General features: G+C 38.3%; 1 protein-coding gene across 1 annotated transcript; it reads right to left on the bottom strand.

Moving 5' to 3' along the window:
* Positions 1-20,554: 20,554 nt before the first annotated feature.
* Positions 20,555-53,356, bottom strand: LOC593012 (protein Wnt-7a). Its single transcript, XM_030976978.1, has 3 exons — positions 52,847-53,356; positions 24,266-24,534; positions 20,555-21,793 (listed from the first exon to the last, which is right to left on the bottom strand). Exons 1-3 carry the CDS (start codon positions 53,112-53,114, stop codon positions 21,332-21,334), a joined length of 999 nt encoding a protein of 332 aa, XP_030832838.1. The 5' UTR covers positions 53,115-53,356; the 3' UTR covers positions 20,555-21,331.
* Positions 53,357-72,089: the final 18,733 nt, after the last annotated feature.

Genomic DNA, 72,089 nt, shown 5'->3' with positions numbered 1-72,089 from the left:
GGTGCTCTAGAAAAGTTGGTGATGAAGCATAAAGCTGAATGATCCGTCAAATGCGTTGTGTATAATACGATACGGCGTTGTGGCGTTACATTGCGGCGTTACGGAATGTTACGGCGCTAAACTGCGGATTTACGGCGTTACATTACGGATTTACGACGTTATCTACGGCGTTACGTATCAAATAACAAAATAAATCAAATGACAAACTATAATTATAAAGATTCAATTTCCTTTGAATCAAATCCGAGTTAAACATCAACGAGTCAACACGAACACTTTCGATATGTCCAAGCGTTACGCTTGTTCACTATGCGATAAGACTAGTCGCAAGTTCGACATGAAGAGGCACGCACAGAATGTACATCATGATATGAAAGATCATGGGTACGAGACTGAAGATTCTAACGCTGGTGAAGAAGCTAGTGAAGATGATTTCTCCGAACCACCCTCTAAAAAGCAAAGAGTTGTAGAATCTAGCGATGAATCTAAAACAAGTGATTCAGAAAGAGAAGGAGAGGATGAATCGTCAAAGTCAGAGACACCTGACATGAAAGAACCTGAGGACAACCCTGCTTATCAAGAATGGTTAGAACAGGCCATGACAAACACCGAGGACCTCAGGGACAAAAAATATCAAAAATATATCTCCGATGGTATGGATGAAGAAGAAGCTAAAGAAAGGCTCACGTGAAAGTTCTATGCATGGGCTGTCAAACGCAGCTTTTTCGATCTTTACTCCAACTTCTTGCAGCAGAATGTGTACCTGGAAGAGCTGACATCAATCATGAAATTATGTTTGACCTCACTGAAAAAGTAGAAAATGGCTTGAATCTTCGGAAAGCCGTGAAAAGAGTATTAGCGAGACACGGTTCACAATTCGAGGGCTTATTCCAGTATCAGAATGAGAATGACGATGATAGTGAAGAAGAGACGGAGGGTACAGATGGAAGCGAAAACTAAGACTTGACATCACCTTGACAAAGAACACTTCGTCGACAACCCTAATAAGCAGTGGCGGATCCGGGGGGGGGGGGGCCGGGCGCCCCCCTTTGACAAAAAAAAAATCATGTAAATTCATGTGATTTTTACCCTTTTTAGGGGGTTGGCCCCCCCCCTGGCGCTCAAGGGGGGGGGGGGTGCAAATTGAAAAATTTCGAGGACCAAAAAAAAAAAAATTTTGCCCACTACCCCCCCACCCCCCCCCCCCCCCCCCCCCCCCCCCCCCCCCCCCCCCCCACTGAGCGACTTTTCGACCGGCGCGATTTTCAAATTTTCGGGAGCAAAAAAAAAAAAAAAAAGTTGGGCCCCCTCCCCTAAGAAATCCTGGATCCGTGCCTGCTAATAAGAGATGGCAAATTTACTCCATTTCAACGCTGTCTGCTTTTAAACGTGCATACCTGTACGGGTCCCCCCAAAAGAGAGAAAACTTTCTTTTATGTTTTAAAGATAGTTATACCTATACACTATATGTTTACTGTACAATTGTGTTAACAGTTTTTACATATTTACGATGAAATAATACAATAATGTGACTTGGGTTCTATTTATTTTCTCTAGTTAAAAATGTTTTGTATATTCTATCTTTGTTCCCTGGTAACATGACTACATTGCAATTCTTTAAAAAAAAAAAAAAAAAAAAAAAAAATCCCCTTCCACAGGGTTCTTTATTTTCAAAACAAGTTCCATCATATTCAGTATATCCATATATCATTTACAAATAATTAAATAAATCATTTCCATACATAATTTCCATAATAATAAAATACATGATCATGTTTATGATAGCACATTTCAAACACTCTCAAAACATTTTCTAAAGTGAAACCATTTCTTTTTCAATTTATTCTCTCTGAGATTTGTTTGGTATATATATATTTTTCCATTTCATAATAACGTTTTACAGCTGATAAAATTATATCAAATGATGGTAGTTGATTTCGTAATTTAGCTGAAAATATTTCTTGTCTTACAACCATCAGAACACAGTTGAGTGCATTATTATTGCTACCGCAAAATCCAAACAAAAACAATTTATTTTGATTTGTAAGTTTGATCCTTTCCCCCGTATTACGAAATATCCAGAACTCTAACTTCGACCATACTTCATTAGAACAGTTACAAAAGCAAAAAACATGTATGATAGTTTCATCACTGTTACTACAAAAAGTACACTTCTTGTCAGCCACTACACCAAATCTTAACAAACTGTCCTTCATATATAATATTCTATTTAAAATCTTGATTTGAAACCACCTCATGTTGATATCTATTGTTGACTGAAACGGAATTTGACAGTACGAACCCCAAAGTACATCTTGAAAATCTAAAAAACTTTTCCACTTTGTAAGGGCTTTACATTCTTTTACTTTGTTTTTTAGCAGAGACTGATAAATATGTGAACAACCAACATTTGTTTTCACCACAAGGTGCACGGCTTCGGGAATGATAGGTTCTAAGGCCTTACTAAGAGCTACATGTGTAGTCATTTTAAAACCTGACCGAATTGCATTACAAAGACCATAGTACTGGAGGAAATTTGTTTGTATGTCAAATATCCGCTGAAACTCAAAATATGAAAAAAAAGAAGCATCTATTTTTAGGATGTCGTTCACAAAACGTATTCCTCGTAAATTCCAAGCCCCAAAACATACCACTTTGTCATTCATTTTAATGTGGGGGTTATTCCAGAGAGGTTGACTTGCAATGTCGTCAATAAGAAGTTCGACCAAGTCTGACCAAGCGAAAAGTACCTCTTTCCAAAATGGATTTGGAGTCAAGTCTGCTAATTTTCTAAAATAATGTGAGCCCATATACAGGTGAAAAAAATAGGTTTGGGGCAAGAATGAATTGAATATGTGAAAAGTGAAACTTTCTATCTGAGAATCAGTTACAAATCTTCTAATCCATGATATTTTCAGGGATTTAGCATGAATGTAAATATCAATCATCTTAACCCCACCTTTATTATACATTTGACACATTTGTTCTCTATTGATTTTATCAGGTTTGTTACTCCATATAAATGCATAAAAAGAACGATTTATATCTTTCATAATTTGCGAATTCGGTTCTGGAAGTGAAAGAAATAAATAGTTCAATTTTGGAACCAACAAAGATTTGACTACAGTTATTCTTCCGAGGACAGTTAAAGTTCGTTTAGACCATGAAATAATTTGGCGTTTTATATCTTTAATTTTTTCAGTATAATTATGATTTACCATCTCTACTAAGTTAACCGAAAAATCTATTCCTAAGTATCTCGAATAACCTTCTGATACCCAATTTAATTTGTGCTCTGGCATTAGCTGTTTTTTGCAGGCTCTATTTTCCCCAATCCATATCACATGAGTTTTCGAAATATTGATCTTTAGGTTTGACATTTCTTCAAAATCACCCAATATTTTCAGTGAGCTCTGTAAATCTTCTTTTGTACCGTTAAGTGTCAAAATGGTGTCATCTGCGTATTGTAGTAGTTTACTATTTTCCCCCTGTAGATGCAAGCCAATTAAATCATTGGAATGTCTAATCAAAATTCCTAATATTTCGCTAACAAGTAAAAACAGGTATGTAGATAATGGGTCTCCTTGACGACACCCTTGTCCTATATTAAATCTTTCTGTGCGAAAACCATTTACTGTGACACAAGAAGAAGCATTTTGATAAAATAGATGAATCCATTTTTTCAGCGATGGCCCAAAATGAAAAAAGTCAAGGACATTGATTAGAAACTTGTGAGATATACAATCGAAGGCCTTTTCAAAATCAATCATCAACAACATGCCTGGAATGTCATTAAGTTCGGTATATAATAATATATCATAAAGTAAACGAATATTTTCTCCGATAAAACGGCCTTTCAAAAAATCCTTTTTGATTCTCATGTATCAAGTGGGGCAATACTTGCTTTAATCGATTAGCTATGCACCCATATGCATTGTATATAACATTTAAAAGTGAAATAGGACGCAAATTCTTTAATAAATGTCGAGGCTTGTTTCCTTTAGGAATTAAAGTGATTATTCCTATTTTTTGTGATTGCGACAATTCTCCTGTAAAATAAGCAAAGTTCAAAGATCTGATCATAAATGTTTTAAGATATTGCCAAAAGAAACGAAAAAATTCAACGGTGAAGCCATCTTGCCCAGGGGATTTATTATTTTTCATACTTTTAGCATTAAACAAACCTCACTTTCACTCAAAGGACCCTCTAATAATTTAGATAATTCTGGAGTTAACTTAGGAATATCTGGATAGTTTAATAATGTGTCTATATCTACCTCTTCAGTGTCTTTCCTCTTATATAAGTTTGAATAAAATTTAAAGATTTCGTTTGATATACCATCTTGTCCACTAATAACATCTCCATTTTCTGTTGACAATTGTCGTATTTCTTTATTTACTTTATTCTGTTTTTCCAAGTTTAAAAAATATTTTGATGACCTTTCTCCTAGCTCCATCCATTTGATTCTAGATCTCATGATAATTCCATCATTTACTTTTAGGCGATAGGTTTCAAGTTGTGACTTTTTGTCACTTAATTCTTTTAGTAATGCGGTCTTATCATTCGATGTCACTAGTCTTTGTTCCAGTACTTCGATATTTCTTTCCAGTTCCTTTTCCTGACTAATGTTTTGTTTCTTAATGAACGAGCCATAGGATATAGATTCACCTCGTAATAGCATTATCAAAGTTTTAAAAAGTTTTACAATTTCCAACTATGTTATCGTTTTCATCAAACTCTACCTCATCTTTTGCATAAAATGTAATTGTCTCTTTTATAGTTTTTATAATTTTTGACACAAAATTTTCATCTTTTAATAGAGAATTATTAAATTTCCAAATTCCCGGACCCCGTTTAATTTTATTTAAAGTCAAGCTAAGACAAACTAATGAGTGATCTGTTCGATAACCAGATAAAATATCAGATTTATGAACTAGTGATAGTAATTCTGATGATATAAAAAAGAAGTCTAATCTACTTTGTTTAAAAGGGTTCGGTTGGCGCCACATGTAATATTTTTTCACAGGATATCTAATTCTCCATGGGTCACATAGATCTAATTCGTCCTTCATATTTTTAACCTGCTGTATCGCCCTAGGATTATTTACATGAACATAATTATGAGTATCAAGGGTCTGGTCCTGCACTAAATTCCAGTCTCCACAAATAACAACATGTGGATTTTCGAACTCTGTTATGATACGTTGTAAATCAGTATAAAAAGTTGGATTATCAGTGTTCGGGCCAGATAAAGACGCCATAATGTCGTACTCATAATAATGTCAAATCTAAAACTACTAAGTTTCCACCATTGTCTATTCTACTTTGATTAACTTTAACCGGAATAGTATCCTTAAACAAAATTGCTACTCCTCTAGAGCTGGATGTATGATAAGAGAAAAAACACTTGCCTCCCCATTTGCGACATATTTCTGTTTCTATGTCAGGAGTAAAATGAGTGTCTTGAATACAACATACATCATATTGTTTAGATTTCAAATATAACAAAACATCTTCTCTTTTCTTATCATTTGCTAGGCCGTGACAATTCATTGAAATAAAAGTAATGTCACCCTGCATCAAACGAGAGTACCGAGGCGAAAAAAGACGAAGAACTACCTGTGGAAGATTTTTTCAAGATAAATACAACTACAACTAATACACATACAAAAACACAAACATTAAACACTAAGGTCGAATAACGACACGCCCGACAAGCCACGGGCAACAGCATTGTGGCCAAAATAAATCCTCTCAAGACCCTTTGAAATACGAGAGCAACGATTTACATTAATTTACATAGCAGGGAGTGTAACAGAAAGAGAGATAAAGATAGATGGTGCAACATCCTTAGTTCAAGAGTTCAAGCATTGCAATTCTTATCTTTGTATTCAAATCCGTTTTGCATAAAGTTGTCCACATTGAAACGGAAACAAATAAAGTAAAATAAAGTAAAATATCTGTACTACATATTGTTTTATTTCATGGATGTGTGTATTCTACGTCACAATAGTCGTACAACATACACAGTATGTCCAGAATGAATAGAGTCGAGATGGTGAAAGTATGAAATAAAGTCGAGATGGTGAAAGTATGAAATAGAGTCGAGATGGTGAAAGTATGAAATAAAGTCGAGATGGTGAAAGTATGAAATAGAGTCGAGATGGTGAAAGTATAAAATAGAGTCGAGATGGTGAAAGTATGAAATAGAGTCGAGATGGTGAAAGTATGAAATAGAGTCGAGATGGTGAAAGTATGAAATAGAGTCGATATGATGAAAGTATGAAATAGAGTCGAGATGGTGAAAGTATGAAATAGAGTCGAGATGGTGAAAGTATGAAATAGAGTCGAGATGGTGAAAGTATGAAATAAAGTCGAGATGGTGAAAGTATGAAATAGAGTCGATATGATGAAAGTATGAAATAGAGTCGAGATGGTGAAAGTATGGAATAGAGTCGAGATGGTGAAAGTATGAAATAGAGTCGAGATGGTGAAAGTATGAAATAAAGTCGAGATGGTGAAAGTATGAAATAGAGTTGAGATGGTGAAAGTATGAAATAGAGTCGAGATGGTGAAAGTATGAAATAGAGTCGAGATGGTGAAAGTATGAAATAGAGTCGAGATGGTGAAAGTATGAAATAGAGTCGAGATGGTGAAAGTATGAAATAGAGTCGAGATGGTGAAAGTATGAAATAGAGTTGAGATGGTGAAAGTATGAAAGAAATTAAAGAAAGTCAAAAAGTCAAAATTCCATAGACACTCGTGTTAAAAGTCAGTTCCACAAATAAAATACCTATCCACTATTCAAAACTAGTCAATAATTCCTAAAGATCTTTAAGTAAAATTCTAAATGTCAAAATGTATATAATAAGTGTAACACGTTTTTCACACTATAAATGTAAAACAAACCGAAAAATGAATATTTAGAATTGAGTTCCTGCATGAACATGTAACGAGGGAATGATGACTCTAGTTGGAAAAATATTTTTAGGTATGAATTTATTGTGCTTTTAACATTATTTGCCAGTATTTTATGTAGATCTTTTTTGTACTTGTACTGTTTGAAGTAAGAAATATTCCAAATTATATTATTTGGAAAAATAATAACATTACCTTTTAAAAAAAAACGGTGTTTTATCGAGAATGACAAGACGCCTGTTTATTGAAAATGTATTATTTGATTACAAATTGTATGTGAAATGGCTTTACATTAATTAATAAAAAGGTGAACGCACAACAGCTCTTATTTGATTTTAAAGAAAGCATTGGTTAGATAGATTAAGTGATGTCAATGATCTTGAAGATGAATATGATATTTCGAATCTTATAGAAATAGAAACAGGGCATAAAGTAAATGTTTTGTTATGAAAGTGAAAGATTACTATCGTTTGCTAACACGGAAAAAATCAAAAGAGCCAATTGTCATTTATTTTTGAATTCCTTTCTAGTTTTAAGAATAATAACTTTTTTTGAAAGCATGTATTTTCATTGAAAATAAACTTAAAGCAAATGCGAAATAGTAAAATTAAACAATTTTATTTTAAGATGATCGATTCACAGGATTCTTGCCTCAGAAGAAAATTATATAAATGGCAAATTGCGAAAAATAATTGATGCAACACCTGTGGACAAGTTGATTCAACATTTCACTTTATGTCATATTGCAAGGATGTGATTATGTTTTGGAAAATAATAAGTAATTTGAGTCCAACAGAGAAAAATCACTAAGTAAAATTCATAAAGTCACAATCACATTGACACGCGTGTTATAAGTCAGTTTTTATCGAAAAAAATTACAAGTCCAAAATGACAAATCCCTAATCAAATTCAAAAAGTCAAGACCTCGTCAAAACCCCATAGACACGCGTGTTATAAGTCCGTTTTTTCTCGAAAATAGACTATGTCAAAGTTAATGTACACGAGTCAATTAGAAATAGTATAAGTACGAAAATATTCGTGTACAAACCCTATGGCCGTCCGCCTACTCACTGCTATAACTACTCGTATGCCAGTAAAATAAAAAGAGTTTCAGAATTGTCCAAGTCTTTCGGTTACACAAACAAATATAAAACTGATTATTTCTTGTATCAAATTCTTGCTTGTAGATTAGCTCCGAGAGGATCTATAAATATTTTCAAGCGAAATTTTAAAAGTGGGCTGAATGGAAACAAAATGAGGTGAATAGGAACGAAAAGATCCGGCTTATTCCGATCAACATGATCAGTATACCATGTGTATTCTTCTGAAAATAAAGTAATAAAATACCCGGATGGAAGCACCGTATTGTATTTTCATATCGCAAAGTAATGTATTTAATCGTAGAAAAATAGCTTACCCTATGCGCGACTGATATTAGTTCTCGATCGGAGGAGATGAGAGATCCGACTTGGATGCTGATATTTTTCTTGCTTGGGTGAAGGCTTCGATGTAGCTAGCAGAATGATTTAACAAGAAATGAACGCTCAGCTATTATAGGCATCACACTAAATTTGTTTCAGATTGAATTGTATTAATTCCTACCTGCATAACAGGTCACCTTAGGTTCTTGATTAGTGCACGACAATCAAACCTTTCTGATTATCATAATAATTAAAACACCATATGGAATAGAATCGTAAACAGGTAACCTTAGGTTCTTGATTAGTGCACGGCAATCAAACCTTTCTGATCATCATAATAATAACACCATATATGGAATAGAATTGTAAACAGGTAACCTTAGGTTCTTGATTATGTGCATGACAATCAAGGCCTTTCTGATTATCGTAATAATTAAAACACCATATGGAATTGAATCGCAAACAGGTAACCTTAGTTTCTTGATTATGTACATAACGATAAAAAACTAGCCAAGAGAGAGAGAGAGAGAGAGAGGTCTGCTACTTATACACTACACTACATATAACATGTACCTTTCCAGCCAACTACTCGGACAAATTTTCGTTTTTACCCAAATCTGTGTAAAAATAAAAAAAATCATACAATAAGGGTTAAAATTTCACCCAACTTTTGGGTAAAAAATTACACAAGAACAAAGTAAACGAGTACCCAGGATGAGTTGGGTAAGAATTACCCAATGTTGTGTCAAAAACAGGAACATGGTTGTCGTTGGGTAACATTTTACCTTTTACATTGGGTCAAATATATTGCACATCAGTTGAGTAAAACATTAAACATTTGCTGGGTAAATTTTTACCCAACCACCCCTGTGTCAAATTTTACCCAACAAACATGCATGTTCCCTTTTTACCCTCGTAAAGTGTAAAATTTTACCCAATATTGGGTATCATTTTTTTTAGAGTGTAATAATACTAAAAACACCTTTGTTTTACAATTATTTTAGGTGCTCTTCAAAAAGAAGATTTGAGATAAATGAGGTAAAAGTAATTATAGTATAATTGTACAGGTTAATGCACAGAGAAATTCAAGTCCATTGAATTGAAAGAGTGAATAAGCAGGCTAAGGTAAGAAAGGTAATGAGAGCATTATGGTAAGCATGTTATCTAGGTACTCTGAAATGCAAAGACTCTCCAGATTCATACATTTTGCACGATAGAAATTTCAGTCATTTTGTGAAAAATTGTTGGACACCAGTGGTGGATCCAGAGGGGGGGGGGGGGGGGGGGGGGGCGGCGGATGCGACACCGAACCTCGATGCTCGAATTTAGCTGCACTTCATGCAAATATTTGTCTTTCAAGATGGAGCCGACACACATTCATGAGATTTAACAGGACGGACGTGAGACTATTCCACCCGTGCTTATCAATCCCGTGGTCAGTAATAACCGAAAAATCTATAAACACCGTAATTTCAAAATTATGACTTCCCTGTCCCAATGTAAAGAATGCTTTGTTATATCACGACTATCGAGTGACAGCATAGGGGTTATTTACACGTCAAGGGTTTCGGAACGTGTCACTCTATCTCGTTCGGTATCTCCATAAATGTCGGGGTTTTATGTTCGTGAGTTACACCTCGAATGGTCCATCTAAAAGTTTACGGCGTAATTCCAGGGAAAATCGAAAAGCAACACGCGGAAATTAAGTTACCCGATTTTAAAGGGACTAAATCTGATTTTTGAAATCATAGATTATGAAAAAGTAGTTAAAATCAAACATATTTGGAAAGCTTCGAGAAACGAGATTATAATCATTTAGTGTCTAAAATAATATTTTGTTTTCGTTTGATATCATATCACGTTTTCTACATCCACTGAATAGATTTATCTTCAAGACGAGGAGCGGGGATGGGGCTCGTTGAAACGAAATCACTCTATTTTTTTTAGTTATCCCGCTGCCTTAAACGCTGTATACTGATTCTATGATATATTTGACAGACTATACTTTGGGGATATGGCGAAAAATTAAAACTGAAAACAAATCGCGAATGTCATTATAACCATGATAATCAAGAGGAAAATTAACAAAGATGGCGGTGGAGGAAACATTGACAATTCTGAAGCTAAAAGTATGAAATGTGTACAGAAAAAAAAGCTTCGAAATGTTCGGGAGAAATCCTACACAACGGCAAATCAGTACACACCCTCTCTTTCGAATGCGAACCATGCAAAGTAGTATGAATTTGCAAACATTCTTCTTTAACTTCTGAAAAAAATGAGGCCAGCAAGAATGTCAGGTACACAGGAATGCAACAAATGCTCCCAAAACATCATTCACAATAAGCGTGAGAGAGAGAGAGGGAGAGAGAGAGTGGGAGAGGGGGAGCAATTAAGACAGGGAGGGGGAAGGGAGAGAGAGAGAGAGAGGGAGAGGAGTGGGAGGGTGGGGGAGAGATAGACAGAGAAACAGAGAGGGAAGGAGAGAGAGAGAGAGGAGGGAGAGGGGGGTCAATTAGGGGAAGGGAGGGGGAAGGGAGAAAGAGAGAGAGAGAGAGAGAAGGAGAGGGGAGAGGGGAGAGGGAGAGAGAGAAAGAGAATGTGAGAGGAGGAGAGGGGAGAGGGGGGGGGTGGGGAAGAGATAGACAGACAGACAGAGAGGTAAGGGAAGAGAGAGAGAGAGAGAGAGAGAGAGAGAGAGAGAGGGAGAGATATATTGGGAGTGTTTTTTGTTGGGGGGGGGGGGGGTGGGGGCTTGGGGTAGCGGGATAACAGAGAATGTTGATCCACCACCAGTTGCTGCGAAACATCATCGGTTCTCGTCCACACTCCGACCAAATACCACAACGGACATGATAGCTTGAAAAATAGACCTCGGGTTTGTGGGCGCACGCAGAAAATAGATGTGTCCATTTGAGTCAAAGAAATATTCCATCTACCGTGTTCCGCAATGTGACAAATCGGTCCTTAGGTATCGTTTCCACCAATAACAGACAGATAATATTGATGGGTAAACGTGCATGCCGCAGTTTTTGAAATCATACATGTACATGTAGGTTAGTGATGTTAAACCGTGGTGACCGAGTTTGCAGCCATAAATGATGACTCAATCAAATCGTGACATGCTTTGCTCTGTAAGTGTAAGCACATGCAGACTTCATCAGGTTCGTCTTTCGTGAAGGAGGAGGGGAGACACAAGTCATGAAGGTATTTGGTGCCCCGATAGTTGGAATATTTTCCCCTCCCCTTTGGTCCGTCAGCTGTTTTGAATTGCAGTTTGTTCCATCCAACGTCTCCATTTGCACCCTGTGTAAATCAGGCCAATAATACATTCTGCAGTTTTCTGATGTTCATGTTTGTGCTTCATCTGAGAGGCGTACATAATATGAAGTAAATTCGAATCAAGCTAAAATGCAACATCTTGATGAAAATAAAACGTAATAGGATGGCATTCTGTCTTCTCTATCAATGCTATAATCTGACCAACTGAAGGACAAGGCGTATGTTGATGCTCGAAGTGCAGGCATTGGGCGGGTCCTTTGGCCCTTTTTTTCTTCTTCTGATGTTCATGTTTGTGCTTCATCTGAGAGGCGTACATAATTATGAAGCCAAACATGAACATCAGAAAACAAAAAACATATTGCCTTACCATAATCTATATACCCTTTTTTTGGGGGGGGGGGGGGAGGGGGGGGTATATGGGTCGGTGATGCATGCGCCGATCTTACTCGCCATTTGGTATTTCACATCCTAACCCAAAATCGTTGTCCCAAACCTTATGCTACCATACTCACCCAAACTAGTCAATGAAATTCTCATAATATTGTATGATATTTATGTCACAGCTACACTTATAGTTTGAGGGAGCTTTATTAGGCAAACCAGTGGTGCTTTTCTTTGACCACCCTATACATCACAATCATGCAATGACGAGATGCTGAAATCTGATTCTCGATTGATTCTCGCTTCTTCTCCCAGAGATATTACGACCATCTGAATATCCTTCAGTCCTTATAATGTTATGTCGTCCTATCACAAATAGGCCTACATGCCTTTCGAGTGGTTGTAAAATCGATGCATATATATAAATGGCGCTTTTCTTTGAACACCCTATACATCACAATCATGTAATGACGAGATGCTGAAATCTTTTTCTCGATTGAGTTTTTCAGAGATATCACGATCAAGATCTGAATATCCTCAATTCCTTATCATATAATGATATCCTATCACAAATATACATGCCTTTCGAGTGGTTGTAAATCGGTGCATATCAATTGCGCTTTTCTTTGAACACCCTGTACATCCATCCCAATGACGAGCTTTCGAGATCTTATTTCTCGATTGAGTCTCGCTGCTTCCTCCAGAGACACTGCCATCATTTGGATATCCTCAATTCCTTATTATGTTAGTAGGAATGCCTCCTGGTTCCTTGCCCCCTTCCCGTATCAAGTGGAGGTAGAATAACCCACAATTTCCTGTGATTTTATGACGAATTGTGTATTTTATTAGAGGCGAGGTGTCGAAGCGGGGTGTCGGGGAAATAAACTACTCTTGTTAGATTTCACCGAAGATGACTAAACTGCCTTAAAACTGAAATATACATCAAAACAATCGGTGCAATCATGAAAAGGAATGTGAGGATATATGCTTTTATATCCCGGACTACAGATCGAAAGGCCTAAATGTCAAATATATTCCGAAATACATTTTAAAAAAATCACAGCGCAAGTCATGAAGAAAACCCTTTGTTCAGAATTTTCACAGATGATTGTCTGAGAAGATATTAAGCAATGACGACAGACACTAATCAGAATTACATTTTTTCGTAATTCTAAATGTATAGTCTACACAATCATAGACTGAAACATATACCTGCATGTATTTGAATACCTACCAATACCTACCAACCTACCTACCTTAACAGCAATACTTGCTCTGAGAATGGTTACGCCAATCATGATATACTATACTATTTTAAAGAAATATCGGATAAAATAAAATGGGAAAAAGGAGGAGAAGAAGACAAGTATGTTTGATATTAGGCAATTCGATTCAAAATTGAATAGGGGATGATCAGGGACAGTGATGCAATGTGGGTCCAATCAATGCGGGGAGGGAGGAGGGGGGGGGGGGGGGGGGGGGGTGATACGTTCCACTGACAAGAACAAGTAGGCTATAACCAAGACAAATGCCTAATACAGAATATAAAATCAAGGGGTAGCAATTATGGCATTAGGAGTAAGCCCATAAGTTTCATTTTTTTTTAAAACCATTTTGGTTAAGGATGAGTATCAAAAGCTTGAGAAGGCAATGACACCTCTGTCTTCACCGCAGGGTACCATGCGCACGATGGGTAAGAGAAGCCACCATCCCTATCCCCACCCTCTGATTACCATGTCAAACACCGGGATAGAACGGGAAACGAACCCTGTCACGGCACGGGTCCCACCGGAGACCTAGGGTAGGGGGATGGTGCACACAGGAATGGCTTCAAGAAGCGGGGAATCCCCTTGTGAGTTGCGGCTGTGACTGTGGCCATCGCGTACAGTTTGAGAGGAAGGCGATGACCTGTGAAGGAAATTGATTGAGTAAACTAACCGAATTTAAAAAGAGTGGCGACTCTATATCATCCATCTTTAAAGCTTACAAAATAGTTATAGTAAATTAATTTGAATGAAAGTTCGATAACGAAATAATTAACCAAATTTGGATAAAGTGCGGACTCAGCATCTGTCATCCAGTTTGGAAACATACAGAATGGTCAATCTTAATTACGCTAATTACTGATTCATGAACGAGTTTGATAAACACCATAATGACTCCTGACTGAATCTTCCGAACCCAGACACTCATGGTGATAAGGAATAATCACAGATGATATAAAATAGTGAGATCAAGATATATCCGAAGTGCCCTACGAAGCACTCAGCACAGAATAACGAGGAAGAAAAGAAATTATTTACAATCCATCTTCAGACTTATAGAATGTATTACACATCGATAGTTATTTTAAAAAATACACTAAAGCAATTCCTTGGAACAAAATTAGATGTGCTACAAGGAACCCCTTAAACATCAACATATCTTGAAATCATTTATTAAAAATTCTGTTCCACAATATTTGATCTGTTGCTAAAAAAGAAGAATTGCTTGAATAGCAACTTCTTGGCAAATAGGACAGAGATTTAAAGGGGTACACGCATCCACAAACTTGCAAACCGACAGGGTCTCTATCCACCCCTCTTCTAAATTCTAACTGTGCCCCTTCCAGCCTGAACCCTACAAGTAATGTGGGTTGAACATTACCCATCATATATTTATGTCCCACTGGTTTCATCAATAATTTATTGCACGCTATGTTTGTCATTAATGTCATGTATGCCAAAGTTGAAAACAGGCGAAAGATGCGAGTTGAAGACGAGAAAGACAGATGCAGAGATTGATATTTGATCAGGGCTTAATCTTCATTCAATTTTTTTCTGGTAGGAACATAAGCTCGATCTGTTTCAGGACTATGTTTCCCAGACCCTTACAATCTAGAGTAGCACGCACAATCGATCAAAACATAAGATATTTCATGACATTCATCATAATCTGCTACTTTGCGAGCTATAAAAAAGTACACCAAAAGGTGAAAGCATTTAGGTTGTTTTCAGTATGTAAATGCGACAATAACGGTAAAAATAGAAACAGCCATAACTCATGTACGATAAGGATTCTAGAATGTATGGTCGATATAAGGTGAAATTCTGTATGTATTTGTCTGCCGACGAAAGAATATGGCATGAGAACAAAAAGTAGAATATCTTTTGAGATAATTGCCCCTTTGAATTTATGTGAAAGAGTAAACGTTTTAAAGTATTTTCATACATGTTGCAGATGATTTATTAGAAAATGAATGACGTATACATTCTTGATATTTCCATTTTTGTACGCGCAGAAGATGTTGAGTGTCCCTCAAAATAAACGACAGGAACCGCAGGGCATTTTGAAGGGGGGGGGGGGGGCTGAGCATGCAAAGATCGTTATAATTTGAGTATTTCATTAGCAATTTGAAAGGTGTCTACGAGAAAAAGGTGGGAGCTGCATGCAGCCTCCTTCCCCATCCGATTCCGCGGTCCCGGAGTGGAAAGTATCTCATTATCAAAAGTCCAATTCTCGTGCACTTCTCGTCTCATTATCATTAATCGTTTGTATTCTCAAAAACGTTTGTATTTCCATACAAGCCTTAAAAAAGCCCCCGCTTTTTGACTGTTTTCGTCAGCCGCTCTCTGCGGGCAAATCCCCGATTCCGTGACCGGGCAAGATCAACGGGAAATCCCATACACGGGAGAGCTGATTGAGAGAGCTGTCATCAACTCAACATATCTTCTTTTCATTTCGAACCGGACCCATACCATGAGGCCATGGTTAAGATGGGGATATGTAGAGGTTTAACGTGGCCTACATGTATCAAGTGATATCTAGAGCATGCATACTATGTATGTCTAAGAAGGAACGTATATCCACGTCAACTTAATTGGAAGAATATTTTCAACGCGATTTGTCTGTCTTTAACGAATATTTTTGCCTCGCTCCTACCCTCTCCTCTCTGAATGCGCCTCCCTTCCCATAGTTTCAAGCTTCTCCGTTTAGTTTTCCTCTCTCTATCTCTCTCTCTCCCCCACTAGCCCCCTTCTCTATATAGACATAAATACATATATATATATATATTTCTGTATTACCCCATTCCATCTCTTTTTTATCTCTTTCTAAAACAAAAAATCCATCTCAAGTTCTGTTTTATTCTACTCTAAATTCAGATGTTAAATCGAATGTGAAGAAGGAAGGAATACATGAAATGAAGAAATGAATGAATGAATGAATCAATCCTTCCATAAACCTATCACTAAATCAATGCGTGCATGCATCCATAAATTCATCTATCACGTCTATCTATCTATTCATTCATCTATCCATGTACATTTGTTAAAGTATTATAATAAAAGTGACTCAATAATTGCCTTTTTTAAAGAGAATTATATTACTGCGATTGACATTAATTGCTCGTTCCCTCTATTTTTAAAGAATACCATAAACTTAACTACCCTTCGGGGCTTACAACTAACAAGCATAGCTTCCACCATAAGCCCCTCCATATTTCACTCCTCTTCTTATTTTAGTATTTCGAACAAATTGATGTGAGGTACTCAATTTATGTTTTTGTACCATTTTACTTTGTAAGATCATTGACAATTTTAAATATAATGTAAAAATAAACTGAAATCGAAACTAAAAATCTATCTATCTATCTTTCTATATATATCTAATTATGCAATCAATCAATCAATCAATACAAAATCAGGTAAACGACCAATCAATCATCCAACCAACCAACCAACCAACTAACCAACTAACCAACCAACAAACAAACCAACCAACCAATTAAGCAATCATCCAATCAATCAATCAACTAACCATATAATCAGTCAATTAATCAATTATTAAAACAATCATTCAATCGATCAATCATTCAATCAATCAATCAATCAATCAATCAATCAATCAACTAACCATATAATCAGTCAATCAATCAATTATTAAAACAATCATTCAATCAATCAATCATTCAATCAATCAATCAATCAATCAATCAATCAATCAGTCCATCCATCCATCCATCAATCAGTCATTACTTCAATGAGTGCATGAGTCAATTAGTCAATCGGACAGTGACATCTATTTTTTTTACATGTCAATATTTGATCATCCTGTACATTCCATAACTTAGTGTTTCGTGGCGGGCATACGGTGGGGTCTGCGAAAGTGTGTGTGTGGTGTGGGGGGGGGGGGGGGGGTATTGATGCTCCCTCAGACAGTGTTTAACCCCTTCAGGGTGCAGTGAAAGGGGGCAGGAAGACACCCCAGACAATGACTTCTTCTACCCTGAAACTCACACCCATCTCATATCGGATGACTATATCGGATCTCATACCGGATGAATGATGGCAGATGAGTGTAGGCCTATGCCCCAATGGATCGTTTTATAGATCGGATACATAACATGATATCAAGACCTGAAATGTCTCCTTAACAGCTCTATCAGAAGATGTGATGCTTTCACCATGGACTCCATGCTTTTACTGTGAGGAGATGGGTACGTCGAAACGATAGCTCTACTAACTCTTTAGAGTCTTATAAATCGAGATGAGCAATTGCATCCAATGTAAAAGAGGCACCGATACGACTAAAAGATTATGCTTGAAAAAATGTATTTCGTTATCATTTTAATTCGCATCGACTCTGAAATGACAGTTCATTGAACAAAATATTGAATTATATTTCAGCTGTTTAAAAATGATAGGCTGCTATTTCTTTTTAAATTTGAGGAAACATATTGCTTCACATCACCATGATCACCATCACCATCTTCCTCCTCCTCCTCCTCCTCCTCCTCCTCCTCCTCCTCCTCCTCCTCATCATCATCATCATCATCATCATTATCATCATCATAATTAATTCCATTATTATCACAGTTACGGTAAACAAACGTGAAGTAGAAGGGAGACAAGAAAATGAAGAAGAAGAACAAAAGACGAAGCAGAAAAAAAGGAGCCATAAAAAAGAAGAAAATTAAGAATTAATAAGAAAACAAAGCAGAAAAAAGAGCAAGGAAAACAGAAGAAGAATAAGATGAAAATGTAGCGAAGGAAAGAAAAATGAAGGCAGAAAATGACAATGAAGAGATTTATCTGGAAAACAAGGGAAGGAGACCAAACAGTCATACAATTGATGAAATGTCTTTATTGAAAAACATTTTATTGACCTTGGAAATATTTTATCCATGTGTATAAGGCAATCGCTTATTGAATCATAAATTCAGTAGAACATTCATTGGTCGCAGTACATTGCTCAACATTCTAAAAATACTAGTTTAATTTTGATAATGAACATGATGAATTTCATTGTTAACTTGCCCAAATGACGTCACTGTCCTGATAATGTGATTCCACGTTTTACACCGCCATGGAGTTTCGTCAATATAAATGAAATGTGACTTATAGATTTGCAGGAAAGAGAGGAGGCCAGGGGGAACAATAATATCTTGAAGAAGAAAACAATAATAATAATAATATGGATATTTATCTAGTGCCGGTATCCGCCAGGCTCTGAAGCTCATGAGAAGAATGAGAAGAAAATGAGTGAGCTTTTGACCCATAGTCACCCCATTATAATATATAAATACAAGTCAAGACATACTCATGATGTCATGCTAACATATCTTTCTGTATTTATCAGTTGTTTATGGTGTTAATTTACATGAAAGCAATGTACAATTTCTCAATTGAAAACAATTTTTTCCCAAAATAAAGCTTTCTGAAACACCAGAGAGATACCAATAACTTAACCAATGTCAGTTAACGCGCTATTATCGTAAAACTGTAAGATAATTACCTCCCAAATTTTTACTCGAAATGTTGACCAGCTGATCACTCTAGCTTAGAGCTTACAAATCACTCAATCAACATAAAACCGTTTAGCTTGTTACATTATAACCCATCAACATGGGCAGATCCAGGTTTTCCCCCAAAAAACAGGGGGGGGGGGGGTGAAATGTACGAAATTGCGAGCGCGAACCCGTAACGGCGTGGAGGGGCCCGCTGAAGGGCCGGAAAATTTGGAACCTTAAGATGCTCTATGGTACATTCTTAAGCATTTCTGAATGCGTAAACTGAACATTTAAGTGAATATTTTTTTCGGAAGAAAAAAAAAAGGGGGGGGGGGAGGGCATTTAGCCCCACGACCCCCCCCCCTGGATCCGCCCCTGATCGATGCTGATGATGATTACACACTTGACAACGTTTGAACTTGCTTAGGAGTTTTGAGAAATACAGCTACAATTTGTTATTAAAGGTATTGATGGTAAGAATTGTAATTGGCTGGTTCATTTCAAGCGATGCCGCTTTTTCCTAAAAACTTCAAATGTAAAGACTAAAGGCACGTATTTTAAAAGGAATGTTGACGTTCCCTGACAAATTCTACTTTCTCGTTAATATCCCATCAAAATTCTTTTAGATTTTTCCATCATTTTGTGGTTTGATCTCGCGAGGAAGCAATGATGTACTTTATATTCTTGCACATTCCCTCTTTGAATTCCTTCATGTAAGCTTAAAAATATGTATGGAAGAAATGAAATCAAAACTTTAGGTTCACACTGTAACAATGGTAATGGCATTTAAGATCAAACTAGAAATGATCTTAACTTGGACAATGGGTGAGAAAGAGCATTGATTAAGGCACAAATTGTCTTTGATTTTACAGTATTGTATATTTCTGTCTGTCCACAAGGATAACTATAGTTGGGGTTGATGGTGGTACTGTTCATGGAGAGTATAGCTGCTGAAGTTTCGTCATTTGGTGATAAAGTGGTTGACAAAATCACTGGCGGACTCTGTGAATGGTGGAAAAAACGGGGGGGGGGGGGCGGAAGGTACTAATCCGAAAACAATTTTAAAAAGGTAATCACACCATGGCGGTGTTTCACAAAGACATAGATCGACTTTACGTTGGACTTAACTATGGCAGGCTGTTCATGCCACTGTTTGCTCTTACCATTTACTGGCATCGGTCTCTGAAGGGACGTATAAATCGTGGTCACATATCTACAGAATTTACATTTTTTGATAGTTTTTTATTATTATTAAAGAAAAACATATTATCTAAAGATCATAATTGAAAGACCAATAGTGAGAGCAACCAGTGGCATGAATGGCCTGCCATAGTTAAGTCCAACTTAAAGTGAATCTTAGTCTTTGTGAAGCACCCCAAAGGTGTCTTTTTTTGGGGGGGGGGGGGTTAAACTTGCTTCCGGGGTGCACAATTAGAGGACATAACAATCAACAAATATTAACCATAACATACTAATAAAAACAAAATTAATCCAAACATACTAATCAAAACAATTCTTTGAGATGTTGTGGTCCATTAGATAAGTCTCCGGGTTGTGAACCACACACGATACGGGGTTCGAATCCCTGTCGCAGCACCAGTATCCTTCGGCAAGACATTAATTTACATTTTCCACACTCCACCCAGGTGAGGCAAATTGGCCTAAAAATTGGTACTTGACCTTGTAATGCTCGAGGTCTGTAATGGCAGCCGTGCTAAATCCGAAGAAATTATATTTATACAACACTACACTATCATTATTATTATTATCATTAGTATTAAAAAAAATTATTAATGTTATTATCATTATCATCGTCAATTTAATTACTGATGAAGAGGGCGTAGTCCATGTGGACTTAACACTGTAAGCAGGTTTAATATGTATCTAAGTCTGTAATAATGCAAATGCAAATGGAACTGCACATTTATCAGAGGTTTGGTATGCAACAAAGGGGACTTATGCTAATGACCATTATTGAATTTATTAATATCTATTCTTAATTTAGCAGTTGATACTTTGTCAATTCCTTATCAACATTGTCACCCATATGACTATTTTCTATGTATGTAGGAGAGGCACATAAATAACTTTAGTCATAAAAAAACCTTCATACAAACCAAATAATATAACATGAATCACATTTCATGAGTAAATCATCGTTTTATCAGTTTGAACCCTGACATACCTGAACAAATTATTGTGTTACATCTCAAAGTTCCATGCACAGTTATGCCATAAAACATACACTTTCAGCTCATCATCCATTTTTAAATAGATATGTGACGTCATTGATTCGGCCATTGAATTGATAGGTATGTATCGGTTTCAACTGAAAATTCTTTCAATTATACATGTACATTTAATATGTCAAGGGAAAGTGTGCCCTACCGTTGAACTATTGTCATCAGAGAAACAGACAATTTCATGAGAACAAAACAGTGAATAACAGCACCAAAATATATAGATATGCAATAATATCAACATTTTTTTTCATTAAAGACTTCTTAAATATATTCATTTTACGTAAAAATGTTCAATTATACAATGGTGTATTGAGAGGCATCAGTTACATACATGTAGCTCCTCAACGCGACTACATGTCTCACATTCCACCGAGCAACACCACTGGAATCGACAATGGCAACTTTCAGTCACGTGCCTTAGCATAGTTTGATAGCCACGCCCACAACACATGAGCCTGCACCCGTTCACACCGGTGCTAGTTTTGTTGCACCGCCGCCCGTGCGTGCCCAGCGACCCGTGCCGCTTGTTGGGCTCGCAGTAGTCGGGGGACGGGGTGAGATACACGATGTCCGTTTTGGAAGGGTTTCGGTTCCGCTCTTGAAGGGGACGCAGCTTGAGGCTCCGTTTTGAGTACATCATGTGGTAAGCCTGGATGTGAGATTTCAAAAGGGCCTCGCTGATTTGACGTAACTTGGGCATGGCATTCCAACAGACCTGTGACGTGCAGGATCCGGAGACACCGTGACACTTGCACTTAATCGACATGTTCTTTTCGATGATCTGAGAATGGAAATTAAAAAAACAAAACAAAAACAAAAGACAATGAATATTCTCGAAGAAACTCAAGACACAACGTTTAAGTGTCATTCATATTCAAATGGGAAATCATTTGGAGTAAGTATTTTTCACACATTCATCGATGATGCTTAATATTCACGACTCGCACGGGTAAGGTTGGGTGCCCAAGCTTCAGATTCTTCGCAATCGTAGGAGTTTGGTTTGAGACACTCCGAGTTAATAATGGTCATGATTTAGTATGAACTGAGGACCGTCTTGCCTAGCTCGGTATAGCGTGCGTAAGGCTTTACGAGAGTTTTGTTTTTTCTCCAGAGTTTAGAGCCGACTGTGGGTGCTGATTGGGTGCCGAAGTGGGTGCCGAAGTGGGTGCCGAAGTGGGTGCCGATCGGGTGCCGAAAAGGGTGCCGATAGGGTGCCGAAATTGGTGCCAAGTTGAGCGCCGAGTTGGGCACCGAGTTGTGCACCGAGCTAGGTGTATCGTTTACCCATACAAAGCCCCTATATAGATCTTGAGATAGATTTTTTTTTTGGACATGTTAAAAAACATTAATGTCTGGTGTTGCCGAAATTTCCCGAGTTCTCCTCGAGCTGTGCCCGACTACCTTGTGGTCCCACTATAGACGCACAGTTGTGCCAACTATAAAAGCGACATCTACAGATATGTTAAGAGCACCTAATTTTGAGGGGGGAGGGGGTGACATCGCCCCACCATGGAATGAGCGAAGGAAACACATACTGAAAGTATTCATAATTTGGTAATCCGTTCATATGTTTGATATCTTTAAAATCTACAATGTTCTCAATGTTCATCATGAACAGCTTAGGGCGCCATGCCCTCAATACATTATTTTGTTTTTAAGCCTTCTGGTAATATCTACAAAGACGTCATTCTCCCTACATACATCATGGCATGACTAAACGTATTTCTTCGGTTCAACCTGGCGACCATCTTGACTTGGTCGTCATAGCAACAGGGTATCACCCCCAGTCAATCGATCTTTAGGGGGTCGTTAGACGGTGTGAGAGAGCCCGCGCCAGAAATAACACCCCTCTTTTCGCAAATCTGGATCGTTGTTTTGTGTCTTTTGAAGCGTTAGCGTCGTAAGAGTAATTCTCCTAGGTAGGGAGGAGCTTTTGATTCGACACGATGAGGAAACCTCGACTGTGAAGGTGCATGAACTTGAAGCACATGAGAAATCGGTGTCATCGCTTTTAGCACGCCCAGGGCAATACACTCATTGGGAGGAATTTACGGTTGCCTTAAAGTTACATTCCACCGTTTCGCTTATTATGTTCTAGGCTCTTTTTCATAAAAAAAAAACGCTGTGTTTAAACCTAAGCCTAACAAAGAATGCAGGTATCTTGAACTGCGAGACTAACTAAAAGAACCAATGAAAATTATAAAGGTATGGTACATGTAGGTTTAGAACAAAAGAAATAACTAATAAAATAACTAACTGGCAAGTCGCAAAAATTGTTTCAGATACTGCTCTTTTGAGTCATCTAGATGAAAATACGAATAAGTGAGAGAGATGAGGAAGAAAAAGAGAAACTGGGGGTAAGGAAAGAGGACAGTTAAAAGTATGATACTAAACAAAATAGGAAGCAAACGAATGAAGTTAAAACTACATATGGGGGATCATTTCATCTTACTTTCTTATCTGAACTTATTCTTCACCCCTTTCTCGTTCTAAATAATATAATAAAGTTAATTTCTTTTTCCTTTAAAGCCGCGATTATACCTTTAATGTATCCAAATGCCGCCATGGTCTGTCTCAAGAGTTTTATGCATTCTCTAAACTCATTGATTTAATAATATTAATTTAACGTCCCCTATCCATCACCCGTTTGTTTTTTTACGTTAATCACTGCATCTGCTGTAGGTCTGTAGGACGTTTGTAAAACCGGGAGGGTGAAGGGAGGGGGTGGGGGGGGGGGGTAGTGAGGGGAACAGGGTGAGGCCGTTGCTAGAGGGGACATTTTCGGGATAGAATGACCACATGGATAGATGGGTGGAGAAGCGATGAACTTACACAAAATGAAGAGAAAATGGCTTTGAAATTAGTTCTTACTTCCTGATTTAGATGTATCAAGGGTTCCACTCTTCCCGTCATGCGTATGAAAAGGCAGGCGTGTTACTGGTACGGAATTAAATAAGTTTGATTTATATCGGTAAACTTAATTACTAAGGACTACAAATGGGCAATTACAAAGTGCAACACTGAGAATGTGGCACAGTGGAATATTGAAGGGCCTGAGGGGCAAAATCCTCCCTAAACAGGCAAGACAGGGGGGGGGGGGGGGAGGTTCCATGGACTGCCTGCATGACATAAACCAGCTATACATAATGATTTTCTGTACGGCCTTCAAGCCTGGGGAAGGGTGGAATCCGGCTCCACCACATTATGGGCACGCCAATATGTCAAAAATAGGGACATTAATTATAATACCCACCTTTCTTCCAGCTTTGTAATTCTGTACCGCCATCAGGTCGGCTGCCGTCTTTTTAGTCACGGAGTCATCAATGAACGTCTCTGTAAAATGATTCCCATACTCGAGATTGTCCGAGCACCCGCCCCATTTCCACTCGACGTCGGGGTTATCCTGGCCGAACACCCTATCGCATCCACACTGGAGGATGGTGCCGGTGCCACACGCCTTTGTGACGTCGTACATGATGCCCGCCGATACCAGGGCTTGTATGTATGCCATTTCGGGATTTCCTGCAGAAAAGAAAAGAAAAGAAAAAGGATAAGAGAAAGGGAATAAAAAGCATTTTAGTTTCGTTTGCTCGGAACATTTGATGATTAATGCATGATTCACGCATACCAGAGCCATCTATATACATAGTTTGGCCAACTTGGTTTCACTGAGTCTCAACATGGCGTATATTCTTTTGTTATGTGCTTGCCCAACAAAGCAGTCGCCAAATTGTGTCCAACTCGAACCGGGTTGGCCAAACTCTGTGTATAGATGGCTCTGACGCATACGAACCGACACTGCACTTACGCAGATAAAAGATATCAGTTTTTGTAAAGACAGTTAGTTCGTCATTATTTTCCGGTTTTCGAGTTGTTCTAAAACAAAAAATGTTCGTTTCTAGTCAATATAGTAGTATCCCTCTTTCTTCTTTCTCTTTGTAGAAATGTTTCTTCTTCTTCTTCTGTTTTCAAATAAGTTTTATCACGTTTTCCCATTGTTAATCCTACCATATGTAATATTTCTTTGTGCTTTTTTTTCTGAATTTGTTTTACCGTTAACTATAATAATGAAATATATTGAGTTATATTTTGCAGTAAATTAATTCAGTCATCATTACATAATCAAACATTGTGAAGACTCGGAAAAGGCAAAAGGCTAACGCCAATCGATTTGCTTTCTCGGTGCCAGAAATTCGTGACCCATGCGACAGCGCAGCTCACAAAATAAGTCGATACACACCAGCGTCAGGAACAGAATAAATCCTCTTGATGTTAAATCCTCACCTGAGACCCAACAGGTCTCATAGCGCCCTCCCCGCCAGGTTGGACGACATTTTAAATCATTATCAGCTACGTGGTTATGAAATAAATGATTGTGCGAGTAGATTACCATGACCATTATACTTGCGCAACCTTCTACAAACAGACGCAAGCTGGCAAAGTTTGGATGGTCGTTTGAAATAATAGCAGGGGACAACCGGAGACATAAAGCGAGAATTTATGAGCTTCGGACCGGGGTCGAAGCACCATTAAGCCCTTTAAATATGGCATCAATCAAACAATCTGTAACATATTTTCTTATATGGACTTCGAAATTAAGCCATCAAACTAGAAACATTAAGTCTTGAAATCCGAAGAGCACGTGCAAGCCCGAGCAGTTGATCTTTGGGGTCCTTCCGACAACAGCGAAGGTTAAGTAAATTATTTATAGTCATGATAGCGTTAATAAAACCTTAAAACCATAAATCCCCCTAAACTTATTTTGTTCACGACTGGGCGGCAATCGGCCGATAATATCTGTGGACACAAACTAGCTGTAATAAATGGGAACGCAAGTTTAACAGTTTTTATAGGAATTTCGAGACCGCCTCGAACGAGGGGTTACCCTAGTGACAGGATGAATTTGGATTGATACTGCGTCATTCTCTTTTTTTTTTCCTGCGTAAGTTGAAAATTTTCCATATAGATGCAACAATCCTGACCATGTTCTACAATTCAATAATAAAGAGTGTCCGTCCTGCTTTTAAATATCATATGTTCATTTGGCAATCTCACAAAACAGGACAAGAAGAAATTGGAAAGGCCACGTAAAAGAGCAAAGCGCATACTTGGGGTAGAATTAGCTTTTGTCGAGTCTCATTGTACTGAGCAAATTGTTGATAAGGTAAGTGGAATCATGAAAGAAAATTCCCAACCACTTCATTTATCTAATTCATTTAATCGTTTGGTATCCGACTTCGCCCCACCACAACCCGCCTTTCACGATTCAGATATTCATTTGTTCCCGACTCTGTTCATACATTCAACTCACAGCTTAAACATTAAATTTCTGCGTCGGAAATTAAAGGCATCGTTTAACAATGTTAAATCTGAGATGAACGGCCCCACGTGTTATAAGTGTCTGTGATATTAATGGTGTAATATTGAAGCCCTAAAAAAAAAAAAAAGGCGCTTCAAAACGGTCAAGAAGTGCCTCAAAAAATAAAAATCTATGAGTGACCGGTTTTACCATACTCGTTTTCCCCAGTAGACTGTAGTGTAAGATTTGTAATTCCAATCATAAATATCTTAATAATCAGACAGGCGATCGGCTTGTAAAAGTCATGGGATTCCTGACAGACCTAAAGGTTTATAATTATCATTGCAGAATGAGCTAAATCCAGGATTTTGTTTCAGAGTCTGAGACAGAGTTATCGGATCCCTTTAATACTGAAACTATCACAATTAAACAAAATTCTCCTCCCCTCTTCCCTCTCTCTCCCTCTCTCTCTCTCTCCCCCTCTTTCTCTCTCTCTCTCTCTCCATCTGCTCCCCTCTCCATTGTCCCTCTCTATCCATCTCTCCCTTTTTCTCTTCCAGCTGACTCTCCATCAGCTATTTCTTCACGCTCTCCCCATCTCTCATCGGCTGCTATTCTCGAGTCCATCTGGTGCTCTCGCCCTCGACCATTTACATCGAATTACATGCATTCGTTTCATAATCACTGGGCTATTGGTTACCCTTGAACGTTCCCTTCATGGATTGAAGCATGGACCTAATACAAAGTGAGACCTATTCCAGATTACCTCCTCCTCCTCCTCCCCCCCACATCCTTGAACTGACATGTTAACCTTGGTAACAGGATGGAGCGAGAGGTACAACCTATTACATCTTGACCATGGCGGGCTGAATAAATATGTTGCGTGTAGTCATGATTTGTTTTTACATGTAAATGTTTTATGACCACCATTCAATTTTAGTCATTTAATTGTTGTTTTCGACATTCTTTTCTCGGCTCTCACGAATATTGTCATCATCATTATCATCACTATGACAACCTTCAGTATCATTATCACAACCCTCCACCTCCTCTTTCTACCCCTTATACACTTTCTTTCTCTTCTTCTTCATCTCCTGCTCCTCCTCCTGCTCCTGCTCCTCCTCGTCATCATCTTCCATCAACGTGTTTTCGCTCTTCCTACTGCTTTTGTTTTCTTCAGTCTAGTCCATTAGTCTTCTTCCCTCTTTTGGCTTCTTGGCTTCCTTCATTTTCATTTCCTTCTTCCTCTCGTAAATTCTTTTTTCTTCTGGAAATGTTCGGTTTAACAATCAATCCTTTACATTTAACTGTTTTTGTTTAACTGTTGCATTCGTAGCTGCTGATTCCCAATTTTCGAATGAAAAGCATGATTTTGGAAGACGTAATTACTACAACTGCTCCCCATGTTCTTTGAACCTCCAACTCCTAAGATCTTCGCCAGCTCCATCATCATCCCGAGACACGGCCAGCATCCCCGAACATCACTTTACACCCGAACACATTCTCATCTCATTCCAAGCATCTCCATGAAAGGTCTCCCGACACTCGCCCGGCCAATTACAATGCCATTTCGCTCAGATCAAGTTGCAAAAGCCGGCTATTTATGCATCGTTGTTTAGGATTTACTCACCCATTGATTGATTTCATTAGATCACATCGTATTTTCAAGTGCGTCGATCGCAAACTTGTCCTATTTTTATTTGTTATTATCCATCTCGACTTGGGAGCTAGGAACGTTATAAAAACATATTCCGATTGAATTTCATCCACCGCCGCTGTTCAACCTGGACTAATAAAACAAGCTGATCGGCCTTCAACTCAAGTCACACTTTTCTCAATTTTCATTTGAAAATAACAATACGTGATGGAAGAGCTAAATTGTTCAAAACGAAATAGCATGCATCAAGTTATGTAGGCTTACAATGCTCACGTTATGTTGACGTTACATCAACATGAATGTCTGTCTAAATAATATAGAATTTTGGGTTTCAGTGTCACGTTAACTAAATCACTAGCGAGCACGAATGTAGGATACAGCGGAACACGTTAGGAGGGATGGATTCTATTTCTTTCTTTTTTCCATCGACATAAAGCAATGATACGGCTGATGTATGAAAATATTGATTTCATAAACCATATCTTGATCTTCATTTGCCTTGAACTATCTGAGCTGACGCGGAGGAAATCGTACTCCTTAACTCCGTCTCTCATCGCTGGCCCAAATCCGCGATATTTATCCCCCCAAAACGACATATTCCCCCAAACCAAGGGGGTCTGTGCTGTCGAGCGACCCATATCCAGCAATTCGAGTCAGGAAAAACAATATCCCAAGTATCGTGAGTATTGCCGAGTTAAGTCCTACACGATCATGACCATCTTTGAATAATATCCAGCTTCATTTCGGCCGGCATGAGCTCCCATTTTATGCGATGACAGTTTCCGAAACGCGAGAACAACACATGTAAGTTCTCAACAACGAAATATATGCTTCTAATTTAAAGGAGACGTGTTCTCAACATCAAATAATAATTGTTGGATATTGTTACTTTATCCATTTCAAAAAGGGGTATAACATTCGTGAAAGATTGCGTTATTTGGTGTAATCCGAATCAAAACCTCATATCCGGACTATTAATATCGTTATTAGTTTCCTAGTTCGCAGATTTGATTTCCCTTTTTCAATTAAAGTCAACAATTTTGCCATGTTGGTCCTTAAATAAACTCTATTCTTAGAGAGAGAGAGAGAGAGAGAGAGAGAGAGAGAGAGAGAGAGAGAGAGAGAGAGAGAGAGAAGGGGCGGGGGTGTTGGCGGTAGGGGCACTAACCTAATTTCATGAACTTTACAAAACACATACAACGGTGCTTTTTGTGAAGTTTGTTTTTCATCATAAACTATTGTGACAGGCATCGTCCTGTTATGTTGTCATAGAAATGTGATTCCTCATTTTATTATATTTTTCTTTTTTTTAAGTTTTCAGTTTGTAATTTTCTTATCCGTTATGGGCTCTGTAAGATGAAAAATTGACTTACAATCGTAAAATCAATGGTATTTCAGGTTTTGCTGCCGTTAATTATCTCATACCAATCCATCCTATCTATCTGTACATAAATTTAATCACCAGTTACTATCTATCGTAACAGGAAAAAGATTATTTTCGAGTTTCACAATTAATCGTAACTTTTTATGCTACAGGGCCATTTCTTTTTTTACAAAACACGCCACGTCATAGTAATGGAGATAGATACATATCCGGCCAATAGACTATTATAATATCAATATATGACATTTATAGTGACTACATTCTATTCACGTTTTTTCTAGGATTTCGTAAACCCTACTCAACACCCTTTTTGTTTCAAGTCAAAGTCGAATGGATACGTGTCTCAAGATATGAATACATAATATACATTTTAATCTGCTTTACAATGTAGAATAAAGCGGATTCATGACACCCAGATGATAAATTTGTCTGCCTGTTTGTCGATTCCAAGAATGACAGACAGACAATTTTTTTTTTCGAGCTTTAACTGCATGATCAAAAAACAGGGAGTGTTGTGTGATTGGTTGGTTCATGAATCTAATAAAAAAGTCGTATATAGGAAAACACAATGAGGCCTATACAGTCCTGCTGGACCGATAAAAAGAACCATACGGATGTATGTCGTCTGGGTTTTAATTGAAATCAATTATTAGTGAAGTAGACACACATATATTTTTCAGCTAAGAAAATGGTCTTGACCCATCAGTTTCGATACGACTTCTCAGAAGAAAATAACTTTTCTATCCCACGATGAAATAACGAACTCATTCCATCATTTTTGGGGGCCATCGAGCATTTTTTCTTCGTATTCGCTTGTACGGGTGACTGAATTTGAATGGATTGTTTTTCATTTATATGTACGTGTCGCTTGTCCTGATTGCGAAATGGAGGGTTATGACGACAATGGAAAGCTACATTCTAAAGGCTAATTATTAGTGTCCTTGCTTAATCCCTCGGGAGCTAAAACAAAAGCGAGATGAGCCGAATTGTGTTTGCTTCTGAATAAATGTCTTTCATTGAAAAACCAGACATGCAATGATCATCTCATAAATCAAACGTAACAGCGATTAAGTTTTACTTAGTTTTTTTGTCGGCGGATTCCTGACACATACACAATGCTGTCGGTGGTGGAACAAGCCACAATTGGCCTCCGATATATTTCAATCTTTTCTCTCTTCTCACTTTTATATTTCCCCAAGTACTTCAAAGTGAGCTAGCGTGATTGCATTGAATCAATTAGGTTACTGGAAACAAGGCTATTCTAATTTAGTTCATAAAGAAAAGAAGAAAAATGATTGAGGGCAAATCCATTTTAATGTGCGTCAACATTTGTAAAGCATTTTTCTTTCTATAATCCCACATGAATCTTTCAATGGACTTTTGTTGAAGTGGCCTTCATGATGGTAACCTTACAAATTCGGATTCGTGAAATAATATTGAATACAGTTTAATCCTTGTATTAAAACTAGATCATTTCTAATTTTGACCTATAGGTTCAACTTCAAAACATATACTATTTGAACGAGAACGTTGCTCTCTTCTTTAATTAAATCGTCATAATTAATCCGGTCTATATAACTAACAGCAGACGATGCGTTGGTTATAGTTACACAAAAGAAAAGAATAAACGCGAAATGAATAACACTTGCTGGCGTCAATGTGGATTCAGCGACCCATTTCAAAGGAAGGGTTCGAAGAAGTCAATAGTTGTCACGAAAACATCAGAATCCTGGATCTATTACCTACGTCCTCACAGACAACTGTGATAGTACCCAGATAATAAATTGAGTGGTGCTGGGATCTGGAAGGCCTCAACGTGTGGATCAAGAGGAGCAGGAGCCAGGAAATATTTTGATAGTTTCCAAGGTCCTCGAAATATAATTATTGCGAAGGACTCTAGTTTCACATGAAAAGGACTTCGGACTGATTTCTGAGTTTTGGAGCCCCTGTTAAAACCTCTCTAAAATTGAAAGAGATATACGCCTTCTTGCGTCAGGCTGGACAGCGAAAGTTATGATTGTTGTCTTTCATTTGAAATCCTACTTATAGAAATGAAAGTGGGTCTATTTGAATTGAGCAGTTGATAGCTGAAATATATTTGGCGAAATGAGTTATGCCAGAGAGTAGATTTAATAGAAAGATATAGAACACGTAAGTTGGGGGGGGGGAGGGGTGGTAGGGTGTAAAGGAGCAGAGAGGAGCAGGAAGAGAACGTTGAGTGAGTGAGTGAAGATATATATATATATATATATATATATATATATATATATATATATATATATATACAAATATTGCAAAACAAGGATTTTGTTCTAAAAGTAACCGAGTTAAAAGCGCTTCATATACACAATGACATGTTTTCTACACTCTGTTCTCATAATCTCCCTTGCAAATTCCTTAAAATCCCCTCGAAGCAGATTCTTCCATTCTTGGTGCCAAAGCTTCACGAAGAAAGCAAAACACACATCATTAACTTCTCGCTCCAGACTATTAAGTGGACCCTCAAGCCCTCCCGATTTCCACCATCTCCGCCGTCCCCCCCCCAAACGACAAGTTCAAATTGAATTCGAAAGTTTTGCTTGAAACGAAAAATATGCCAAGATTTTGGCATTGAGTGAAACCACCAACCAAGTCCGTTCCGAAATCTTATCTCCCCTTTTTTAATGTTTTTCAAAGAGCGATATCATAACAAATTGCCCCTCACCTCCCTGGTGAATAAGTTTGAACGATGGCTGAAGAAATGGTGGAGGAAAGGAGGGAAGATTCGGGGGTCCCTAGAGCACCCATAGAGGGTGTCAGGGACCATTAGTTAAGGCCCGAGGTGGGACCAACAAACAGATGATCTATCTAACTGGTTGAGACCGCCTATATAGCTAAGGCGACGGCGTCAGAGTCAGAAATGATTTAGGCAATTTGTATACAGCTATTTTTTAGAAGTTTACAAAGAACATCTTAGAGTTTTGCGGTTACAGAATGCATCTCAGAAGCAAAAGGTACCGGGTTCGAAACCAAATAAGAATGTATGGACCTTGAGACTGTTATCATGGTTATATTTGTATCATAACTATATATTGTAGATAGCTCTTTAAACTTCACCTGGTTTGATTTAGAACTAAGTACTTCATAGTATAAATAGGGAGAGATTAAAGAAACAATATCCAATATTCAATAAAACCTAAAATATTAAATGTACCCTTTCATAGATTCACAACTGATAAGAATACATTTAAAGCTACGTGAACGTGTAATGACGGACTTATAAGAAACCTAATGATTGTCGAATGTGGCGCCCCCTTTTTTTCCATCTAGATAATTTTATAGCACTTTCTTTGTAGAGTAATTGATGCAAAGCTAATAAAAACTCCGTATTTTGCAATATCTAAAAAGGACACCCTCTCAACCCTTTTAGAGCTGCATTTTGGGGGCACAAGAGGGGAATTGATAAAAGTTCATTTTCTCTATTAAACCTGCAAAGATGATCGCCATGTTTCCTGGAACAGAGCGTAACCATTTTTAAATGACTGCACAAGAAATCGATCCCAAAACTTGCAGCATTCAGCTGGAAAAAAACCCCTGATGCATACAAGTTTACAGGAAGTGCCCAAAGCAACACGCATGAGAAAAATAGTTCATATCTCCATCACCCCCTCCAGCAAAGGTCAGTTCTCTTGGTAGACAGATTGCTGGAAAGAAGTCCACTTTAAAGGTAGTATTATTTATCTACAGATGATGGACCCTTCCTGGCATTTATACATTATATTTGTACATTATAAATGGTCTTTATTTCGTTTACATATCGTCCGATGAGAACCAAAAGGCCAGTAAGTCACATATTAAATGACCATCTGGCTTTTAGCAGACTATATGATATATGTCCCAGAATGCACATGAATTGCACCAATCATCGTCATTGAATTGATCAACTTCTAGCTATATACACCTATGACGTCATGTTGTTGCATCATCCTCCGATTGGATGTATCGTATTAAGACAGACTTATTTTCAAGTTCTAATCATAACATAAACAAAGGGGAAAGTAAATTACTTTGTAAATGAAGGTGTAAGTTTGGGGAAGATAAAATAAATGTCAATTTCTGCGACAATATACTACATAAACCTTGTAAAAAGACTAACAATAACAAGGAAATACTGTGCCTAAATAAATACAGATGTTTTTCTAGGAAAGTACATTACGTCCTTTCCATGCAGACATTAATTTGTTTAAAAAATGAAGACATAAAAAAAACTAAAAAACTACATACCACTTAGATCACCACTAGGGACTTACTAAAATTTATAACATATCTCTCACTTTCTTATCAAACCAGAAGGAATTTGTGAATATCTTGTTATTTGTGAGGTGAAATATGAAAAAAAAACTGAAAAAAACTAAAGAAACTGTTTTGGAGCTGATCAACAACATGGACTTTAAGATCTGAAGAAGTTCCTTGAAGGCATCTCTTGGCAGTTCTATGATTTTTGACGATAATAGACTTCAGATTACGCTGATTCCGGCTTACGATGACCCATTAGGGGGATAACACGCATGACCTTAAACTGGCCGGGCAAGCCAACATTTGTTTACGTTGTAATTCCTTCGGAGCCAAGTTCATCTGAATCATCCCCAGCTACAATTTAACACTGTGACACGTTAACTGGAAGCATGGTATTAAAGAAAATGTTTCTAGTATTCGCATAACACACATTTATATTTAGACCCCTATGAAAGCCAACTCCTGTAGTAGGGCTTAGATCCACCCCTGGATCCTTTTTGACACTACATGTATACGAGTTAAGGCCCCACTGGCTTCAAACAGATGAAATGGAGTATAAATTATTTTAGTCGTATACAAGTAAGTAATTTGTTTTGCCCTTGGAACGTCCATTTGTACGCATAAATGCAAGGTATTCGCCACTTTCTATCGTGTTCACGGAACTGTAAACAGCTCACAATATACATTTTAGTCGTTAAAAACAAACACACAAACAAACAAACAATCAAAAGGGGGAGTTATCGTTTCACGTCGACACAATGCCTCAGCATAGCCGAAAATAATTTGTTATATATGTACTTGACATGACGGATAACGCATTTCATACGGTCTGCTCGAGCCTGACAGCAATAACGCAAGAAAAAACTCTTGCGATTCTATCCCTGCTGAATTGAAACAGTTTTCATGTTGATTGCAGGGTTCAGAAAGCAGGGTAACGACACGTAGCCACTGGCACACAATGATTGGTAACCTCACTGGACCCCTCTCTGCACCCCTCCGTACCCCCTTGGACCATTCACCTTCGGCATTCGACCCCCTTTTTGACAAGAGAGAGAGAAACTTTACATTTCGACCGTTCACAAGATCCATCCAAGTAATTCACCAACTTACATCTGGCATTTATTTTTGTTCGGGGTAGCCCCAACTCATCCCTTTTTTTTCAGAGGAGGGGGGGGGGGGGGGGGGGGGGGTAGTGGGGGTAGGGGTTGGTGCAAAGGGAGCTTAAAGTGGAAAAATTATCCTTACTTTGAGATTGAGAGAGAGAGAGAGAGAGAGAGTGAGAGGTGAGGAAGGAGCAAGAGATAGATAGATAGAAAAGATAGATAAGAGAGAGAGAGAGAGAGAGAGAGAGAGAGAGAGAGAGAGAGAGAAAGAGAGATTTAGAGAGAGGGAGGGTGAAAAAAGGGGAGGGGTATAATTTTTCCTCATCTTTCATACGGCTGAGGTGACTGACCGACCAATATAAGTCATTCCTATAATCTGATGAGATTAACAATTAGGTTTGAGAGGTTAAACGACCCCTGCTACGACTTTTCTACCAATTTTATCCTACTTTAAGAGTTCGCAAATGACTTGCTAGTTTTCTAAATTGGAAGTAAGAGCATCATTTACATATAATGGGATATTGTGATCGGCCACCAACCCAATAGCTTTCAATAGTGAAAATGATCGTGTACCTCTAAATTGGTAAACACCATGTAAACGATACAAATAGGACCCGTTAAATAACTGTTGTATTTTTTTAATCATTAATTTTAAACGTATATAAAACCTTCTTAAAGAATCTGAAAGATCTCTCTTAATAAGAAACACGATTCGCCCATCTCTGAATTTGAATTAGAACAACAAAAACAACAAATGTAGAATATTTTCCTATAATGAGGCTTCATAATTACGATCAGGATGAGTTCGGTGACCATTTGACTGCACTGGCCATTTGTTATGACATGTAAAGATATAATGATATCGTCATAAATTGAAAAGAAAGTATATACAAAGATATGACGTAGGGGGGGAGAGAGAGAGAGAGAGAGAGAGAGAGAGAGAGAGAGAGAGAGAGAGAGAGAGAGAGAGAGAGAGAGAAAGAGATGGTAAAGGAGAAAGAGAGGGGAAAAGATAAAGAGAAAGAAACAGAGAAGGAGATCGATAAAAAGTTTACAATAAACAAGTAAAAAGGAAACTTTAGAGTGAGAAATAGACATGATAGGGTTGGAGAGAAAGAGGCAAAATGGAGCGAAAGAGATAAAACAAGGAATGAATAAAGAAAAGAGTGGGAGATAAAAAAAAAGGAGAAAAGGATATAGAGAGAGAAAGAGAAAGAAAGAGAGAGAGAGAGAGAGAAAGAGAAAGAAAGCGAGAGAGGGAGAGAGAGAAAGAGAAGAAGAAGGAGGAGGAGATGAAGAGAGAGAGAGAAAAAAAAAAGGAGGAGGAGATGAAGAGAGAGAGAGAGAGAGAGAGAGAGAGCTTGAGGAGGGGGTTGGTTGTGTACCTCTCATCGGTGGCCTAATCACGGGGGAGTTCTGGCGTCCGTGTCATCCTATCACAGCACTCATTACGCTACACCCAAGGAGGTCTGAAGATCAGTACCGTTGTCATGGTAACTAATCTGTCTCTTGGATTGTTCGGAAGAAACATTTCTTCTCGACAACTGTTCCTGGATTCATTGCATTCTGCTTGTGAAATTGACAAACATAAGTAAAAATGCTCTTCTACTTCTTTCCCCCAGATTCAAACGTCGCTACAAGACGCTGATTATTCATACAAAAATATTAGGGGTAACTTTAATATTATGTTTATTTCGAACTGATGCAGCGTTTTCATTTAGTCATTGTGGAGTCGAATTTGTCATTTCCAAAGTTACGTACTTCCAGCTTGCAAATGAAACATGATTTTTGGTTGCTTTGACTGATTTGGTCAGGAGAACGAATTATTATTCTGTGATGTGACTTTATGACACACAGAGCAAGCAATCATATAACCCAAAGAACAATCCTTCAAACATTTACAAGACTTGGCACATGTTGGTACCCAAGATCGATCATAATATTTGTTTTTTTGTTTGATTGAAACGAGAATTGAAAACGAGAATGTCCCAAAACGAAGCAAAATTCTTAATATATCATCTGATTAACTACAAGATGCATTCCAAGGCAATCGTCACGAAATACGTGCTTTCGCGACCTCTTCACACACCATTGACTTCCGATATTGCTGATGAAATGAAAAACAAAATAAGCAGGGAAAATCGATGTCAAAAGGTCAATTCATCTCTCTCTTATCACACTTTACTTTATGAATTTATCACGTTTCTGCTTTGATAGCAATCGTCATAATTCTATTTGTCAAAGAAGATTATGTCTACATATCTCGAGTACCTCAAGCCGGCACGAAACAAATAGTAGCAAGCCAAGAACGAAAAGACGTGAATGAATAGCGATGTGTTGAGTATATTGGCATCAAGTCAATACTTAAACAAGCTAATAGATATCAACACATCCAATGCAAGATGACATCGATTCGCTGTTTGTCAATCAAACTTGAAAGGACTTCTAGCGGGAGAAGAACAGAAGGTTGAAGAAAATAAGAAATAAAGTAAAAAGGCAAAATGGGACAAGCAGAAGAAATAAAATGAGGAAAACATCAAAGAAAAAAAAAATGAATGCCACAAAAATAAGGTGCCTATAATTCAAAATCTTCAATGAAAAGTGCAAGGATGCTGATTTATGCTTTGAAAACGATCTACCTTTTCGAGATAGATTAAACCATTTACCACCATGTCATTTTATTAGGAATTAACCAGTATTTTCAAGCTACGGAAAAATTTTACTTGATGATAGATTATTGTACTTTCTTTAGGTGCCCGAGAGAAAATTTTTAAACGAGAAATATGCTGTTATTTTTTCATCTGCGAAGGAGATTAGAATTATTCTTCCTATAAAGCAATTTTTTGGCTTAATGATAAATTGTAGCTATAATGTTAGATATTATAACGTAAACTCACATTTTAATTTGCAAATTAACGGAAATAAGCAGATCTTTGCTAACAACTTCTCAATCATTCCCTCTATAAGGGACGTCTTGCGAGTCTTTCGTATCATTCACGTGATAAAGTACATCTACAATTCGACATATTTTAGCCTTCGTCTTTTCCGAGATATAGGATTATTGCAAGATAAGGTGATTAAACACTAATGGTCATGTGGTTATGCATCAAACAATTGTAATGGGTGTGATTCTAGAAATGTGCAGACGACAGCAACCGTTCCGGTATCAATTATAAACCACCCACATACTGAAAATCATAAATGACACCTTCGACATTCGATAATCACCATCGGAATGACATCTTTAACGATAAAATCGCCATAATCGGTATAAGCCGATCAAACTCAAAACGTTGAGTAACGAAAATCCTCGAAAAGATATAGATACGAACATTCTTGTGGCGGATTTGGGAATTCGAGATTAGAAAGGGGGTTGGATGGGGCGCTTTCCACATGGCGCCGAACTGCACGCGACGCAGGAGTTGACTAGATGGGCGTGGTCAAAATCTGACAAGTACGTGCACGCTCTTGAGCTGGCCTCCTACACCCTCCCATGGGCTAATCACATTGCAACTGGGGACGTATGTGTTAAGGTACACCTATATTGTCATCGTGCTAATGAGTTTGTTTACTGGTTTATGAATGGGTAGATCGCGGCCAAATTGAGGTTACCTCCTCGGTTTGTGCACTGACTTGATGGGCAAATTAAGCGCGAGAATGACGCTTAATGTGTCGGCCAAACGAGGGCCGTACCTCGTTTGCCCTCGTCAACATCGTAATTTATAACTCCGTAATTACCGTCTACGAGCTAAATGTTAGGTACCCTTTGGCCACTGTAAACAGTTTGTAATTGTGGTTTTCTTTAATCACGACCTAGACTTCCATTGTTTCACACGTGAGTAATAATAATTAATACAGGAAATGTGGTATAAAGTGCATTTGATATTGCTCTCAGAATAAAGTTTGGTCATTTGCATATTGGGCACTGTAACCTCCAGCAGGTTGATAGGACTTTATGGCGCCAATATCACAAATTCATATCCGGAGATGGTAATGAATATCTGATTTTTTGAAGCTATCCCTCCCAAAAATAAAATAAACACAACAGAAACAAACCTACCAACCAAACAACAAACAGAACAGACAAACAATCAACATTTATCCCATTTCTTTTAAACGAAAGTAGTTTAGAGTCAGATTTTGTGAAACATGATTTACTGGGCGCCATCCCGAAAAAATTGAACAAAGAATTGTGAAAATGCAAAACACTGCATTCCAAGGAAACGTCGATTTGCCCCAATGCAGACGGGCTGCCATTATTTATACACAGCTGTGTCTTGTACATTTGGCTGTTTTTCACTAAAAAGACACTTATTTTCCATTTATGTCTCCAAGGAGAAGATAATACGATATAGACATACCAAACTAGGGTCGAACCCCATAATCACCACTGGTTATCCGTCACCTAAAAGAAATATTTTCTTTGTGACGAAACAAATATGGGTTAAGCGAATGAAATTCCCCTGTCGAAAACATAGTCTACTCATAATTATGAAATTTTACAGAAAGAGAGAACAGAAGAGAAAGTTGGTAGGTATGATGATAAAAAAGAATGAAGCCAAGCTAGCTTTTAATAATTTTGCGACAACAATCCATCATATCTAACTTCTAACAATTCAATTACTTTAGTAAACTATTTTAACATTTGTACTGATAAACTGTTAATATATTTTTTTCTCGCAACATCACAATTGGATACATGATCGTGATGGTAACACTTGAGAGACACCGGGACGGTTTCAATATTAAATGTTTGTTTAAGCCTTTACTTAATTTAAGCATTATTGTGTAAATATTAACCACGTCAAACGTTATCAACCGAAATATTTTAATCGTTCGCTGGAATAAGAGTGAGATAAAGGTGAAGTTGCAGAAACGGCTTGTTTGATAGGAGGAGGATGAGGATAAGGGGGGATGATTCAAAGGGCAAGATGAGGAGGAGCACAAGAAGGAATGGTGAAGAAGAAGAAGATGTTGAATAGGACGATGAAGAAGAAATAGAGGAAGAGGGGGGGGGGGGGTAATGTAGAGAAGGAGGACGAGATGGGGAAGAAGAGGAACGGAGGAGGAAAGTAGGAGGAGGATTAGGAGAAAGAAGAGCAGGAGTAGAGGCCGTATAGGCGAATGAAGAACGGGCGCCAACTCCCTTAACAGGTTTGCCACCCCCTTTTTTATGAGTCGCACTTATGTTAGCATGCTGTCGGTGCAGGACCGGAAGAATCACATATCAAAGTCTACAAAGAGCGGAGCTTCTAAAGAAGTAAAGAATGAGACATGACTAATTATACCAGCATGCAACTAAAGCAATTTGCCACCTAGCTTAGTTTTATTCTCCAGCTGGAAAATGTTCAAACACTCATTTTGGATAAGCAACGACATCCTCCTCCTCCTCCTTTTTTTCTCTCAATGAGACGGTATTATTTACAATGTGCGACAACAAGTCCTCCCAGATCACGTTGGGCGGCAAGAGCATCACATATGGTCCTATTTTTCATTCGGGTGATTAGCATGATGCAGGCCTAGCCATCGTACCCTCTCCTTAAAAGAACATTATGTTCGACCCCTGATCCCACTGCTCTGCCGAGGTGCACTTTGTAACAGCGAGCCTAAGGGGATGGATGATTTAAACGCGCCATCTTCGTTACCATGGTAACGATTTTTCCCTCTTACTTGGGGAAATTCTTGTCCAACCTAGACAGGCTTGTGTTGAAAGAATTATACTTCCAGATTTCCGTTTTGGAAATGGATGGCGATTAAATACATCACAACTAGTCTGACACTGATAGCAAAAGGAGTTTGCTAAAAGTAACTGCTTTAATTGGTATAAAAATATCGTGCCCTTATCTTCTACAAATGAAAATAACAATTAATTGATGCATGCTTGGTTTGAAGTATGTCTCGTTGAAAATGAAACGTTTGGGGTCTCTGAATAGGGCGTTATCACAACGCCCTATTCAGAGAATACAACATTAATGAAAAATATTTATATTCCAGCACTCTTACAAGATATGCCCATTGTTAATTTGTAATATTCTCTATTTCAAACCAAAGGCAAGAATTCTAACTTTGTGTTACCTATAAGGCATATCATTGAAATAATGTAAGAATTCATGAACTTGTGGCAATGCCTATGAACAAGCATTCATCGTGTAACCCAGTGCAACCAGAACGCATGGGACTATACGGGATCCGGTAGACGAATGTTCCCCTGATTCGGGTGGACTTTGTAAACAACGCTGAAAAAACTATTTCTACATCTCAAGAATGCATTCTTCTTATCCTCCAAAGGCCCTTGACGTATATCTTAAGCGAACATTATCTCGCTGTAGTCCTGAAATACCTGCACAGTAGTAACTAAGAATAACAAGATACAGTAGTAACTCTCAATTCTTCCACTATGTAGTCTTACTTCGAGAGGAGCTCCTCAGATATAACTCTCCAATGTTTAGGATATGTAATTTCGTGCACCATTTATTAAAGTGCCACAAAGCTGACACAAAATAGCAACAGCCGATATTTTAGATTAAAAGGTATTCATTAATCTCATAAGGACCAGAGTAATTATTCATTCTGAAGGATACGAGTTTGAATATATTTCTATCGATTTACTCAATAATATTAATCACAAGATAACTTATGGAGGTATGTATGGATAAGTACAACTGTAAACAAAGGGCGTTTGATAATGGCGATCGTGGGAATGGGTGTATATGGTGGGTGAGTGGAGGTATGCGTGAGGTAATATTGGGGGGGGGGGCACTTGGGTTTAAAGTATGAGGGGTCATGAATAACGATTAACTTCCAAATAACATGAGTTTAAATGAGCTATCGGCCCTATCTCATCTTCTGTATATACAATGACACTGGGGCTCAAGATTGTCTCCACTTTCGCCTGCCTCCTCTAAGATTTCAAACGCTTCAACTCGAAAGTGTCCACTTTACACCTGGTTACAAAATGACAACATTCAGAAGTTTGGAATGAAGTAGGGAATAATGGCTCTTTGAGGTTAGAATGAGGCTACATCCATGCATGCATGTGGCACGAGTATTCCAATTATGTCCAAGACACATCCCGACCTCATCGGTAAGGCGTTCTCTGGGGGCAAGACAGATGGCAGGACGTGTGAAGAGGGGTGAATGGGGGTCGGAAAAGGGACCCAAAGAAGGCGAGGGGGTAAGGAAGTAGAACCAAACTGTGGAAAAGGGACAAAGGCTGCAACACGACAACCTCCAAGTCAGTCCCCTATAATTCTTCTACAAGTTTTCTGATCGCTTTACGTTATTTTGTTGGGGAAATTTATTGGAATGTCACCGTCATGTCATATCGAGAGCAGCGTCGGTTTGCTTTTCCTGGAGGAGAGAATAGCCTTCTTCAAGTGTACAGGATACTAACCGATATACGCCACTGAAATGGGTAGCATATATACACCAGCTGGAACGGAATTTCGTGTGCTTGTTGGGGAAGGGTTGTGCGTTTTGAGGAGGGGTGTGAGGGATGCGTTTAGTGGGAAACGGGAACACTCTATTGGTGGCAATACATTTACTGAACAAATGGCTTGGAATAAAAGGTTGGCAATTCATATTTGTTTAGATATCTGGTATTGGCAGTAATATAAGTTGTTTAATCATCTCATTTTCTAATTATCTAAATATCTAAAGGATGCATACATTTTAAGATTAATTCCTGAACTAGAAGGTTAATGATGTACAACCCTTGGGCCATTATATGACACTCTATATGCTTTAGTTCTTTTCCAAAGGCATAACATATCCGTGATGGTTTCTTTACATCTTCACTACAATCACGCATTGAATGATATATCTTATCATATTTTCAACACTTTACTTGTTGTAATTCCTCAAAAAAGAGATAGATATGACGCTCTTCTGATAAGTCTATCGAATTTTAGTTATCATCACAAGACGACACCAGAATGTTGAAGAAATCTTTGAACTGCTCTATCAGGCTGTATACCAACGAAATAAATATATACCTTTTGGAAATTACATTATTATTCCTTTATTAAATGGAATCTACATTTTCAATACTAAATCCTTTTATTTTACATAAAAAGGGTATCAATCATCAAAATTGTTCAGCTCTGTTTGTTTAGTGATAGAAAATTTCAAAAAATTTGTTTGACTTCAATACGACCATAATATCAATGACGATATCACAAAGCAATTTTTGATACACATCTAAATCTCATTTTACCACTTGTTCATGTGGAACGGAACATACGAAGCCCCTTTCTTGAGAAGAAGAAAAACTCAACGAAATTGCAAACGAAACTCCATCTTCTGCCAACAGGAGAGAATGTCTTGAATTGAAAACCCTGACGCACTCAACTTGACCTTCCTCACACCTTACATGCAAACAAAGACGAATCGAGGTGATACTCCTCGACGAGAGAACACATCTTTCGTCGACCGCCATGTTTGTTTTCTGAAGGGCCACTGGTTCTGCCTGCTTTCGCTTCCAAGCCACCATAATAATTCCTACTCAAATAATCGGAGGATTTAGCCCGGCGCGATCCCCGTGTATATTGTGTATTTGTATGCTTCTTCGTCGGGCATTTCGTGCATAACTAAGATTTGTTGGACCAATCTTGTAATAAAGATTGATCAAGGTCAACAAACAGTATTTTGCCCCCAAGTTTTCGGATCACCAAAAGCGTTGTTTTCTTAGATGAGAGCTTTGTAGACGTGATAAAATGGTGGCGATGCATGGCGTCATGCAACAGAATGTGACACTCATGTATTTCTAAGAGGGATTCTCATCATTGATCCCTTAAATCCAATGAGAAGTTGGTGGCATGTGGACGCATCTACACTTTGTTCCGAATAATTTTATTGAACACATTTTCCTTTTTTGAGATGAAAAGCCGTAATCATGATAGACATGGCAAATACATATTTGAATAGTTAACAAACAAAAGAAATTAAGACCAGCTGAAGTCAACCGGGTGGTGAGAAAGTATCTCCCTTTTTGCAATGACGACCTTCGTCATTGCCTTGTTTTCGTTCACATTCTGCCCCATTAATATTCTCCTTTTCCTCCTTTTCCTGTTCCTTATCGTCAGAAAATCGCATTCGTTTTGCACGTAGTGTTTGTTATTCCTGGTTCGGTGCTTTCCTCATGTCCTTTTTCTTTCAAATTTCATAGGCATGGTCTCTAACATCTCATCAAGGTCACTACATTCTTTGATTTTCGAAATCACTCATGCATAACCGTCCAGGCGCAATTTTATCCGTTTTTGGTCCATTTTAAGGCCTTTCTGTCTTCCTTCCTATCTCCACTATCCTAGATCCTACAAACTTCTAACAAATTCCTCTAGATAGTCTAATAGATGTTCTTTCATCTGCGACGTATGACCTGACCTTCAAAATGCCATCTTCGTACTCAAAATTCAAATCTGAAACTGACTCCGTCAAAAATCTCTCAAATTCTTGAAAAATGGACCCCTAAAAATCTAAAACTGCCATAACTTTCTCATATAAATTCCGTTTTGTGTTTTAATCTCACATTATCTTTATCTCATAATTGCACATAGCCATGCCAAATTTCACGCTCCAATTGCTTTGCACAACATAAATAGCGCCCTCTAAAGTTCTGGGAATTGGCTTTCTCTCTGTGGCCGTATCTCCATAATGGCTTGGCAAACCCGTACCCTTTTTTGGATTTAGATACTTGAAGATATGCCCTTTCCAGCCATATACAAAATTATATACCCTAACACTGACCAAATTTGAGAAAAATGCCCTCCAAAATTGCCATTTTCGAGAAAATTCGAAAATAACTTCAACTTGCTCTAAAATGGCGATCTTTATACCTATATCAGTGAAACTTGGCGGATATATGTATCCATATACGTGACAACTGTTTGCCAAGTTTGGTAAAATTCGAATATGTCAGCGCAAAGTTATCGCCCAAAATGATGAATTTACTATGCATTACGTAATAGCGCGTTTAATGCGTGCAATACATTGCGCGCAGATAACAATGGTGTCAAACTGACCGCAATGAAGTGCCCTTTCGAATGATACCAAGTATACTATATGTTCACACAGAAAATTGTGAGTAAATCGTATTTGAACAAAGGTCACTACACGAATTCCGCCGAGTTTCCGCCCGAATCTAACACGTATCGGCTATGACGTCATTTTTTCAGACTGCTTTTCGCCCCTTAAACGTCCTTTTTTTTCCTTGAAAATTTGCAGTGACATGCCGAGTTCCAATACGCAGGGCACCTCTTGGCCGGATTTTTGAAATTGGTCAAGGGGGCCATTTAAGACGCCATTTTGTCCTATACATTTATTTCACATCACGTGTTTCGATAGGATTATCATAGAAAAAAAGAGAGTGGTTTACAATAACAACCATGAAATTCTCTTTCTAATGATACCAAATACGGCCCATAAAGAGACGTAAAGAGAGAGAGAAAAAACAATTTAACTCCGGCCATAATACAGATCCTGCACGTTTTCCGCCCATTCATTACACGCATTGTCTATGGGGCATATCGGGTTCACGCTTTTGGCCCCCAGAACGAACTTGATTGCAATGTCAAACATGCACCAAATCCCATTGGTTTGTGCACGCAGTGCTTGCGAGCCCTTTCTAGGTTCTTTCCCCTATCCCAATTTCTTTCAAACTTCGTAGGCATAGTACCATCCCATCAAGGTCACTGTTGATGCCTTTCTTTCGCCCTACCTATCTCCAATATCACAGAAGCTACAGACTTCGTGCAAATCTGGATAGTCCGAGAGAAGCTCTTTCGTTTGACACGTAGAAACACGGCGTCATTGCACGCACATCGTTCTGACACGATTGCATTTCTAGTTTAATAGTGTTTTTTTGCTCAAAGAAAACATACATGTATATACTGCCTGGCAATGGTCCACAGTGCTTCCAAAACTTCATTGCAATGACGAACCTTCGTCATTGCCTTGTTTTTGCAATGACGACCTTCGTCATTGCCTTGTTTTCGTTCACATTCTGCCCCATTAATATTCTCCTTTTCCTTTTCCTTATCCTTATCGTCTGGAAATCGCATTCGTTTAGCACGTAGTGTTTGTGACTCCTAGTTAGGTGCTTTTCTCATGTCCTTTTCCTTTCAAATTTCATAGGCATGGTCTCTAACATCTCATCAAGGTCACTACATTCTTCGATTTTGGAAATCACTCATGCATGACCGTCCAAGCGCCATTTTGTCCGTTTCTGGTCCATTTTAAGGCCTTTATATCTTCCTTCCTATCTCCACTATCCTAGATCCTACAAACTTCTAACAAATTCCTCTAGATAGTCTGAGAGATGTTCTTTCATCTGCGACAAATGACTTGACCTTCAAAATGCCATCTTCATACTCGAAATTCAAATCTAAAACCGACTCCGTCAAAAATCTCTCAAGTTCTTGAAAAATGGACCCCTAAATAATCTAAAACTGCCATAACTTTCTCATATAAATTCTGTTTTGTATGTAAATCTTACAGTATCTTTATCTCATAATTGCACATAGCCATGCCAAATTTCACGCTCCAATGGCTTTGCACAACATAAATAGCGCCCTCTAAAGTTCTGGGAATTGGCTTTCTGTCTGTGGCCGTATCTCCATAATGGCTTGGCAAACCCGTACCCTTTTGTGGATTTAGATACTTGAAGATATGCCCTTTCCAGCCATATACAAAATTATATACCCTAACACTGACCGACTTTGCGAAAAATGCCCTCCAAATTCGCCATTTTCAAGAAAATTGAGAAATAACTTCAAATTGCTCTAAATTAGCGATCTTTATACCTACATCAATGAAACTTGGCAGACATATGTATCCATATACGTGACAACTGTCCGCCAAGTTTGGTAAAATTCGAATATGTCAGCGCAAAGTAATCGCCAAAAATGATGAATTTACTATGCATTACGTAATAGCGCGTTTAATGCGTGCAATACATTGCGCGCAAATAATAATGGTGTCAAACTGACCGCAATGAAGTGCCCTTTCGAATGATACCAAGTATAGTATATGGTCACACTGAAAATTGTGAGTAAATCGCATTTGAACAAAGGTCACTACACGAATTCCGCCGAGTTTCCGCCCGAATCTAACATGTATCGGCTATGACGTCATTTTTTCAGACTGCTTTTCGCCCCTTAAACGTCCTTTTTTTTCCTTGAAAATTTGCAGTGACATGCCGATTTGCAATACGCAGGGCACCTCTTGGCCGGATTTTTGAAATTGGTCAAGGGGGCCATTTAAGACGCCATTTTGTCCTATAAATATATTTTATATCACGTGTTTCGATAGGATTATCATAGAAAAAAAAAAAGTTGTTTACAATAACTACCATGAAATCCTCTTTCTAATGATACCAAATACGGCCCATAAAGAGACATAAAGAGAGAGAGAAAAAACAATTTAACTCCGGTCATAATACAGATCCTGTACGTTTTCCGCCCATACATTACACGAATTGTCTATGGGGCATATCGGGTTCACGCTTTTGGCCCCCAGAACGATCTTGACTGCAATGACGAACATGCACCAAATCCCATTGGTTTTTGCACGCAGTGCTTGCAAGCCCTTTCTAGGTTCTTTCCCCTATCCCAATTTCTTTCAAACTTCGTAGGCATAGTCACTACCATCCCATCAAGGTCACTGTTGAGGCCTTTCTTTCGCCCTACCTATCTCCAATATTACAGAAGCTACAGACTTCGTACAAATTGCTCTGGATAGTCCGAGAGAAGCTCTTTCCTTTGACACGTAGAAACATGGCGTCATTGCACGCACATCGTTGCGACACGATTGCATTTCTAGTCGTTCACATTCTTCTTATTAATATTCTTACTTCTTCTTCCTCTTCCTCTTCCTCTTCTTCTTCTTGTCGTCCGGAATCCCATTCGTTTTGCACGTAGTGCTTGTTATTCCTAGTTAGGTGCTTTCCTCATGTCCTTTTCCTTTCAAATTTCATAGGCATAGTCTCTAACATCTCATCAAGGTCACTACTGTCTTTGATTTTCGAAATCACTCATGCATGACCGTCCAGGCGCCATTTTGTCCGTTTCTGGTCCATTTTAAGGCCTTTATATCTTCCTTCCTATCTCCACTATCCTAGATCCTACAAACTTCTAACAAATTCCTCTAGATAGTCTGAGAGATGTTCTTTCATCTGCGATGTATGACTTGACCTTCAAAATGCCATCTTCATATTCGAAATTCAAATCTAAAACCGACTCCGTCAAAAATCTCTCAAGTTCTTGAAAAATGGACCCCTAAATAATCTAAAACTGCCATAACTTTCTCATATAAATTCCGTTTTGTATTTAAATCTCACAGTATCTTTATCTCATAATTGCACATAGCCATGCCAAATTTCACGCTCCAATGGCTTTGCACAACATAAATAGCGCCCTCTAAAGTTCTGGGAATTGGCTTTCTGTCTGTGGCCGTATCTCCATAATGGCTTGGCAAACCCGTACCCTTCTTTGGATTTAGATACTTGAAGATATGCCCTTTCCAGCCATATACAAAATTATATACCCTATCACTGACCAAATTTGAGAAAATTGCCCTCCAAATAAGCCATTTTCAAGAAAATTGAGAAATAACTTCAACTTGCTCTAAAATGGCGATCGTTATACCTACATCAATGAAACTTTGCAGACATATGTATCCATATACGTGACAACTGTTTACTAAGTTTGGTAAAATTCGAATATGTCAGCGCAAAGTTATCGCCAAAAATGATGAATTTACTATGGATTACGTAATAGCGCGTTCAATGCGCGCAATACATTGCGCGCAGTTAACAATGGTGTCAAACTGACCGCAATGAAGTGCCCTTTCGGATGATACCAAGTATTATATATGTTCACACAGAAAATTGTGAGTAAATCGCATTTGAACAAAGATCACTACACGAATTCCGCAGAGTTTCCGCCCGAACCTAACACGTTTCGGCTATGACGTCATTTTTTCAGACTGCTTTTCGCCCCTTAAACGTCCTTTTTTTTCCTTGAAAATTTGCAGTGACATGCCGAGTTCCAATACGCAGGGCACCTCTTGGCCGGATTTTTGAAATTGGTCAAGGGGGCCATTTAAGACGCCATTTTGTCCTATACATCTATTTTACATCACGTGTTTCGATAGGATTATCATAGAAAAAAAGAAAGTGGTTTACAATAACAACCATGAAATTCTCTTTCTAATGATACCAAATACGGCCCATAAAGAGACGTAAAGAGAGAGAGAAAAAACAATTTAACTACGGCCATAATACAGATCCTGCACGTTTTCCGCCCATTTATTACACGCATTGTCTATGGGGGCATATCGGGTTCACGCTTTTGGCCCCCAGAACGAACTTGATTGCAATGTCAAACATGCACCAAATCCCATTGGTTTGTGCACGCAGTGCTTGCGAGCCCTTTCTAGGCTCTTTCCCCTATCCCAATTTCTTTCAAACTTCGTAGGCATAGTACCATCCCATCAGGGTCACTGTTGATGCCTTTCTTTCGCCCTACCTATCTCCAATATCACAGAAGCCACAGACTTCGTGCAAATTGCTCTGGATAGTCCGAGAGAAGCTCTTTCGTTTGACACGTAGAAACACGGCGTCATTGCACGCACATCGTTCTGACACGATTGCATTTCTAGTTGCAATGACGAACCTTCGTCATTGCCTTGTTTTCGTTCACATTCTGCCCCATTAATATTCTCCTCCTTAGTTGCAATGACGAACCTTCGTCATTGCCTTGTTTTCGTTCACATTCTGCCCAATTAATATTCTCCTTTTCCTTATCCTTATCGTCCGGAAATCGCATTCGTTTTGCACGTAGTGCTTGTGATTCCTAGTAAGGTGCTTTCCTCATGTCCTTTTCCTTTCAAATTTCGTAGGCATCGTCTCTAACATCTCATCAAGGTCACTACATTCTTCGATTTTCGAAATCACTCATGCATAACCGTCCAGGCGCCATTATGTCCGTTTCTGGTCCATTTTAAGGCCTTATTTTATTCCTTCCTATCTCCACTATCCTAGATCCTACAAACTTCTAACAAATTCCTCTAGATAGTCTAAGAGATGTTCTTTCATCTGCGACATATAACCTGACCTTCAAAATGCCATCTTCGTACTCAAAATTCAAATCTGAAACCGACTCCGTCAACAATCTCTCAAATTCTTGAAAAATGGACCCCAAAAAATCTAAAAATTGCAATAACTTTCTTTTACCAATTCCGTTAGGTCTCATCTTCTCGCAGTATCTTTATCTCATAATTGCACATAGCCATGCCAAATTTTACGCTCAAATGGCTATGCAAAACATAAATAGCGCCCTCTAAAGTTCTGGGAATTGGCTTTCTTTCTGTGGCCGTATCTCCATTATGGCTTGGCAAACCCGTACCCTTTTTTGGATTTAGATACTTGAAGATATGTCCATTCCAGCCATATACAAAATTATATACCCTATCACTGACCAAATTTGAGAAAATTGCCCTCCAAATTCGCCATTTTCAAGAAAATTGAGAAATAACTTCAACTTGCTCTAAATTAGCGATCTTTATACCTACATCAATGAAACTTGGCAGACATATGTATCCATATACGTGACAACTGTCCACCAAGTTTTGTAAAATTCGAATATGTCAGCGCAAAGTTATCGCCAAAAATGATGAATTTGCCATGCATTACGTAATAGCGCGTTTAATGCGTGCAATACATTGCGCGAAGATAACAATGGTGTCAAACTGACCGCAATGAAGTGCCCTTTTGAATGATACCAAGTATAGTATATGTTCACACAGAAAATTGTGAATAAATCGCATTTGAACAAAGGTCACTACACGAATTCCGCCGAGTTTCCGCCCGAATCTAACACGTATCGGCTATGACGTCATTTTTTCGGACTGCTTTTCGCCCCTTAAACGTCCTTTTTTTTCCTTGAAAATTTGCAGTGACATGCCGAGTTCCAATACGCAGGGCACCTCTTGGCCGGATTTTTAAAATTGGTCAATGGGGCCATTTAAGACGCCATTTTGTCTTATAAATCTATTTTACATCACGTGTTTCGATAGGATTATCATAGAAAAAAAGTGAGTGGTTTACAATAACAATCATGAAATTCTCTTTCTAATGATACCAAATACGGCCCATAAGAAGACATAAAGAGAGAGAGAAAAAACAATTTAACTCCGGTCATAATACAGATCCTGTACGTTTTCCGCTCATGCATTACACGCATTGTCTATGGGGCATATCGGGTTCACGCTTTTGACCCCCAGAACGATCTGTATTGCAATGACGAACATGCACCAAATCCCCTTGGTTTTTGCACGCAGTGCTTGCGAGCCCTTTCTACGTCCTTTCCCCTATCCCAATTTCTTTCAAACTTCGTAGGCATATAGTCACTACCATCCCATCAAGGTCACTGTTGAGGCCTTTCTCTCGCCCTACCTATCTCTAACATCACAGAAGCTACAGACTTCGTACAAATCGCTCTGGATAGTCCGAGAGAAGCTCTTTCGTTTGACACGTAGAAACATGGCGTCATTGCACGCACATCGTTGTGACACGATTGCATTTCTAGTTTTGGTTTCCTCTCATTCTCAGTCGACTTACTCATATCTATAATGTTTGCTTTTATTCTCTCCTATTCCATTCTGAATGTAATACTGTTCTTTTCCGCCGTTCCTAATCTCGACCGCGCCGCATAATCTTTTGATAAAATTGCACATGAGCTTTTCCGCAGCCTTCCGATCCATTTCGATTTTCCATTCACCTGTTGGAATTACGGCAACTGTCACAGATTGTTTGAACTAATCATCATCATCGAATTGGCAACAAACATAATCTCTTAATTACAATTAATGGGTGTTATCATTAAATTATTTGAGTACCACCTTCCTTCTCGGTATTCCGATTAGCTTGTCTGCCAATCAGGTGCGCACCTGTCATGTGATAAATCATGTGATAAATCATGTGATAAAGCACGTGACATGATTACCCGCCCACAGCGGATGACTGGAGTAAGAAGCACGCGCCAACAGCCAACAAAGATTCAGAGAAAGCTTATGATAAATCCTGAATGGAACAACAAGAAATCCACCAGGTACGTGTCAGACAGTCTTGGAATCCATGCAAGAGCAGCAAGAAATTTGAGATTCTTCATATGAAGAACTGTTTATCGATGTTACAAAAATGAAATGTCACGTACATGGCACATGGAGTTCACATCACTCATTGCAAAATAGAGTGATATCAAGTCAACACAGTTATGGATACTTCTTCGTCATCTTCAGTAGATCGCGAACTAGTACTGGATTCGTGTGACAGTAGGAGTTTAGTAGTTCACCAGTTATGAGATAAACTAGTACTGAACTATCATTAGTAACTGTTCTTGAATGTGTGATACGTCATTTACTAAAAGCAAAAGTGTACTATATACTTCACACTAACCAGTCACGGATGTTTGTCTACGAAGTAGGTCATTCTTGGAATTCGCAAGTATGCCCATTGGAAACCTCCCCGAACAAAAGGATTGCGCTTCCACTCTTAATTTGCGTTATAGTTGTCAGCAGTGTCTCGGCAAGTCCATTGGCATCTATTAAGTAGCCGTATCACCAGGCCATCGGGCCGTGTCACAGATTCTTCGCACCTATTAGCCCAGATGTATCGTTTCTCGGCCTCTTTCTTGGGGCTGTTGTTTTAGGTCGGATTGCTTGTCATATTTGCTCACCAAGGTCATTAACCGTACGGACAGGCCAACGAGAGACAAGCTAAAGGGTCAAACTCGAACACATACTTAACTCTTGCTTACGAACAAGGCCAAGGGTTTGATACAATATGAGTGTCCAGAGCCTTTTTGTTTGTAGTAGGGTTCATGGTTTTACCTGACTGCTAAGAAAGCATGTGTATACCTTTCAGTATAAGCAACCAGGGGCGCGATAGCTTTTAATTCTCTCCGAGGGACTTGGTAATGACGCTGAATGCATTACCAAAGTGCAGTAGCGCATCGACTTGGTATCGAACCCGGGACCTCCCGTTTCCGAGACTACTGCTCTACCACTGAACCATCACGTCTCCTTCTTGAGTCGGCAAACAAAATGGCGTGTAAACTTACTTGTTCTTAATCTCGTCTTGCCGAAAACTCCTGTGACGTTGCTGACGGGACAGTTCCATCGTTCGTTCCTAAACTGGTACCGGCACTCGTAGATGGCCTGCATGGCGCCTTGGGTCACACTTGGAATGATGTCGGGATGGAGCTGACATAGCTTTAGCTGCTGCCTGGTGAACCACGTGTGGGACTTGCAGAATTTAGCGGTCTCTGGTGAGTTCCACGAGTGACCCATTCTCCTCTCCACCGAGCTGCCTTGGGCCAGGAGTAGCATGCTGATGGCAAAAGCGAAAATGTGTAAAGAAATAATTACATATCATCAAACCCAAATGCTCAGACCATCGTAATCGCTTATAATTATGATTATCTGTTAGGGGGATATTAATAATAATTATGTCATTGGTGAGATATTACATAGATAGATTTGTAACCGAGTGAAGATCTCAGAAAATCTAATTCAATGGTTTCTTTTTACCAAAAAAATAAAAAATAAAAAAGAAAAATAAAGACGGGCAAAATCATAAAACAACAAAATCTGAATGTAATCGAATGTCTGGTCTAAGTCGTGGAGGCTTCTGAATTCAAGTCTACCAATGTTTACATTCTTTTAAAAAAGAAATGAAATTTAACTTATAAAACCATTCACTTATTCAACTAATTTAATATAATATATGATATACTTAATTAGAGATAAACGGAAAATTATTACTGAAAAAAAATTGTCATTAAGTACAGGGCGATAGACGTCATATTGCTTTGCAAAGCTGGTTTGGGACGATTTTAGTCTTGACAGATGGAGTATAAGTCGATTTTAATCTTTTCGAATCATGATACGAGGTGTCAATTAATCCTTATTGGCAGTGTCAGTCTCAGAAAATAGGACATACTATGTTGACTTAAACCATTTATCTCTTGATTTATCAATAAGATATAACTACGAACCGAGTGTAAACATTGCATTCTGCCATCGTAGTTTTGAGAAGGACTATGACAGAATGTCCCCGAGGAAGGGACTGGCAACTTTACTAACAATCGTGCCCTCCTGACTCCGCCGTTTCTCCGTACTTGAACATTGATATGGTGGATGTTTTTAATTGTGACAGCTCTGTGTCTGTCTAGTATCATTCGTTGCCGGATACCACCAAACTGATCCACACCATTGTTCAATGGTTTAACACTGTACAGTGCTGTCCAGACAGCCACCCGTATCAATTTGTCTTTCTATTTAACTACGTATATACACGACGTACGTGCGCTGATTTGTGGATTTAAATATGAAGTAATGTAAGTAAATGTGAGATGAAATGTGAAGTGTCAGAATGATCATTCCTCCAAAAGATCCTGTCCTTTCCCCCTCTTTGTCCCCACCCCTCAGTTCATGTTTTCTTCCAGCATGTCCGGTTAAGGTTGGTTCAGGTATTCAGGTTTATCAGTTTAATTTTGGCCAATACAAGAATTGGGTTATTGATGTAGACAAATGCTCATGTACCCTTTACAGCTCATTTCATTTATGTTATTACTAAAGAAAAAACACAGAAGTCACTCAATAGTATCTGACAGTGAAGTCTAGAAAGTTAACGGACTTTCTTTAAAAATTTGAATATTGGGGCACTGCTAATGTTTAAATTTCACAAATAGGACATACATGACATATTCATAATTCCTGCAAAGTTCTGCAAAATTTGATGTTGGTTGCAAATGGGACATAATATATAGTACATTTACAGAATGCTATCCCTTCGTTCGATGTCATCGATAATTATGTCCACAATCAAGGATAGCGTGAGGATTCTTTCAGTCTGGGGTTTCAAGACATTTCAACAACACTACAAACGATCTTCGTGCTGAGCCAGTAGCTTCCAACTTTAATCTTATAGAGATCACTGCAAGTTCCTTAAACCATATGTATTAACCTAGTGATTTTTTTTCTAATTGGGTCGCGTAACCGTCGCATGGGTTGTCATATGTCAAAAAAGTGGAACTGCTGTTTACCGAACGTCTGATATGATGATCCCATGAAGAGACACATGTTGTCTAAAGATCTGACGTCTTCCAAACCCATTTATCTTTCGTCGTTTGTCTTGCACGAGATAAATCTTCATAATTATTAGGCTCTCCTAAAATTATATTTATAAGCGCGCCCCGATGTATCCAAGGGTTATACATTTTGTCTGGGGGTACTCCTAGGGAGTAGTTGTCCGGGGGTAGTTGTCCTGGGGGTAGTCGTCCTAGAGGGTGGTTGCCCTAGAGGGTAGTTGTCCTAGAGGGTAGTTGTCCTGAGGGTAGTTGACCGGGGCAGGTTATCAGGGGGAGGGGGGGTGGGGCTGGGTGTCCAGGTGCAAGGTATCCGGATACGGTATCCAAGCAGTCCAGTGGCGAGTGCAGAAAGCTCTTTGAGCCTTTCTGCAGGTTCTACCTTGGTGTCCAATGGTCACAGGGTCTGTGATCTTGATGAAGTTACGCAATTTTAATGATAATTTGCATCAATGGCAACAATAAACCCCTGATATGAATGAAATTTGCTAGTATCAACATCTTGCAGGTTCAAACAATATAATTATATATTCACTACATGTACAAAGGCCTAAATTACTCGGAAGCATACTCGGAGAAATACTGTACTTTAAAGAATGTTTGCCGTTTTGGATATCAGAATTGGATCAATTTCATGACTATCATGACCGCTGACATAATAAAGAGTTCTCACGTACAATGTTACCTAAATATCATCTTTAACTGTGAGTATATAGTAGAAGGTCTCATAAAAATGTAACTTAACTGAATTATTGTGAAGGTGCAATTTTCAACCTCTGTCTCACCCCTCGTTGCTTGTCAGAAACACGATAAACATCTTCCTCTCTTCGTGGCATGATAAATCACAAGGGGAATAAACAAGAAGTGCCTCACAAATATCTTCAGCGTTTAAGACATTTCAAGACAACCTCATTCTCATAAATGGATTACACGCTTTCAAAAATGGGCATTTTATGTTGGTTTGACCTAGATGGGAGAGAACTAATACCTCGGACAACCTCGACAAAATAGGAAATGGTACCACTGGCATTTTAGTACCGAAACTTCGACGACAGCAATAAAGTTCTATCGCGAAATAAAAAAAATCGTCGAAAGAGATGTCGTGGCCTTTCTAAACAGTTATTATAAATGGGTTGATCCAAAAGCAACACTGATTGTACTTTCTGAAAAATTATAAAAATCATATCGCACATACTAGCTTTAACAGAAGTTTACGCGTTTTTCAGGTTTCACAATCTTGCCAGAGAAATTTCGCGAACATCTTCTCGAATACATGAATCCGTGACCAGGACCGATTAACCTTACATGAATGTGAAGTACTAGATCATAAATCTTAGAGCTACTTCACTTTTCATGTCAAGTAGACTGAATAAACACCATGTATGTTTTCTAAAATGACCTAAATATAGTATCATACCTACTAGCTGTACAAGCCTTTTACACATCTTGCAATTTTTTTTACCGAAACATTTCTCGAAGATAATAAAACATACTAGCGGTACAAAGCGTTTGACACATCTTTCACATTTTGACCGGAACATTTCGCGAAGTTAAAGTTCTCGAACTTCCGCTCGAATGTTCCATTCGTGTGACCAAGAACCACCGTCAAACATTCGTTGTAACCCTACATGTATGTGAAGTACTACTGTATCATAAATCTGGGGCTACTTCACCTTACAAGCCAGCTAGACTGAACAAACACCTTGTATATGCTTTCTAAAATTATCTAAAAATCCTATAAAACCTACTAGCTGTACAAAGCATTTGAAACATCTTTCAATTTAGACCGTAACATTTCTACAAGCCGTACAAAGCGTTTGACAAACCTTTCAAATTTGGACCGGAAAAATTTCTCGAAGTTCGCGAAGTTAAAGTTCTCGAAGGGAATCTGTCGCTTGTAAACAAAATAAGACGCCATTGTATATTCAGCTGTACACACCGCGGTATGTTCGGCGTTTCAAGAGGGAACAAATGTCGTCCTTAATATCATTCCGAGGGGCTTTCAATTTGGAAGTCTGTTTTCTTTGATTTTTAATTGACCCCTATCCTGTGTATTTACAAGCAAACGATTTTAGTTATCAGAGTCGGGTCAAATCCCCTTTTGAATGGTTTGACATGCCATTACATTTATATACACTAAATTCATTATAATTTGATAAATAAGAGCTTTGCAATTATGTTGATTCTTTATGGGATGTCGTCTGCTTGGGCAGTATTGGTCCATATAGTGACGTCATTAAAACATCGTTATTTTTCTGGCGAATCTCTCGTAAATCCAGCTGCTATATATGGAGGTGGTTGTATTTGTATTTTTATAAATCACCCGATATGTAGTTGACCTAAAACTTTTACGATGGCCATCTGTTAGCTTACCAGTTTCTAGTGATACATTAGTTGTCATATTTGTGATTTTCTTTGAATTTCACCTTTAAAGCTCTCGAAGTTAAAGTTCTCGAACTTCCGCTCGGGTATTCCATTCGTGCGACCAAGAACCACCGTCAAACATTCGTTGTAACCCTACATTTATGTGAAGTACTGTATCGTAAATCTTGGGCTACTTCACCTTACACGTCAGCTTGTCTGGCGACGAGGCAAGGCGGCTGAATGAAGGACGTGCGAAACAAATCTGACCTCTTCAGGAAACCAGCTTCTGATTTATGTTTTGGTTGGATTGTTTGAGAAAGTTCGAATTATGAGCGAGATTTGCCTGACTTCATATTTTGCATCCTGCTATTTTATCTTGTATGCATGGACTGCTTTATTTACTGAGAAGTTCACCCGTAAGGTATGCAATTTCTGGATACATCTATTTCTACTACAGCCATTTCGATCCGCTTTTTGATCTGCTGCATCTATTTGTAGTTTTTACACGAAGGAATCTATACATTTGCCACGTTTTTATATACAGTTGTTGGTGGTGGTTGGTGGTGGTTATTTTACCTGACTGCTAAGAAAGCAAAAATGCTTGTAAGTAAGCAACCAGACGGCCGACGGCTTTAGATCATCTCCGAGGGACCTGGTAATGATGATTAATGCCTAATATCAAAGGCGTTTATTAAGTCCTTTTTAGTTTGCATAGGCCTATATCCTATCCACGAGTAAAATTCATAGAAAATAATGTGGAAAAGTTCATAAGCTGTTGCTCCGGCTTCCTACACAACATATGCAGATGGAACACAGCGGGAAGGGGTTGAGAAAAAGACAGAAAGGAAGCAAGAAAGAGAGGGAGAGAGAGAGAGAGAGAGAGACTGAAAAGAGGGACATTTCTCCGAAGATAATTGATAATGAGAGTGCTGGTTTTCTAAAGCTTCTCTCTTTTCAAATGCTAATAGGATTAGTAAGTTACTCTCGGTTCCTCTGCCGGTGATCTATCGGACACCATAGTGCTTGGACAATAGCGACACATGTGAGTTTTTGCAAGACGTCGGGTGACCTTCGAGAGACATGTGGGTGTTCCAACCTGTGCATTCCCGTCAAAACCAATACGCAACCTCAACATGATCTTTCAATAAATTGTTGGTCCAACTAGGTGATTTTATTTTCCTTTAAAAGATATTATATGAATTGTAACATGTTTACGATCAACAACTTTTTTTTGTTATTGTTAATGTAATTATTTCGCAGAGAAAAGTCAACGGCATAGGTTCTTGCACTTTTAATCAATGGTGTAATTTTGAGGCTGAATTTTTCAATCATATTATTGTGAACTTTGTGAGATCTCATTGAATGGATGGTTTGCATTAAACCCTTTGCGAACTGGAACTGGGTGGTTTCTGCATTAAACCTATAGGGAATATGACAATTTAGTAACCAACGGGTTAACGGAAGTTGAATGAACCATTCGAGTTGGTATTGGCACGGACCTATTGGTAACTTGTGCATTATCGAGTCGCGCAGAATAGTTAGTCCAATTATGCAGTACAAAGTAATCTGCTTTGTGCCGGTCTATTCCTCCAAGCCTCGCCGATTCTGAGGTGCTTACGGACATACATTGCTATGCTATCAAAACTATTTTCTTTTCAGGCGACCACACGATCAGATCATCACCCCCTAAAGGATTCGCATGGTCAAACTCGCCAAACCGCCGAAATCTCGCGTCGTCTCGACCAAGGCGCCGGGCTGAGAGTGGAAAACACCTACAATCTTCCGGGCGCAATTGAAACACCTGACCGCCTCGACATGCATGGAATCAATTTATTGCTCGCTAAATGTCCACGATGAATAGACAGCCTGGAGGAGCATTTGGTGGGATTATGGGGATATATATACACTGTACCTCCAAATCATAAATGATCGATATATTAAAACCACCCCGTGAGATGTCATCTAGCATGGTATACTAAATTTTAGATCTTCGGATGACAATAATGATGCCTCCCAAATTGAAACACCCTTGTATTAAAGGAAAATATGCAAAACAATTTTTAAGACACAAAGGTATACATTAATATTGCATAAAGTCTTGCATTATACTGATAACGGGAAACCGAATTTATATGGTTTCATACTGAGTATAATCAGCAAGATATCGTTTTGAGTTGATGGTGGGTCATCCGATGATATTGACACTGAATGGACACATTTAAGAGATGCGAAAAACCCAATAGATTTCCTTAGAGACTGATGTATTTCCTAAAATCAATTCATAAGACAAATTTTCTAACAGAACATAATTAGTGAATGGGACCTTCATATACATATAGGGATATGAAGCAAGAGCAATGAGGATATCTTTGGTAAGTTAGAGAGCGCGAGAGAGAGAGAGAGAGAGAGAGAGAGAGAGAGAGTGGAACGAAATAGTAGGAAGCAATCGTCACTTTTTCTATAAACGTCTGCAATATTCACGCGTGCCTCCGTAGAAATTTATTTGACACCTACTCGCCTCAGGGCAGACTTTCCAGTCAGACCCATATATTATTACCCTAAGCATGCATAACCTGTCATCGACCAAGAAGTGCAGGTCACTTTATGTTGAATTACTACACTTTATTTACTATCATCTGTTAATAGCTTTCTTAAAACTGGAAAATATTATGATTATCTTTTCTTATGCCGGCATGGCGGCATCTTACTTTCTCTTTTATATGATTTGTACATTATAAAGTAGCAATTTATACTCTGTTTTTATTACACGTCCTGTATAGGCCAACAGTTTATATGATTTTTACACATTTTCCGCCCTTGGTATTTTTTCTCTCATTCTACCACTTCAAATAGTTTATCTCTGTATAAAGCGAATTCCATTTTCTTCAATCTGCGCAGATGTAGACATCAACTCTAAATCACTTCCCCAAACAATTAAGCAAATAGGTAAATCTATCATGGACTCTGTGAAATTCAACCACACTAACAGTGCGTAGTTGCGAATGAAAGTAGTATATATATGATTTTTCATTACCACGATATTGAAGTGAAAGACGATTCCTCGGTCATCCGCTATGTGTTCAAGCCAACGCCCACCAGGCATTCAACATGGCACCTCAAAGACACCGTATCGACAACTCACACATGAACTCATTAAAGGATCATGGGATCATGCGTAATAGTATTCAGTTTATGACCATCGAATGCTAGAGCCTTGATCCTTGCTTCAAGAAAGTTGTCTATCTCTGGAAGTTGGGATGGTGGGGCGGAACAGGGGGATCAGAAAGGAAATGGGAGACTCCGCTCTGGTGTTAACACCGTGACCATTCTTAATCGAAGCTTAACTTAAAGGTATGTCCTTAAAGAGAAGATTGGTTCTAAGTAAAGATTTTTTTAATAGTTAAATAAAAACTAGTTTTGTCAATGTATCATATTAGAACTGTCCAACTGAATGGAATTAGAATTTGACGAGAAATTGCTGGAAAGTTAGGACCAAACTTTCATGCTACAAATTGTGTGTGTGGTCCCATATATACATTTCCATGTACAGTGCATGTGACTTTCACCAAGACTGAGCTAAATTTCTCATATCGTTTTAATTATACCAAAATCTCACAATTTACACCAATTCTCGTGTTCTAAGCAATCAACCTGTCCCAAATGCTTCTAAACAGTTTCTTTTATGATGCAATGGCATGACTTGAACCCAACTTTATCATTTAAGATTTTGCAATCTAAATCACCGATCAATCCATTGCATTAAAGCCCCACTGTCCTACTTGTAGCTACTTGCTCCCTCTATATAGAAAACTTCCCCAATCGGTGCCTGTTGGTCCCCCATGATCCTTTTTTTCTTATGTTAGTTGAGAGCTGAGTTAATGAGATAGCCACCTGACAGTGACCTCGCTGTGTCGTCTAATCCCTTCTAGCTCAGTATTATTGACGGTCTTTAAACAACAATCAGAACCGTTCTAATGCAGTTCCTCTTAAAAAACTGTTCCATCGCCCAAGCTCAGAATAGAATTGATGCATTTTAAACTTTACCTTGCTACTATTTTGCAAACAAAATGGCAATCTCCTGTTCAGTGTTCTAGACGGCTCTGTTTTCTGTCTGACTCTATCCTGGAGGAAATTAAACCCGACTGCCAATCGACAGACTACTCGAATTAAGATGTGCCTGGAAAGGGTTTGAGGGACCAGCCAGGAGGTATGTAAGTGATTTCTTCCACCTGTAATTTGGAAGTCTGGCTTTGTTGTATCAACCTGAGTATGATATTGCATTCTCAGGACATTTGTAGTTATATATTTTTATTAGCTCACACAGAAATAGAGTTTGGATTGACTAACCTATTCGGGATCCCACTGCATTCTTCGCTACTGATAATTTGTTGTCTTTAAACCATCACACAATTCATTGGGTAATTCTGACAATTTCATGCACGATATTGTATTTAAAAAGCACATCAGATATACTGGTCAGTCGGTAAAGCGTCTGCCAGTCGAACCAAATATCCTGGGTTCGAATCCAACCCAGGCAGATGACCGAAGTTTCCGTTGTGTGCTAACATGCCCCTCCCTGTTAAATATACGTTGACTATGTTTCAGTGGACACACTCTGTCCTTCGGATAGGACGTTAAACAGAGGCCCCATTTAGAGGAGATTCACCAACTTTATTCGCCAAGAACCAACTGCCCGATTCGTTAAAGAGTAGAGGGAAACAGTAAGACCGGCTTTTCGCCTCCCAGGCACAGGTGGTTCCCCCCCCCCAAAAAAAATAAAGAAATGAACAACAAATATAATATTAATAGCAATAATAATAATAATAATAATGATAGGTAATAATGATAAACAACTACCCTTCAATTTAGATGCACATGCATCAGACATTAAGCGTTGTTCCGTATAATGTGAACAACGTCTATTCGTATTATAAGACATCCAGTAAAAATGCTTCATAAATTAATAATAGAATACTAAAGCAGACTTCATTTACCAAATATTTTTTTCCTGCCGTTTTGATGATTGCGCAATAGGTTTACTAAACATTTCTGGCTACATATAACTGATGAGTAATTCTTTCGTAGTTTTCATATTTGAACCCCCCAAAAATTGAATGTTTAAAAAACAAAAACAATTCCATGATGTTTTCTGAAAGATATGTCTTATCATCGGTTAGAGTGCTCAACAAGTCATTAAGACTCAACACGTTGTGTATAATTTGGTTTAAATGTGTTGTCTTATCTCGTTATCTAAATAACTCCCGTTAAGTTGACACTAAAGTTTAGGTATCATAAAAGCCCGTTCAGATATGACACGAAAAAGCCGCTTCGGTTTTTGTTGTACGATGACGTAAAATGTAATACCCTTACTATTTATGTATCTTTTACCGCAGAGCGGAAGAGTTGCCATTCATTTACACGAAGAAAAAAACCGAGGCAGCATTTTTTGCGGCGGTTTACTGCGCCATATCTGAACAAGCCTTAATACTGCCATTCCTTTATACACTGTTGGTCATAATGGTGGAATATTTATTTTTACCCCAGTTTAGGGAGGGATTTTAAAAAAATATTTATTTCTAATAGATCTAGATAATGGCATACATTCCCAGATTTTATTGAATATTAATTTGCTAGTGTTTGTTTTGCGTGACTGCTAAATCATATTTGTGTTACTATGCTAATCAGCTAGGGAACCTACGTCCTTAAATCATAATTGACAGTAATGATGATTAATGCCTCACAAAAGGGCACTTATATAGCTGATCGACACGATTTTTATTGTGGGGCCTCACAGTAACGAGGCTATTGCTTAGCCCCAGAATCGTGACTGTACGCAGTGTTTGCTAGGGTACGCGGCCGCCCCCACAAATCCCCCGAAACGAAGAAAATGCAATAAATTGTCAAAAATTCATTGCATTTTCCCCCGGCCCCCAACAGGAAAAATTCCTCTGTGTGACCATGCCTTGAACCATAATGCATGGCCCTACAGAGGAATTTTTCCTGTTGGGGGCCGGGGAAAAATGTAATGAATTTTTGACAATTTATTGCATTTTCTTCGTTTTGGGGGATTTGTGGAAGGGGCCGCGTACCCTAGCAAACACTGCGCACAGTCATTATTCAGGGGCTAAGCAATGGCCTCGTTACTGTGAGGCCCCAGGATAAAAATCGTGTCGATCAGCTATATATTAGTGCCCTTTTGTGAGGCATTAATCCTCATTACTGTCAATTATGACTTAAGGACGTAGGTCCCTTTGCTGATTAGCATAGTAGCACACATATGATTAAGCAGTCACGCAAAACAAACACTCGCAAATTAATATCCAATAAAATCTGAGAATGTATGCCATTATCTAGATCTATTAGAAATAAATAATTTTTTAAAATCCTTCCCTAAGCTGGGGTAAAAATAAATATTCCACCATTATGACCAACAGTGTAAATACCAAAGTAATTTAGATACCAACCAGGATAAAGTTTGCAATTTCGCCATAATCTTGAATTGTATTAATTTGATTTCGTCAGCACATGATTATTGAAATCCTTTTTCATGTCATTCATGTGAGCAAGCGGCGTAAACTGCTTTTAAGAATATACCGTTTTAAAATAATTTTCATGACGGTTATGGTAGCCCTCACATCAATCACATGTATTTCAGTTTATCGAAATTGAAATCACTTGACTTTGACAAGTGAGTTTATAATGTTTGTTAGTATGATTCCATGGTAACGGAGATATCCATAACCAAGGGGTTATCTTTGGTCAAGATAATAATTATGTTCATCGGACAAAAAGATCTTGGCTTGAATATTAAGTACAAGCAGTTATTTTTTTGGCGGCAATGAATTAATGTTTGTGTTGTTCTTTATTAGTTTGTGCATCGCTCAAGTTTAATCGTAGTATACCAATATGTGACGATAGGAATGACTAACAAAGCTATATCTAATCGTAGGAATAGAACAACATACACATGTTCAAATAAAACATTTCTAACGAATTTGTAGAATATAAAAAGAATAAAGAAAAGAATAATCCAGTCATTAAATCGTTGAATTTGGAAGTGTTTGGTACCCCAGACAGATATACCCTGTGCACGTGAGGGTGGATACAGTTAATAATATTTCTCGCATTCGGCCTTTTAATAAACTACTACATACTTTTTGTGTGGATATTCTATGCATTCCACTAAATCATACGGTAGGCCTATGTCACATGAACACCTCAAGCCATATCGCACATGTTTGGTGTCGAAGATCTACCTTGATGTGGGTTCCAGAGGTTAATCAATGATGGAATGGTATTCTTATCGTTCGACAAACAAAGTTTAGTTGTAGATCAGCCCTTTAATGGGTATACTGTCCACACTGAACTCAGATAAAACGCCAAGAGCTGATACTTTAGACAAACTGATGTTTACCCATAAACCTCGGTCAATAACAGCTACTGCAGGGAGCACGGAATAGATACAAGAACCGGTCCTGTTTTCCTTCAAGCTGGTGTGCTGGTGTTGTATTTTAACTGTGACCTTTCCTTCCTTGATGCCCTTACGAATATTTTTAGAAATGACAGATACAAATTAATGGCACATGGACTCCTAAACTAAAGCAGCAGCATACCAAATACCTGTTCTGAAAAACATTCATAAAAATTCTTTTGAATTCGTGTTCGTGAATATGAGAAATGTTCACTCAAATAAGAACTGGGTCAAAAATTACCCATATCGTGTAAAAACGTGGAAAATCCCTTTTTTGTTGGGCAAAAAAGTACTAATATTGAGTAAAATGTAACAAAATGTTCGTACGATTTGCTCGAAAATTTGATATTATTTTGGTTTGCCTCTTATTCCAAATGTAGCTATTGGTAGTATTAGTCAAATAATTGGACTTTAAACTAAAATATCTTCGGCACATAACGTATCATTTGCGCGGAGTATTCTTAAAATTAAAAAATGTAATTGCGTATAATATGGTATACAACACGAAAAAAAAACTTGCTTTGCACATCTCTCCGACTTAGTCATGTTGGTTGCTTATAATTTACCTCCAGCATCGTTTAACATATTTTAAAGACTCTTACAGGGCCCACTTTAACGAAATAAGACGTAAAATTATTCTAGTCAAGTCTAATTTGAATGAAATATATTTTCATCTGTACCAGCTCGACCTCCAGTGGAGACAGGACATTGCCCCAGACGGCTGGCGTTGAGACTAGACATCAGGGTACGAAATGAACCAAAATCAAATTGTATACTTGATTGAAAGTTGGCTTTCAAACATTTCAAATTGACCATGAAACCAGGGTCTGAATGACAGATCCCCCATTTTTTTTTCTCTCTCTCTCCCTCACTCTCTCAAAAGCTCATGGCCTGATTTCAACTGCATTTCACTACATTTTAATATTGACTGTTCTTAGCTGTACCTTTTTGTACCCTTCTCTGTTTAAGCTTCATGTACATGAATATCTTGCTATACACATTTTCCCTACATGATTGAGATTGACGGAAAGGGAGTATTTTACTTTTTTTTAAACCACGAATTGCTTTGTAGACTTCATTACTTCCTCATTTGTTTCTCTTTCTCTCCCATCCCATTCCCCTATCTCCCTCTCTCTCGTCTATATCCTCTAATGTATTGCACATTGCTAACATTGTAATTTCCAAACTAATATATAAACTATTTGCAATGACGACCTTCGTCATTGCCTTGTTTTCGTTCACATTCTGCCCCATTAATATTCTCCTGGTTTTCCTTATCGTCCAAAAATCGCATTCGTTTTGCACGTAGTGTTTGTCATTCCTAGTTAGGTGCTTTCCTCATGTCCTTTTCCTTTCAAATGTCATAGGCATAGTCTCTAACATCTCATCAAGGTCACTACATTCTTCGATTTTCGAAATCACTCATGCATAACCGTCCAGGCGCCATTTTGTCCGTTTCTGGTCCATTTTAAGGCCTTTATATCTTCCTTCCTATCTCCACTATCCTAGATCCTACAAACTTCTAACAAATTCCTCCAGATAGTCTGAGAGATGTTCTTTCATCTGCGACGTATGACTTGACCTTCAAAATGCCATCTTCATACTCGAAATTCAAATCTAAAACCGACTCCGTCAAAAATCTCTCAAGTTCTTGAAAAATGGACCCCTAAATAATCTAAAACTGCCATAACTTTCTCATATAAATTCCGTTTTGTATTTAAATCTCACAGTATCTTTATCTCATAATTGCACATAGCCATGCCAAATTTCACGCTCCAATGGCTTTGCACAACATAAATAGCGCCCTCTAAAGTTCTGGGAATTGGCTTTCTGTCTGTGGCCGTATCTCCATAATGGCTTGGCAAACCCGTACCCTTTTTTGGATTTAGATACTTGAAGATATGCCCTTTCCAGCCATATACAAAATTATATACCCTATCACTGACCAAATTTGAGAAAAATGCCCTCCAAATTCGCCATTTTCGAGAAAATTCCAAAATAACTTCAACTTGCTCTAAAATGGCGATCTTTATACCTATATCAATGAAACTTGGCAGATATATGTATCCATATACGTGACAACTGTCTGCCAAGTTTAGTAAAATTCGAATATGTCAGCGCAAAGTTATCGCCAAAAATGATGAATTTACTATGGATTACGTAATAGCGCGTTCAATGCGCGCAATACATTGCGCGCAGTTAACAATGGTGTCAAACTGACCGCAATGAATTGCCCTTTCGGATGATGCCAAGTAGTATATATGTTCACACAGAAAATTGTGAGTAAATCGCATTTGAACAAAGATCACTACACGAATTCCGCCGAGTTTCCGCCCGAACCTAACACGTTTCGGCTATGACGTCATTTTTTCAGACTGCTTTTCGCCCCTTAAACGTCCTTTTTTTTCCTTGAAAATTTGCAGTGACATGCCGAGTTCCAATACGCAGGGCGCCTCTTGGCCGGATTTTTGAAATTGGTCAAGGGGGCCATTTAAGACGCCATTTTGTCCTATACATCTATTTTACATCACGTGTTTCGATAGGATTATCATAGAAAAAAAGAAAGTGGTTTACAATAACAACCATGAAATTCTCTTTCTAATGATACCAAATACGGCCCATAAAGAGACGTAAAGAGAGAGAGAAAAAACAATTTAACTCCGGCCATAATACAGATCCTGCACGTTTTCCGCCCATTCATTACACGCATTGTCTATGGGGGCATATCGGGTTCACGCTTTTGGCCCCCAGAACGAACATGATTGCAATGTCAAACATGCACCAAATCCCATTGGTTTGTGCACGCAGTGCTTGCGAGCCCTTTCTAGGTTCTTTCCCCTATCCCAATTTCTTTCAAACTTCGTAGGCATAGTACCATCCCATCAGGGTCACTGTTGATGCCTTTCTTTCGCCCTACCTATCTCCAATATCACAGAAGCCACAGACTTCGTGCAAATTGCTCTGGATAGTCCGAGAGAAGCTCTTTCGTTTGACACGTAGAAACACGGCGTCATTGCACGCACATCGTTCTGACACGATTGCATTTCTAGTTTTTCTATTCTTCTTCTTCTTTTTCTTCTTCCTCTCCTTCTTCTTCCTAATCATCTTCTCTTCTTCTTCTTCTTCTTCTTCTTCTTCTTCTCCTTCTCCTCAATCGTCATCATCATCATCATCTTATTCTTCGTCTTCTTTTCCCCTTCTTATTCTTCTCCCCCCTTTCTTCCTCTTTTCCTACCCCTCTCTATATTTATCTCATTATCCATTCAGAATCTGTTGTATCATGCTCTATCAAAGTGCATCGCCACAATCACAAAAGCTATTCTTGGTGGGGTAAACGACCTATGACTAAATAAAAAATCACTTTTTTGTTCAGTGTTTACAGTTGACTCATATTTCACAAAAATATATTCCGATAAAAGTATTTTCTTTCTACTTATTTTTTTAGTCTACCTAAATTTATATTAATTCATATTTATTTGTAGGTTTATTCGCATTTTATTTTTGTTTTGTTTAATATGTAATTTGTTATTATTGTATTTTGCTTGTTATAGCGCTTAGAGACTTTGGTGGTAAGCGCTTTATAAGCACCGTTTTTATTATTATTATATTGCAGAAAATATGCATACACAGAATTAAGGACGATACATTGTCATGTGAACACTCATAAAAGGTATGCATGAAATGACCAAATAGTTAAAAAAAAAGCCGTCGTTTTGTTTCACTGAAAGGCTTGCATTCAAAGTTTGAAATACACGAAGAGATACACATAAAGATTTAAATCAGATGATGTAGACCTTCTTTAATAAGTGCATTTAGCTACAAAAAAGTGGGGGCATTGGTTTTAATTTTAAGGGAAAGTGGACAAACTGAAAGAGGGCAACATTTATATTTGTTTCGGTTTTGTAAACCGAAATGTATATTTCAGGCATATGCGACTCAAGTGACCACTTCTTATACCATATCTATATGTATATAATCATTTCAACCTCTTTCGAAGTCCACCTGGATTTGAATTCATAAAAATATCATCTGTTGTAGTCTAAAAATAACTTTTTCAACCTAACGAACAGTCGAAACCACCATGTTCGCCAGATGATCCACATTGTTGAGTCAGAAAATATTACTTAGTCACTGATCTACCTTGCCGTTAACTTAAAATCAAATTCCTTAAATACGACACTCATCTCTTTCCCAATTCAAACCAATTTGTCTTCGTCGCTTCTCAAAAATTCTTGGAGTCTCTGCTCCCGTTTGGTTCATTCAGGTCCAGGCGATGTGACGCATTCCCCCCGGGGAATACCCCTGTAACAGATTTGGAATTCCCGAGTTTCCTTCCCCTCCAGTCCAACCAGTTCAAAAGGGCGTTAAGACTGGACCACTGTGAACTCTATACCTTAGTACCTCCGAATGTTATGATAGACACTCGGTTCAGAACAGGTCAAACTATTTTGAATATAGTATTTTAAAAAATGTCTCCTTGTATTCCTGTCATATTCTGTTTTAAATTTGAATTCGTACGAGCACCTTCTCCTATTTCTTTTTCGTTCCTGTGTTCCTTTTCAGCTTTTGGTCGATGCAAAAGAACAATTTATCAATGCATAATCCTCTTATATCAATTAATATGGATATGATGACGATTATGTCGTAATAAAGACATTATTGGACAAAGGGATATTAACGAGCAAGGTCAGTATGCTTCCTGTGTGGTGGATGACATTAATTGACGTTATTTGGAGGGACAATACATGCTATTCCAACCATGTTTCGGTCGACTTGCCGCCGGCCGCATAATACATAGTTTATTCTGCTCCACATCACAAGTTATTGTATCCTTTTCTATTCTTTAATTATGTATTCAACATCTTACCACAAATGGAAATACTAATACCAGGAGGCATACAAAAGGACTTAACGCGCCCGACCGATACCGGGAACGGGGAATAACATGGGTTAACATCGGACGAAGGACACAAGCTATTTATATGGTGACCTCACGCCATTGTTGAATAAAACATGGAGTCAAAACATATTTGTGACAATTTGTTATTTGCACGGACACCGCACCTGTACCGCCACATATTTATTGATCTGCCGGTATGGTATGTGTGTGTCGAAAAAAAATGTACACATGGCGGAACACAGAGATGTTGAACAAGAAGAGAGAGAAGAGGGAATCGAAAAATCAGAGGGAAGGAGTAAGAGAGAGTGAGAGAAAAGAGAGAGAGAGAGAGAGAGAGAGAGAGAGAGAGAGAGAGAAAGAGAAATGGAAAAGAAGGGGGAGGGTAAGAAAGTAGAATGTACTAGGCGAGAGAAGTGTATAAACAGAGCGAGTTAGGGGTGGTGACATAGAGAAAAGAGAAAGAGAAAGGGAGGGAAATAAGGAGAGAGATAAATTATAGAGAGGAAAGACAACAAAAGACAGATACAATTGTTATTTCGTTCGACGGACGAAGATGTAATGAAGCTAACGATTAATAAAGCAGCATCTTGTTGGAATTCGGCTTCGAGAATCGTATGAATCTGAAATAAAACTACAAAATCATTGTTATTCTAGCAATAGAATGGCCCATCGGTTTCCAACCGCGATGAATAAGCAAAGAAAAATCTTTCAGACTGGTGCTCATTTCTCGTCCCAATTGTTTTGGCTTGCGCGCGCGTGTTGGGGGAACAGGAACACCGAGATAATTGACATCAATCAACGAGATTGTCTTGATTAATCAGGCCCAACTGTCAAACGGCAACGTCACCCGGAAACAGTAATGGATCATCCTCAATCGTCACTTGAAGAACAGACAGTGACCCGTAACCAAAAGAGATGAGAACTAACGATTAGGTACAGTCGAGGTACCTACGGGTACCCAGTCTGGTAGGCTGCCAGCCTCTATACCAACTGCTATTGCTAAGCATGGAGCCTATACGAGCGGGTCAGATCCCAAAGAGTAGAGAGAAAACGTATACAACAAGTTTAAATATACATATGTTCTTTAGTCATGACTCGAAATCTGCATTGACTCTGCGAATGAAAGAGTTAATTGAACAAAGGAACATAGCATGGCAGACAAGACACGGAGTCGAAAAGTTCATCGAACTCGCCGAACATTAATAAAGCGCATATTCCATTTATACCCCTCCCCCAACGTATGAATAAAAGACCATACTACACCACAATTCCCATTCTCTTCGCATCAAGGCCATATCAGTAATATAATAACTATTTCTTAAAACGAATCCACAACCTCGGACACTTGGAAAAAAAAGTTATAGATTAAAAAAAATGAAGAAAAAAAGTTAAACGGCGGATTTTGGTTGGTTGATGATTTATGTTTTTTGTGTGCATAATCTGATACAGAGAATATATGGAACTATTAATCGTGACCATTGTCATTACAATATACGGGCACATGGCATCAATTACACTATCAAGTTTACTTCACAAAGAGACAGTTTGATAAATATACTAAAAATATGAATAAAAATGTATTAAAGGGGAAGTCCACTCTGATATTAACTTGGTATAGAGGTTATATAAAACATATTTGCATTAATTATATTTTAGGTGAATGTATGATTGAACATTTTCTAATGGGAATATATTTTTGAATTTCGTAGTACAAAGCAAATGGGAAGAAACCTTGCAAGATACGTTACAGAGTTGCCAATTTGTGGTTGATTGGTCGCACCTTCAACAATTAATAATTGCCTTATTTTTGATGGGGTTTCGCTCTTACTTTCACTGACCGGTTTTTCTTATTTTCCTGCTTCCATTAAAACCAAATTAATATCAGGGTGGACTTTCCCTTTAAATTACGTAAGAATCCATACATATTACCCCTGATCATAGCAAAGACACCATTACTATCTTCACCTGTTTGGTCAGTCACTGCTACCTTTCCTATCGCCCCCATACCCCAAACAAACACGTGGAATCGGCGGAAAGAGTGAAAGGTAATTAATAGTTCCTATTGAGGTCATGGCATCTATACCCCCCGCCCCTCCTTTCCCCCTTCATCAAAACTTGGCAAGAACGATGGTGTGTTGATACACGGTTACTCCCCAATCCAGGGTACGAGACAAAATAGGAAGTTGCTTCAGAATCGATCAAAAGAGCCTGCTTATTTCGGAAAAATACAAGTAAAAGAAGGAAGGTGAACTGTAATGAGGCTATATACATACGTGAGGGATAATAATGTAATTGCCGCGATTTGTGGGCTTATTTCATCGATTTGAAGTAATTATTCTCATCAAGGTAAATGTCTGAAATTTAAGTATTGTGCAAATACTGTATTACAATCTAGATTAACATTATGTTTTTTTTTCTTCTTTAAGAATAGTACTCGCATCAAAAAGTTTTCTGAACTTTTGTACAGTGCAGATATTTAC

Source organism: Strongylocentrotus purpuratus, unplaced genomic scaffold (assembly GCF_000002235.5).
Source record: "Strongylocentrotus purpuratus isolate Spur 01 unplaced genomic scaffold, Spur_5.0 spur5_scaffold_9, whole genome shotgun sequence".
NCBI classification, from domain to species: Eukaryota; Metazoa; Echinodermata; class Echinoidea; order Camarodonta; family Strongylocentrotidae; genus Strongylocentrotus; species Strongylocentrotus purpuratus.
This window is presented reverse-complemented; position numbering and strand designations above follow the sequence as displayed.

Excerpts from the sequence above, each read along its gene's own strand:
- LOC593012 (XM_030976978.1), bottom strand. The coding sequence starts at position 53,114 with ATGCTACTCCTGGCCCAAGGCAGCTCGGTGGAGAGGAGAATGGGTCAC. Across the intron at positions 24,535-52,846 it reads CAAGACGAGATTAAGAACAA|GAAATCCCGAAATGGCATAC; the intron begins GTAAGTTTACAC and ends TCTTTTCTGCAG. Across the intron at positions 21,794-24,265 it reads ATTACAAAGCTGGAAGAAAG|ATCATCGAAAAGAACATGTC; the intron begins GTGGGTATTATA and ends TTCCATTCTCAG.